Genomic DNA, 72,089 nt, shown 5'->3' with positions numbered 1-72,089 from the left:
GATGAAATATATTTAATGAATAATTAGGATTGAATGAACTATAAATTATTGTTTAATATTGGCTAAAATGCAATGAAAATAGACTAGCAGTAAATGTAGGTAGGGAAATGTAAATGGTTAAATTGAATATTGTTGTTGCTTTTGGTTTTAACGGCGCTATCATTTGAAATATGAATATTTACGCCATCTCAGTTGTGTTTTTGAAAAGAAAAAAAAAAAGAGTCTTTTAAGTACTTAATTACTTTGTTCTTCAATGAACAGTTAACGTTGTTGTTACACTTCTATTCATACAAGTACACATAATTGTAGCCCCTTTATATAAATTGGTATTACAGGAATCATTTAGACATCATTATGTGACTTGTGAACTGTATTTGAACAATCAATACATCATTAATTAAAAGCTCAGTGACTTTTATTGAGTACAAAATGTTATCATAAATACACTGGTATTACTTAAAAGTTGCATTGTTCTAACCCCAAAATAAAATTAAAAAATCAAAAATCAAAAAGGAACTAAAAATTGAATGTGTTTACTCATTAATGATTCAAAGAAAATGAATTTGTGAATACAGGAACTAAAAAATGTGTATTTAAATAAATTGTATAGATTCTGTGATTTATTATAACTGAAATGACAACCAAATGATGGGAAAATATGATTTCCTCTTGTTAAAATCAGTAATGTCTCACATTGAATCAGTTTACCCAAGAGTGTTCTCTTAAGAACCAAGATTAAATTTTTTTAAATCCAATAAGCCGTTTTCTGTGTACTCTGTTCTTCCAATGATGTTAATTGGCACAATTGTTTTCGTTCATGATTGTTCATAAGTAACTGTTATAGAATTGTATCTGTATTTGAATATTTATGAGATGTTTTAATGTATTGATTTAGGGACAGTGAAATAAAGAGAGAGGGAGAGAGATACAGCAGGGACAACCCCCCCCCCCAAAAAAAAAAACAAAGAGAACAAAAGCAAAAACGTGAAAAGAGAGTGGGGGGAGGGGGAGATCACGAGATAAAGATCAAAAGAGAAATTAAGTGACATATCAAACTTGTAGAAGGATGAGGAAAAGAGGGAATAAAAGAGAATCAACAGTGTACATACAAAGAAAAAATTGGTAGAGTGATTATAGGCCTATATCAAAGCCAAAATAATAGGCCTACTGGTTGCTTATGATGCAAATATTTTAAAGATGAAATGAGATAAAGATTCTACCTTCTTAGTATGTCATTCTACAAAATGAAATCATGAATATTCGGGTATAACGGATACGGTAATGTTTGAAATATTGAACTATTGATAATTCATTTCTTTTCAAAATTCGTATTTTTTCATGAATTAATTTTTTGTCTTTGCACGAACGAAATGTCATGAACGTGTGTAAAAATCTCATCTAAATTGTTTTGAAATCCTAATACCCATGTGGTACAGAATTTTAAGGATATTGGTATTGTCCTGAGGATCACCATTCGGGATGTCTTAAGAACAAGCTAAAACATAAAATCATATGATTAGCTCGAAGAAGATAGCACGAGATCAAAGTGTGCTACATGCACATAATGGTACTCCTGCATGAAAAGACAACATTAATAACGCATTGTTACGTAGAGCGCGCATGCGCACACTGTCTTGTGCCGGTTCGTGAAAACAAATTCAGCGCTTGACAGACGACACAGGCGACCGTGCCGGTTCGTGAAAATATGTTTGCTACGTAAACAGCAATTTTTTATTTTCACGAACCGGCACGAGAGTTCAGAGCTTTGTAACATTAAAAGTAATAATCATTAAACTATACAAATGATATGTTTAGAAAATACAGAATATTTTCTTTTAGTTGATATGTATTTTGTGATACACAGTTTTATATAAGACATGTTTCTGGCGGTTTTAAAACGGGTTAAACTTAAAACGCGTTTTTCTCAGAATGTACTTATTTCGTTGCGCGTAGGGCTGTGCCGGTTCGTGAAAACGGCGACGATATGGATGGATCATAATGGGAGAAGAATTTGATAAAATAATATATCGTGTAATGCATTATTCGTTATGTAAACCATTATCATACGTATCACCTAATTCGTCTAAGTGACGAATTAAAGTCTAGTTATTATTTATTATTATTCTTCCTCGAATTTGTTCGCAGGATATCTCAAGACTGAATAAAGCCATTATCATGAAACTTGCCATGATGATAGATCTTAGTCTAACTTAGAACTGCGTGACTTTTTAGAGAGTCAAAATTATCGTGACGTCATCCAGGCGCCATTTTGTGAAAATCAACTAATGATCATATCTTCATAACAGAAAAGTATTTCTCATTCATAATTATCACGATTAGAATAAATATCCGTCCGGTCAAGTTGAGGTCAATATAAATGCGCAAATGCGCGCGTGCGCGTTCGTCCGCGCGTTTACGCGCGCGCAAAAATTTAAAATGCTCCAAATCATCCCAATTTTTTTTTGCATACGTTTCAGGCCATATGGAGCATTTGATAAAAAAAATTGCGCACACGCGCATGCGCGCGCGTTTTCGCGCGTACTGGCATTTTGCAACATAGAATCGCCGATTTGTTTCTGTCATCATATTCGGTACATTTTTCCAAGCATTTTGATAATTTGTTCACCTTTTATTAACGTAATGAGCGTCCGTCAAAGTTGACAGCACGCGCGGATTTGCGTTATCTTTATCCACAATACATGGGCAAAAACATGCCTATATAAAATTCATTGTAACTCTTCAGAATAGATAGAAACCCCTAATATTTTTTCATATTTGGATAGATTTTGAGTCGGAGATATGATTTCATGTTTCATTTTATCCTCAATTAACTCATTACGTCATCATAATGGCCTCCAAACTCAAAATTTTAATTTGCATATTATGACGTTTGCATATTTTTGGAAAATTGATTGTATCTCTGTAAATATGGATCAATTTTCTTTTTTATTTTGATATGTTCTAGCTGAGACAATTTTCTACAAATGTAGTATTCACAATTTTTTTTTTGACAATAGTATCATGGTGTATTTTTGCGATTAAAGGAGGCATGTCAATTTTTCGCATTTTGCGTGTATTCTCTATGGGACATGACTTTTTCTCAAAACTGGATACTACACTCCTGTCTTTTGCGAGCAAAATCTCCGTTGTCTTAGCTTAGTTTTCGCTGAGCTTTGGATATGTTGTAGCTGAGACAATGAGCTAACAAAAGTGTGCCTTTTATTTTTTGATTAGATGCCGGGATCATGCTCATATTTCACTTGCAAAGTAGGATTTCTGAATTCCATTTCCCCTTTACGTGTAATCGCTATGGGAGATGTTTTGGTATATCGGTAACGCACTTGACTTCCAACCTCGAGATCCCTGGTTCGAGTCCGGGTGTCTCCAACACTTTTTTTCCCACTTTTTTTTTTCCTTTTGACCTTCACTGTACCATCTCCTTTGATTATTTAAACACGTAGATTCGCAAATAATGTCATAAATAACCCTTTTTACTTCATTATTACCCTATTTTCACTTAATCCATTACTTTTTGCGTGTAATCCCTATGGGAGATGACTTTTTCTAAAATCTGGAGTCTACATTCCTGTCTTTTGCGAGCAATATCGCCGTTATTTCGGCTTGGATTTTGTTGATTTTTGAGTATGTTGTAGCTGAGACTATATACTATCAAAATCAACCCTCATTTTTTCAATAAGATGTCATGATCGCGCTCATGATCATGATCATCATGATCATCATTATCATAATGATGATAATCATTTATCAATTACATTTTCATTTCTTTGAATAAGATAAAAATCGTCGAAAGGTGTTCTTCATGATGTAAATTAGAGTCAAATGTGTAACTGGTTACTGCACAGGGTCAAAGGTCATATATTGTTTCAATCTATCTTCCCTAGATCCATGATGATCAAGGAGACACAATTTAATTTTGACATATGAATAGATCATAATGGGAGAAGCATATGAATGGGAGAAGCATTTTACAAAATAATATATCGTGTAATGCATTATTCGTTATATAGACCATTATCATACGTATCACCTAATTCGTCTAAGTGACGAATTAAAGTCTAGTTAGGTGATACGTAACGAAGTCTACGTATCACCTTTTGATTTCGTCAAGATTTTTCTTTATTATTAGGTGATACGTAACGAAGTCAACGTATCACCTTTTGATTTCGTCAAGATTTTTCTTTATTATTATTATTATTATTATTATTTATTTTTATTATTCTTCCTCAAATTTGTTCGCAGGATATCTCAAGACTGAATAAAGCCATTATCATGAAACTTTCAATGATGATAGATCTTAGTCTAACTTAGAACTGTGTGACTTTTCAGACAGTCAAGGTCATCGTGACGTCATCCAGGCGCCATTTTGTGAAAATCAACTTATGATCATATCTTCATAAAGGAAAGCCATTTTTCATTCATATTTATCATGATTAAACTCAATATCCGTCCGGTCAATTTCAAGTCAATAAATGCGCGCAAAAATGCGCGTACGCTTATGTCCGCGCGTTTACGCGCGCGAAAAAAATTAAAATGCTCCAAATCATCCCAATTTTTTTTTACATCCGTTTCAGGCCATATGGAGCATTTGATAAAAAAATTACGCACACGCGCATGCGCGCGCATTTTCGCGCGTACTGGCATTTTGCAATATAGAATCGCCGAATTTTTTCTGTCATTATATTTGATACATTTTTCCAAGCATTTTGATAACTTGTTCACCTTTTAATAACGCAATGAGCGTCCGTCAAAGTTGACAGCACGCGCAGATCTGCGTTATCTTTATCCACCATACATTGACAAATACATGCCTATACAAAATTCATTGTAACTGTTCAGAATGGATGGGAACTCCCAATATGTTTTCATATTTAGATAGATTATGAGTTGGAGATATGATTTCATGTCTCATTTGACCCTCAATTAACTCATGATGTCATCATAATGGCCTCCAAACTCAAAATTTCAATTTGCATATTATGACGTCAGCATATTTTTGGAAAATTAATTGTATCTCTGTAAATATTGATCAATTTTCTTTTAAATTTTGATATGTTCTAGCTGAGACAATTTGCTACAAGTATAGTTGCCACAATTTTTCATTTTGACTAAGGCATCAAGGCGTACTTTTGCGATTAAAGGAGGCATGTCAATTTTTCACATTTTGCGTGTATTCTCTATGGGACATGACTTTTTCTCAAAACTGGATTCTACACTCCTGTCTTTTGCGAGCGAAATCTCCCATATTTTAGCTTTGTTTTCGCTGAGCTTCGAATATGTTGTAGCTGAGACAATAAGCTATCACACGTGTGCCTTTTATATTTCGATCAGATGCCGGGATTATGCTCATATTTCACTTGCAAAGTAGGATTTCTGAATTCCATTTCCCGTTTACGTGTAATTAATCGCTATGGCAGATGTTTTGGTATATCGGTAACGCACTTGACTTCCAACCTCGAGATTCCGGGTGTCTCCAACACTTTTTTTTTCACTTTTTTTTTTCCTTTTGACCTTCACTGTACCATCTCCTTTGATTATTTAAACACGTAGATTCGCAAATAATGTCATAAATAACCCTTTTTACTTTATTATTACCCTATTTTCACTTAATCCATTACTTTTTGCGTGTAATCCCTATGGGAGATGACTTTTTTTTTCAAATCTGGATTCTACATTCCTGTCTTTTGCGAGCAATATCGCCGTTATTTCGGCTTGGATTTTGTTGATTTTTGAGTATGTTGTAGCTGAGACTATATGCTATCTAAATCAACCCTCTTTTTTTTCAATAAGATGTCATGATCGCGCTTATGATCATGATCATGATCATCATGATCATCATTATCATAATGATGATAATCATTTATCAATTACATTTTCATTTCTTTGAATAAGATAAAAATCGTCAAAAGGTGTTCTTCATGATGTAAATTAGAGTTAAATGTGTAACTGGTTACTGCACAGGGTCAAAGGTCATATATTGTTTCAATCTATCTTCCCTAGATCCATGATGATCAAGGAGACACAATTTAATCTTGACATATGAATAGATCATAATGGGAGAAGCATATAAATGGGAGAAGCATTTTACAAAATAATATATCGTGTAACGCATTATTCGCTATGTAAACCACTATCATACGTATCACCTAATTCGTCTAAGTGACGAATTAAAGTCTAGTTATTATTTATTTTTATTATTCTTCCTCGAATTTGTTCGCAAGATATCTCAAGAATGAATAAAGCCATTGTCATGAAACTTTCAATGATGATAGATCTTAGTCTAACTTAGAACTGCGTGACTTTTCAAAGACTCAAAATTATCGTGACGTCATCCAGGCGCCATTTTGTGAAAATCAACTTATGATCATATCTTCATAACGAAAAGTGATTTTTCATTCATATTTATCATGAATAAGATCAATATCCGTCCGGTCAATTTCAGGTCAAAAAATGCGCGCAAAAAGGCGCGTACGCATTTGTCCGCGCGTTTACGCGCGCGAAATTTTTTTAAATGCTCCAAATCATCCCAAATTTTTTTTACATACGTTTCAGGCCATATGGAGCATTTGATAAAAAAATTACGCACACGCGCATGCGCGCGCGTTTTCGCGCGTACTGGCATTTTGCGAGATAGAATCGCCGATTTTTTACTGTCATCATGTTTGGTACATTTTTCCAAGCATTTTGATTATTTGTTCACCTTTTATTAACGCAATGAGCGTCCGTCAAAGTTGACAGCACGCGCGGATTTGCGTTTTCTTTATCCACAATATATGGGCAAAAACATGCCTATATAAAATTAATTGTAACTCTTTAGAATAGATAGAAACTCCTAATATTTTTTCATATTTAGATAATTTATGAGTCGGAGATATGATTTCATGTCTCATTTGATCCTCAATTAACTCATGACGTCATCATAATTGCCTCCAAACTCAAAATTTCAATTTGCATATTATGACGTCAGCCTATTTTTGGAAAATTGATTGTATCTCTGTAAATTTCAATCAATTTTCTTTCAAAGTTTGATATGTTCTAGCTGAGACAATTTTCTACAAATGCAGTATTCACAATTTTTATTTTTGACAAAAGTATCATGGTGTGTTTTTGCGATTAAAGGAGGCATGTCAATTTTTTCACATTTTGCGTGTATTCTCTATGGGACATGACTTTTTCTCAAAACTGGATTCTACACTCCTGTCTTTCACGAGCAAAATCTCCGTTGTTTTAGCTTCGTTTTCGCTGAGCTTCGGATATGTTGTAGCTGAGACAATGAGCTATCACCAGTGTGCCCTTTATTTTTCGATTAGATGCCGGGATCATGCTCATATTTCACTTGCAAAGTAGGATTTCAGAATTCCATTTCCCGTTTACGTGTAATTGCTATGGGAGATGTTTTGGTATATCGGTAACGCACTTGACTTCCAACCTCGAGATCCCTGGTTCGAGTCCGGGTGTCTCCAACAATTTTTTGCTTCACTTTTTTTTCTTTTCGACCTTCACTGTACCATCTCCTTTGATTATGTAAACACGTAGAATCGCAAATAATGTCATAAATAACCCTTTTTACTTTATTATTACCCTATTTTCACTTTATCCATTACTTTTTGCGTGTGATCCCTATGGGAGATGACTTTTTCTCAAATCTGGAGTCTACATTCCTGTCTTTTGCGAGCAATATCGCCGTTATTTCGGCTTGGATTTTGTTGATTTTTGAGTATGTTGTAGCTGAGACTATATGCTATCTAAATCAACCCTCATTTTTTCAATAAGATGTCATGATCGTGCTCATAATCATGATCATGATCATCATGATCATCATTATCATAATGATGATAATCATTTATCAATTACATTTTCATTTCTTTGAATAAGATAAAATCGTCAAAAGGTGTTCTTCATGATGTAAATTAGAGTCAAATGTGTAACTGGTTACTGCACAGGGTCAAAGGTCATATATTGTTTCAATCTATCTTCCCTAGATCCATGATGATCAAGGAGACACAATTTAATCTTGACATATGGATAGATCATAATGGGAGAAGCATATAAATGGGAGAAGCATTTCATAAAATAATATATCGTGTAATGCATTATTCTTTATTTAACCCATTATCATACGTATCACCTAATTCGTCTAAGTGACGAATTAAAGTCTAGTATTTATTTTGTGTCTGTATAGAAGAAATTATTATTATTCTTCCTCAATTTTGTTCGCAGGATATCTCAAGAATGGCAAAAGCCATTGTCATGAAACTTTCAATGATGATAGATCTTAGTCTAACTTAGAACTGCGTGACTTTTTAGAGAGTCAACATTATCGTGACGTCATCTAGGCGCCATTTTGTGAAAATCAACTTATGATCATATCTTCATAACGGATAGTTATTTTTCACTCATAATTATCATGATTAAGATCAATATCCGTCCGGTCAATTTTAGGTCAATAAACGTGCGTAAATGAGCGCGTGCGCGCTCATCCGCGCGTTTACGCGCGCGCAAAAAATTAAAATGCTCTAAATCATCCAAAAAAAAATTTGCATACGTTTCAGGCCATATGGAGCATTTGATAAAAAAATTATGCACACGCGCATGCGCGCGCGTTTTCGCGCGTACTGGCATTTTGCAACATAGAATCGCCAATTTTTTTCTGTCATCATATTTGGTACATTTTTCCAAGCATTTTGATAATTTTTTCACCTTTTATTAACGCAATGAGCGTCCGTCAAAGTTGACAGCACGCGCGGATTTGCGTTATCTTTATCCACAATACATGGGCAAAAACATGCCTATATAAAATTCATTGTAACTCTTTAGAATAGATAGAAACTCCAAATATTTTTTAAGATTTGGATAGATTATGAGTCGGAAATATGATTTCATGTCTCATTTTATCCTCAATTAACTCATGACGTCATCATAATGGCCTCCAAACTCAAATTTCAATTTGCATATTATGACGTCAGCATATTTTTGGAAAATTGATTGTATCTCTGAAAATATTGATCAATTTTCTTTTCAATTTTGATATGTTCTAGCTGAGACAATTTTCTACAAATGTAGTTCACAGTTTTTATTTTTGACAAAAGTATCATGGTGTATTTTTGCGATTAAAGGAGGCATGTCAATTTTTCGCATTTTGCGTGGATTCTCTATGAGACATGACTTTTTCTCAAAACTGGATTCTACGCTCCTGTCTTTCGCGAGCAAAATCTCCGTTGTTTTAGCTTTGTTTTCGCTGAGCTTTGGATATGTTGTAGCTGAGACTATGAGCTATCATATTTGTGCCCTTTTATTCGATTAGATGCCGGGATCATGGTCATATTTCACTTGCAAAGTAGGATTTCAGAATTCCATTTTCCGTTTACGTGTAATCGCTATGGGAGATGTTTGGTATATCGGTAACGCACTTGACTTCCAACCTCGAGATCCCTGGTTCGAGTCCGGGTGTCTCCAACAATTTTTTTCTTCACTTTTTTTTCCTTTTGACCTTCACTGTACCATCTCCTTTGATTATTTAAACACGTAGAATCACAAATAATGTCATAAACAACACTTTTTACTTTATTATTACCCTATTTTCACTTAATCCATTACTTTTTGCGTGTAATCCCTATGGTAGATGACTTTTTCTCAAATCTGGAATCTACATTCCTGTCTTGTGCGAGCAATATCGCCGTTATTTCGGCTTGGATTTGTTTGATTTTTAAGTATGTTGTAGCTGAGACTATATGCTATCTAAATCAACCCTCATTTTTTCAATCAGATGTCATGATCGCGCTCATGATCATTATCATCATGATCATCATTATCATAATGATGATAATCATTTATCAATTACATTTTCATTTCTTTGAATAAGATAAAATCGTCAAAAGGTGTTCTTCATGATGTAAATTAGAGTCAAATGTGTAACTGGTTACTGCACAAGGTCAAAGGTCATATATTGTTTCAATCTATCTTCCCTAGATCCATGATGATCAAGAAGACACAATTTAATCTTGACATATGAATAGATCATAATGGGAGAAGCATATAAATGGGAGAAGCATTTTACAAAATAATATATCGTGTAATGCATTATTCGTTATGTAAACCATTATCATACGTATCACCTAATTCGTCTAAGTGACGAATTAAAGTCTAGTATTTATTTTGTGTCTGTAAAGAAGAAATTATTATTATTCTTCCTCAATTTTGTTCGCAGGATATCTCAAGAATGGCAAAAGCCATTGTCATGAAACTTTCAATGATGATAGATCTTAGTCTAACTTAGAACTGCATGACATTTCAAAGACTCAACATTTTCGTGACGTCATCTAGGCGCCATTTTGTGAAAATCAACTTATGATCATATCTTCAAAACGGAAAGTAATTTTTCATTCATATTTATTATGAATAAGATCAATATCCTACCGGTCAATTTAAGATTAAAAAAACGTGCGCAAATCCGCGCGTACGCGTCTGTGCGCGCGTTTACGTGCGCGCAAAAATTAAAAATGCTCCAAATCATTCCTAATTTTTTTTGCATACGTTTCAAGCCATATGGAGCATTTGACAAAAAATCACTCAAACGCTCATGCGCGCGCGTTTTTTGCGCGTTCTGGCATTTTGCAACATATTATCGGCGCATTTTCCCTGTCATCATGTTTGACACATTTTTCCAAGCATTTTGACACCATGTTCATCTCTTTATCACTATTAATAACGGAATGATCGTCCGTTCAATATAAATATCCGTGCGCGCGAGCTCATATATTACATAGCATATATGGGCAAAAACATGCCTATAAAAAGTCCATTGGGATGAACAAGGACTGCCAAGTTTTTTTTTCATATTTAGATAGAGTATGAGTCGGAGATATGATTTCATATCTCATTTGGCCATTAAATGCATCCTGACGTCATCATAATGGCCTTGGAAGTCAAAAAAAAAATTGCATATTATGACGTCATTATATTTATGGACAATTTAGTGTATTTCTCATAATATTGATTGATTTTCTTCCGAATTGCGGTATCTTGTTAGTGCGGCAATTGCCTACAAAATAAATACACACTGCTTTTTATTTCATTGATGTCATCATAGTACAAAATTCAATTAAAGGCCACATGTCAGAATTTTCTCAATTTGCGTGTTATGCCTATGTAAGGTGAATTTCGTTCACATCATGAATCTACATGACGTTGATCTTTGAGCACTATCTAGCTTATTTGTGCTCTATGTTCTCCCAAATCTTGATACGGTGTAGCTAAGAAAATCATCTACAAGAATGTTGAACATCATTTATCATTTTGATAACATCATCATAGTGAAAAATTCAATTGAAGCGGAAATGTCAGAATTTTCTTAGTTTGCGTGTTAGGCGACTATTTTCTTAAATCCTGATTCTACAATCTCTATCAAATACCTGAAGGGGGTGCTATACCACTCTTTATCATGGTCACCAGGGAATTTCAGTATAAACTTTTACATAATATCATATTTTGTAATGATAAACTGTATCTTTTTGGATTAACTCAGTCAAATGTATGTTCTTTTTGTAGAAAAGAGGTAAAAACCTATCGTCTTATCTTCTTTGAATGTTCTGAAGGGTCCAGAATATGGAATGAGGTGGAAAACAATTTAAAGATTTTTCAGTTTCTTAATATGCAATGGATTAATGTGTTACTTGGTTTCATGTTCTGCCCCTCTCCCTTTTTTGGTCTGTCTCTGCATCTATCTATATCTCTCTCTACTCTTTCACCCTCTCCCCCTCTCTCTCTACTCTTTCACCCTCTGCCTCTCTCTCTCTCTTGCCTTGCCTCCCTCTTATTCTATTGCTCTGTCTCCCTCTGCCCTACACAGTTGAAACTTGACTCATGGATAGACCATAAATGGGAGAAGTATTTCATAACAAAAGATGAAATCGTGAAAATGCATTCTTCATTATGTTACATGAGCATAATTACGTATCACTTAATTCGTCAAAGTGACGAATTAAAGTCTAGTTATTATTGTTTTCATTATTATCATAATTATAATTCCCATTATTATAGTTATTACTATTACAATCATTTTTATTATTAGTATGATTATCATAATTACTATTATTATTACTAATATTATCACTTTTATTATTATTATCATGATTATCATCGTCATCATTTTTATTATTATTATTATTATTATTATTATTATTATTATTATTATAATCATTATTATTATTACTATTACTACTGCTACTCTTGTTTTAATTAATAATAATATTAATAATAATAATAATAATAATAATGATAATAATAATAATAATAATAATAATAATAATCTTTTAAAGTCCACTCCAAATTTTATTAAGTTAAACCGAAAATGGAAATTCATTTTGCCCGGCAGCCACTGAGCAGCGCAAGATCGACGTAGTAGTATTATTAATAGTAAAGGTAGTAGTAATAGTAGTAATAATAATACTAGTAGTACATTTGTAGTAAGTACAGTGACTGTCATTACCTCCTGTGTCACATTATACATGAATGTTTCACAAGCAGGAGAAGTCAAGCTATCGCTCGTACACCCTTCCGTTGTGGCCCCTTCTACAGCAAATTCAAAGTGATAAGTTTTATTGGCATCTCCATCTAAAATGCATAAGAAAACAAAAAGAGAAAACTTATAAATACAATCATCGTACAGGTGCAACAGAGACCGGGTTTGAATGAACAGAATCAGTTTCTGCAGGTTTTAGCCAGTCACAACTTCACATCAAAAGTCAGATTATTCTTGCAATGTTGAGTATGAAATTAACATACCTCTTAAATGTTATCTGTCTCTCAATAAAGAATTATACATTGATCGCAGATGAAGTATTATATTTCCGTCAAAAAGTGAATTTCTTGTCCATTTCAAAATTTGATCTTGTAAATACATTGACATTATAACATAAACTATCTCTTCGTCTCGGCGTATGATGATAATGCAAAGTTAACGTGTTTACTTCCACACAACCCATAATATTTCTTTTGAAAAATAAATGGAATACACTATTTCGACTGTGACAAAATTAACTTGAATTTTCGATTGCTTATTTGGTAAAATAATGCAATATATAACTTATATATACAGACAGGATTTACTTTAAACGAAAATTTTCTTTTACATAAATTTTTATACAGTAGGCTTGCGGGTGCACCATGTGTGAGAGAGAGGGAGGATTGAGGAGTCCTGAAAAGGGCTCTGACTCGGTAATCTTTCTTGAGGGTTTGTTAGTCCTGAAAAGGACTGTTGGTAAAGTCTTGAAAAAGACTGTAGGTTATCTTTCTTAGCTTATAGTTCTAAGGAGAACTAAAGCGCTTGGAGAGGATGAGTGACGGGAGAGGCTCGACGTTTCGAACAGGTTGACTATCCGTCGTCAGGATTTTTTACATTTATAGCATTACAATTTCAAACATTCACGCTCTTTCATTCGCTACGTTCCTTCGTCGGTTCTATCCATTTCACTGTTACCATTTTAGGGGAACGCGTTATACTGTTCTGGGTTTAGTTCCTATCATGCTGGACAACATTTATTTTGATTGATTACATTGGGCATGTAAGTGAGTTGACTTACCTATGTCTGGCAATGTTGGTTCTGGGACCGGCCCCACTCTGGGGGGTTGTTCCGTTGAAGGTTCCGTCGGAGGTTCCGTCGGAGGTTCCGTCGGAGGTGTGGTCTTAGGTGTGGTCTTAGATTCCATCGGAAGTGTGGTATTCGGTTCCATCGGAAGTGTGGTATTCGGTTCCATCGGAAGTGTGGTATTAGGTTCCATCGGAAGTGTGCTATTAGGTTCCATCGGAAGTGTGGTATTAGGTTCCATCGGAAGTGTGGTATTAGGTTCCATCGGAAGTGTGGTATTAGGTTCCATCGGAAGTGTGGTATTAGGTTCCATCGGAAGTGTGGTATTCGGTTCCATCGGAAGTGTGGTATTCGGTTCCATCGGAAGTGTGGTATTCGGTTCCATCGGAAGTGTGGTATTCGGTTCCATCGGAAGTGTGGTATTCGGTTCCATCGGAAGTGTGGTATTAGGTTCCATCGGAAGTGTGGTATTCGGTTCCATCGGAAGTGTGGTATTCGGTTCTATCGGAAGTGTGGTATTCGGTTCCATCGGAAGTGTGGTATTAGGTTCCATCGGAAGTGTGGTATTAGGTTCCATCGGAAGTGTGGTATTAGGTTCCATCGGAAGTGTGGTATTAGGTTCCATCGGAAGTGTGGTATTAGGTTCCATCGGAAGTGTGGTATTGGGTTCCATCGGAAGTGTGGTATTGGGTTCCATCGGAAGTGTGGTATTCGGTTCCATCGGAAGTGTGGTATTCGGTTCCATCGGAAGTGTGGTATTAGGTTCCATCGGAAGTGTGGTATTAGGTTCCATCGGAAGTGTGGTATTAGGTTCCATCGGAAGTGTGGTATTCGGTTCCATCGGAAGTGTGGTATTAGGTTCCATCGGAAGTGTGGTATTATTATAATTATCCGTTGTCGTTTCCGTCGTAGGCTCTGATGTAACCCCTGTCGAAAACCGTCAAACACGTCAAAAAGAAAAGTAATCTCAAAGTTTGATTATTGCTACACCTTTCTTTACAGCTTTGACGAGGAGCTCATTTGAAAGCTCCTACAAAGTAGTTTATTTTCCTTTCCAGTAAACCATTATTAATGATAATAAATAATTGATGATACTTCTACTACTGCTAGGTATAGCACACCAAAAATAAGTACAACACATGTTATTTGATGATTGTAAATGATCAAGCTTTATGAAAGCTTCAAAAAACAAAAAACAGAATTGAAATCGGTCAATGCGTTGTGATTTTATATCATGTTTTTGATATCGCAAAATTACAGAAAAGCCTGCCAGAAATGGTCAAATTGGCAAAAATGGCAAAATTCGACAAAGTTGACAACTTTAAATAATTCATCACTTTCTTAGACACAAATAATAAATTAAATTATCAGACACTAAAATATCATCTTTGTGGTAAAAAATACAAAAAAGAAAATTCATATATCTATCACCGTTTTGAAAACAGAAGCAAACAATATAAGTCATTTTTGCAATTTTTGCGAATCTGCAGATATGAAAAAGTTGTGAAAATAACTAAGTCCGTCTAATTAATATGCGCATATGTAATCAAATCAAAACCGAACATGATACATCAATGAAACCTATGTATATCAGACAAGTATGGAATATTTTTTAATTTTTTTTTTAAGAAAAAAAAAAATATGAATATTCATCAGATATGCAAATTAGGTCATTTTAGCTAATTATATATATTAAAAGTCAAACTGTTCATTTTGTTGGCATTTTTTTAAATAATTTATTTATTGATCATATTTACACCAAAAATTAACATTAAATTCCAAATATTTTTGCAATGCCGATAAAATATGGCGATGGAAATTACTTGGATCACCGTTACAGCTATTTCCTCATATGTTTCACAACTTTTTCAGAAAAACCGAACAAATGATAAAAATTTGCAGACTTTCAGCTACATCACAGTATAGTTTTTTTTTAAATGTCAGATTTGAAGATTTATGACGATTTTCCGAGAAACCATTCAATTCAACAGGCCATAACATTCCACAGGGACTGACTTTCAGAGAAAAATAAAGTTTGGTGACCTCAGTACAGCTGTGGTTACCTTGAGTGTAAATGACAAATGTATTCAATGAGTGAAACACATAAGGATATTGCATTTTTGTAGGGGAGTTTTATACATTGAAGGGCATTTTCAACACGCAGAATAACAGTCAATGGGCGATCAGCGGACCATGTCACACATGGCTGAAAAGACAATATTCTAATTAATAATTTAACATATTTCCCACATGCCTATAACAATGAAACTACACAGAATTGTAGTTAAAGGTATGCTTGAAAGATATGTGAAATACAAATTTAAAAATATTGTTCAGTTTTTTTAAAATAAATTTACGAAAACTGCTATTTCTACCAACTGACTGCTGTGTGTGTGTGTGTGTGTGTGTGTGTGTGTGTGTGTGTGTGTGCACTTGTAATGACCGTCAATCGGGGAGGTTCATATGAATACACAACTTCCAACTGTGGAGACACAGCAAACCGTGGAGCTCCACAGTTGCAGAATCATTAAAAAGAGATTTAAATCAGCTTTGGGACATCTCAGTAGTACCCCATCAACGTTCGGCTGCGATTTAACTCCATCCCCGGTTTCCCACTTTGGAGTCATAGCTTGCAGCCTGAATATGTGTATTATTTTCCGATCTCAAGAATAATATCAAGTGAAGAGCGCCAGCATGAGGATACACACTGCACAGTCTGTATCTTATTAGATGCAGCGCATGCGCAGTGCTGGTGCAGTGCACCTTGCGACGTGCCTGTTAACGTATATGGACATGTCATGGCGGGATTAGTACAGCCACAACTGGCAAAAGTAAGTAGAACTAGTCTAGATCTAGAAAGTTTACTTTCATTTTTAATCCAGTCTAGGCCCATTAATATTCTATCAACTTTTTAAAGAATTCCTTAGGCCTATAGATCTAGTTCTATTCATGATATTGGGTACAAAAAACTCATACATAGATCTAGATCTAATCTAGATCTAAGTAAGATGTAGATCTAACGTTAGGCCTAACGTTAGGCCTAGCCCTAGACTAGTACTACTAGTCTAGGCTACTAGTAGTAGTAGATCTAGGTCTAGTATAAGTTCTTCTTAGGCCTAACTTTAGAGTTAAACTAAAGGAATATCTAGTAACGTTAGATTCGAAGGTCTAGACTCTATTTCACATCAGCCAGATTTAGCCTAAATGTGTGCATGGGAAATGTGGAGCCATAGGTCTAGGCCTATCTGTATATAACTCACATGGGCCAGATGTGTATAAATGTGTGCATGGGAAATGTGGAGCCATAATAATCTGGGTCAGATGTGTATAAATGTGTGCACGGGAAATGTGGAGCCATAACTAGATATAGGCTAGATCTACATGGGCAATATGTGTTTAAATGTGTGCATGGGAAATGTGGAGCCAAATATATATATATTACACATGGGCCAGATGTGTATAAATGTGTGCATGGGAAATGTGGAGCCATAGACTATATATATATATATATATATATTACACATGGGCCAGATGTGTATAATTGTGTGCATGGGAAATGTGGTCCCATGTTTATCTCAACTATTTAAGGTGGATTGAAGATTTATAAATGTGTGCATGGGAACTGTGGAGCTATTATACATGGGCCAGATTTGTATAAATGTGTGCATTGGAAATGTGGAGCCATATCTATATATTTTATACATAGGCCAGATGTGTATAAATGTGTGCATGGGAAATGTGGAGCCATATATATATATATATATAATGGGCCAGACGTGTATAAATGTGTGCATGGGAAATGTGGAGCCATATCTCTATATATATATATATATATTACACATGACCCAGATATGTATAAATGTGTGCATGGAAAATGGGGAGCCATGTTTAACTGAACTATTTAAGGTGGATTGAAGATTTATAAATGTGTGCATGGGAACTGTGGAGCCATTATACATGGGCCAGATTTGTATAAATGTGTGCATTGGAAATGTGGAGCCATATCTATATATTTTATACATAGGCCAGATGTGTATAAATGTGTGCATGGGAAATGTGGAGCCATATATATATATATATAGATCTACATGGGCAATATGTGTTTAAATGTGTGCATGGGAAATGTGGAGCCATATATATATATATATATTACACATGGGCCAGATGTGTATAAATGTGTGCATGGGAAATGTGGAGCCATATATATATATATATATATTACACATGGGCCAGATGTGTATAAATGTGTGCATGGGAAATGTGGAGCCATATATATATATATATATAATGGGCCAGACGTGTATAAATGTGTGCATGGGAAATGTGGAGCCATATCTATATATATATATATATATAACACATGACCCAGATATGTATAAATGTGTGCATGGAAAATGTGGAGCCATGTTTAACTGAACTATTTAAGGTGGATTGAAGACTTATAAATGTGTGCATGGGAACTGTGGAGCCATTATACATGGGCCAGATTTGTATAACTGTGTGCATGGGAAATGTGGAGCCATATATATATATATATATAATGGGCCAGACGTGTATAAATGTGTGCATGGGAAATGTGGAGCCATATCTATATATATATTACACATGACCCAGATATGTATAAATGTGTGCATGGAAAATGTGGAACCATGTTTATCTGAACTATTTAAGGTGGATTGAAGATGTATAAATGTGTGCATGGGAAATGTGGAGCCATATATATATTACACATGGGCCAGATGTGTATAAATGTGTGCATGGGAAATGTGGAGCCATATATATATATATATTACACATAGGCCAGATGTGTATAAATGTGTGCATGGGAAATGTGGAGCCATATATATATATATATATTATACATGGGCCAGATTTGTATAAATGTGTGCATGGGAAATGTGGAGCCATATCTATATATATTATACATGGGCCAGATGTGTATAAATGTGTGCATGGAAAATGTGGAGCCATATATATATATTACAAATGGGCCAGATGTGTATAAATGTGTGCATGGGAAATGTGGAACCATATATATATATATTACACATGGGCCAGATGTGTATAAATGTGTGCATGGGAAATGTGGAGCCATATATATATATTACACATGGACCAGATGTATAAATGTGTGCATGGGAAATGTGGAGCCATATATATATATTACACATGGGCCAGATGTGTATAAATGTGTGCATGGGAAATGTGGAGCCATATATATATTACACATGGGCCAGATGTGTATAAATGTGTGCATGGGAAATGTGGAGCCATATATATATATATATTACACATAGGCCAGATGTGTATAAATGTGTGCATGGGAAATGTGGAGCCATATATATATTACACATGGGCCAGATGTGTATAAATGTGTGCATGGGAAATGTGGAGCCATATATATATATTATACATGGGCCAGATTTGTATAAATGTGTGCATGGGAAATGTGGAGCCATATCTATATATATTATACATGGGCCAGATGTGTATAAATGTGTGCATGGAAAATGTGGAGCCATATATATATATATATATTATACATGGGCCAGATTTGTATAAATGTGTGCATGGGAAATGTGGAGCCATATCTATATATATTATACATGGGCCAGATGTGTATAAATGTGTGCATGGAAAATGTGGAGCCATATATATATATTACAAATGGGCCAGATGTGTATAAATGTGTGCATGGGAAATGTGGAACCATATATATATATATTACACATGGGCCAGATGTGTATAAATGTGTGCATGGGAAATGTGGAGCCATATATATATATTACACATGGACCAGATGTATAAATGTGTGCATGGGAAATGTGGAGCCATATATATATATTACACATGGGCCAGATGTGTATAAATGTGTGCATGGGAAATGTGGAGCCATATATATATTACACATGGGCCAGATGTGTATAAATGTGTGCATGGGAAATGTGGAGCCATATATATATATATATTACACATAGGCCAGATGTGTATAAATGTGTGCATGGGAAATGTGGAGCCATATATATATTACACATGGGCCAGATGTGTATAAATGTGTGCATGGGAAATGTGGAGCCATATATATATATTATACATGGGCCAGATTTGTATAAATGTGTGCATGGGAAATGTGGAGCCATATCTATATATATTATACATGGGCCAGATGTGTATAAATGTGTGCATGGAAAATGTGGAGCCATATATATATATTACAAATGGGCCAGATGTGTATAAATGTGTGCATGGGAAATGTGGAACCATATATATATATATTACACATGGGCCAGATGTGTATAAATGTGTGCATGGGAAATGTGGAGCCATATATATATATTACACATGGACCAGATGTATAAATGTGTGCATGGGAAATGTGGAGCCATATATATATATTACACATGGGCCAGATGTGTATAAATGTGTGCATGGGAAATGTGGAGCCATATATATATTACACATGGGCCAGATGTGTATAAATGTGTGCATGGGAAATGTGGAGCCATATATATATATATATTACACATAGGCCAGATGTGTATAAATGTGTGCATGGGAAATGTGGAGCCATATATATATATATATATATATTATACATGGGCCAGATTTGTATAAATGTGTGCATGGGAAATGTGGAGCCATATCTATATATATTATACATGGGCCAGATGTGTATAAATGTGTGCATGGAAAATGTGGAGCCATATATATATATTACAAATGGGCCAGATGTGTATAAATGTGTGCATGGGAAATGTGGAGCCATATCTATATATATATTACACATGACCCAGATATGTATACATTTATGCATGGGAAATGTGGAGCCATATATATATATATATATTACACATGGGCCAGATGTCTATACATTTGTGCATGGGAAATGTGGAGCCATTTATATATTACATATGGGCCAGATGTGTATAAATGGGTGCATGGGAAATGTGGAGCCATGTTTATCTCAACTATTTAAGGTGGATTGAAGATGTATAAATGTGTGCATGGGAAATGTGGAGCCATATCTATATATATTACACATCAGCCAGATATGTATAAATGTGTGCATGGGAAATGTGGAGCCACATTTATTATTGCATATGGGCTAGATATGTATAAATGTGTGCATAGGAAATGTGGAGCAATCTATATCTATTGCAAATGAGTCAAATATGATAAGATGTGTGCATGGGAAATGTGGAGCCATGTATTTACATGACCCCCTTGATGTACATCATAATGGATGTGTTTCATAATACCTCATGATTTTAACAAATAATATAATAAAATTGAGCATGGATATGAGTAGCAATATTTTGGCAAATTCCAGTATGATAAGGGGGAGGATGTGGGGGGGGGGGGGGTGTAATATTTAGATATTTTCTTCCAGCTTGCTCACAGCTGTGTTTCTGCATAATATTACTAATATTTACTTGACCTGTTTCAGAATCGGATTCTCAGAAGTCAAACCAGACAGACAGTTCCAGATATTTTTAGTGAAGTTGATCCTGAAGGATTTACAGTGAAACAGCTGCCTGACAAAGGTGAGTGAGGTTACATACATGTACATGTAGATTGTATTAATAGTGAAAATTCACTGTAGCATAGATATCTAACATTAATATGCTCAATAAAATATTGATTCAGAGCTAGACTATGCAAGGAACGCCTGGTATGGTTCTTTGATCACACCTCATCGCCTATTGTCTGAAAATCACCAGCTCTTTTCAGAGTAAATTTGATACCCTTCGCAGTTAAACAGGTCAACTTCTTTAGTAAAATCTATACCCTTTCTGTATATTTCATTAATTTCATGCAGTAGAATATTTGATATGCTTTCCCTCATATTTTTCTGTTTTTATAATCTTAATTCAACACTTAATTGCGTGAAGCAGTCTTCAATGGCAAAGTGTTGAAAATAGAATCAATTACCACTACTGCATTTTCGTCTACAAAATACTCAATAATCTAGCCCCTTATTTAGAATCTTTTGGTCATAATCGTCCAGTTTACTTTGTTACTTGTCATTCTACCTTAAATCCCTTATTTATCCTGAAACCAAAGACTGAATTTAAAAAACGTTCTTTTTCTTTCACTGCTCCAAGCATCTATAACAATCTACCGACTCATATTCGCACGGAAACTTCACTCCAAATGTTAAAAAACCAAATTAAGTCACTCCCTCTATCACTTTAATGCATGCACTGGTACCTAATGTTATATCATGACTTTTACCATAAGTTAGTTTTGTTTGTTTGTCTGTTTGCAGTTGTGTAGTCTATTTTTACGGCATGTGTATTTTTTAAAATATTTTTTTGGTCATTTTTCTTTGTATCAATAATATCTTAAATGTTTAATATTTAAGGCCTTTTGTTCATTTTGATCTAGTTTTTATTTTTTTAAAGCTTTTTTTTTAATGTTTTCTACAATGTATTCTATTTTTTTGTAAATATTTGTATGTACAGGGCTCTTTTGTAAAGCAGGAGGTATTAAACTTGATTTGGTTAAGTGTTTAAAGGTTAGACCTTGAAATGAATTTTAATGCCTCCTCATGGGGTTGAATGTCAAAAAGTTTTTAGAAAATCTAGAGAAAACGTCATGTTCATCATGACATGCATGACACTGTAATTTAATATCTGCAGCATACTAATATTAAATACAATGTGTTGCTTACAAGTCTGCTTGATGGCAATGTGACCAAAAAGACACACAAATGTTATTTAAAACTCAACCAATTTTGAAAATAAGTGCCTTCTTACAAGTACGAGTCTGAGTTACTTATCACACCTGAGCATTATCTTAAATGACAGACAAATATACTTGTAACATCATATTCACAATGTTTAAACTCGCATGATTGATCTCATGAAGATTATGTATTTCTTCAATCACAGGTAGAGCAGTCTTTACCACCAAAACGTTTGAAGAGGGAGAATTCCTTTTGTGGTACAGAGGAGATCTGGTAACCAGAGATGTGGGGGAAAGAAGAGATGCAGACTGTGAAACTTGCTTCAGATACTTTTTCACATGGAAAGGGACGAAATGGTGGTAAGTCTACATACTATGACGACTTGATTTATTGAAAAGTATATTTTGTAATGATAGGTGTTGAAAACAAACCTAAGGCTATATGCTTATGACGTAGTCGTAAACATGTGGGTTGACAGGGCAACATATTTTCTACCAGTGGTTTTTGTTTTTTCCCTAGAGAAAGATCGAAAGCTAGTCATATCTGTCAAATTCTATTCCGTGCTTTTGAATAAACCCGTGGACTGACCACATACAGTACACATACATTTTTCTGCAGAAAGTATCAATACGGCAAGGACAGCATAGAACAAATATGCAACTTATATTCTTCTCTATCTATTCAAACCTGTTTTAGCTATCATACAAAAAACACACAATCTTACCAATGACAATTATTCAACCTTGTCAGTCCAACAGATCATATTCCATTTTGGAGAGCATAAAATGAGAATATAAAACAATATTTGGTACAAATATTGGATATAAAAGAAAGGTGCATTACACTGAAAAGTCCATGTTTTTTTTTTGTACACTCCACATTTCATCTTACAGATGAAACAGATTCGGAAATTTCTATGCAACTTGCACCACCTCCCTCTCCCTCCAGTGAAGTTTTAAATGATGAAACAGATTCGGAAATTTCTACGCAGCTTGCACCACCTCCCTCTCCCTCCAGTGAAGTTTTAAATGATGCTGGTTCATCAGTTCCCTGCAATATGTCATCGGAAGACTCTTTTTCTACTCCCCCTTTCTTCTACACCTCATCTTCACTTCAGTCTGATATTACTTCATCTGTTCATTCATTACTTCCCCTAACACCTCCCCGCACCCCCCAATCAACCCCTCACACAACCCCTCCCTCAACCCCTCTCCTAACCCCTCTCCCAACCCCTCTCCCAACCCCTCCCTCAACCCCTCTCCTAACCCCTCGCTCATCAACTCCTCATTCAACTTCTTCATCTGCTTTGTCTCCTCCTCTCCCTTCCCATCCTCCTAATTCATTTCTTTCAATGTCTGTTGTCCAGCGTCATCCTCGCATTGTAGCTGGATTTCTCATTTCGCTACTCCTGCTTGTTGTCTTTATACATCTTCTGCTTTTAATTTCTGTTATCCTTCTTTGTTAAATGTTCATCATTCATTTTGTAATTTCCCAAATTTCCTCTTCTTTATAATCTGGGAAGATGATCTGAGATGGGCCAACATTATGTCAAATGGTAAGATTTATTGAAAAATCATTTGAAAACTTGAGAACAAAAATCATACAGTTGGTAAACATAATCTTCATTGAGGATGTAGTTTTCAATGCACAATTCAAACCCTGCATTGGATTTCCTGCTTTCTTTGCTCATTCTAAAATAATATAACACTGCATACATGTTTGGTCCGTTTGATATGAATTCAGGTTTGTGCTAGTAGCCACTTTTTATATTGTATTCTTTATTTGCTTTTTGGAGCTACGTTCCACTTTTAAAGATTAGATAGATTATTTTCTTCTTTCCCCCCTCATTCTACACGTCTGTTCTTGTTTATCATAATGCTTTTTTTCCTTTTTCCCATGCTATTTTTTAATCTTTCCTCATCTCTCCCTCCCTTCTTCTCCTTGGACTCATCTTTCTTCTCCGCATGTTCCTTCTCCCCTGCCGAAGCCTTCTTCCATCTCTCCCACCCAGTGTAAACATCTTGTGGATAGATATGTCCGAAATTGTACATTTTCCCTTTAGTTTGTTGCCTCTCCTTGCCCTTTCCCCAATTTGGTCGCTTCTCTCTCTTTTTTGTTATTTTTGTTATACCATGTAATGTCTTTGGCTCTCGTATTTCAGAGGGTCTTGAGAGGATATATTTTGTTCGCAATGCTGTTGCCCGTGGCTTGTAGGGCGTGTCGTTATTCGACCTTTGTGTTTTTTTTTAAATTTTTTTTTTATTTGTATTTATATTGAAAAAATCTTCCACGGTTAGTTCGTCGTCTTTTTTCGCCTCGGTACTCTTGTCTGATGCACGGTGACATTTTGTAGCATTACAATTTTAAGGCAAATGAAAAGTAAACATATGCATGTTTAATGTTCATGATATTGGTTATGATTTCCAATGCCTACATGTAATGTTACCTATTTGTTTCCTATGTTACTTGTATTTCAAATTTCCTCCTAAAATTAACCATGCGTTAACAAAAATCATGACTGTAACGATTCTTCTTTGAGTGATACCCTACTTGAAAAGTAACAGTTAATCAAATAATATCTGACAACAGAGAAAACCTAAAGTGAAATCACAAATTGTAACCCACATATACTTAGTTTCAGTGATTCATTGTAATTTTAAACATTGATGAATCTAATGTTTTCATTTTTTTTCAATTTCATTTCCAGTAGGGATGCATCAGTCGAACCAACTAAACAACAACTGGGACGACTCGTCAACCATGGTTGGAGGGGTGAAGTCAACAGCAGAATGAAGATTAGAGAGAACCCTCACAATGAACCAGAACTGGTTCTCTTCTCATTGAAGAAAATCAAAGAAGGTGAAGAAGTGTTATATGATTATGGGGTGGGAGATAATTTTGTATTCCCAAGTCCTACTCAATTACACAGTGGAGTCCAAGATGAAAAACCTGAAATTCTGCAAAATTCTGCAAACCTCCCACCAGACCCAGAAAAAGTTTGTTCACCATTCTCCGAGCCTGCCACACAAGAACTACTGGAACCAGATGGAAACTTTTCACAGTCCAATGTTCGAGCTGATGATGATGAAACATCTGAAGATCGATGCAGAAACCCCCCTAATAACGAAACAAATTGGGAACCATCCCCTAAGCCTGCCACACAAGCTTTAATGGAATCAGATGGTAAGATTTCACAGTTCAGTGTTTCAGCTGATAATGATGACACATGTGATGATCCATGCCGGAACCCCTCTAATAACCAAGAACATTGGGAACCATCCCCTGAGCCTGCCACACAAGCGTTAATGGAATCAGATGGAAAGCTCTCCCAGTTTGATGTTCCAGTTGATAATGATGACACATGTGATGATCCATGCATAAACCCCCCTAATAACCAAGTGCATTGGGAATCATTTACTGAGCTTGCCACACAACCTTTAATAGAACCAGATGGAAACCTTCCACTCTCCAATGTTCTAACTGATGATGCTGAAACATCTGATGATCTATGCAGAAACCCCCCTAATAACGAAACAAATTGGGAACCATCCACTGAGCCTGCCACACAAGCTTTAATGGAATCAGATGGAAAGATTTCACAGTTTAATGTTTCAGCTGATAATGATGACACATGTGATGATCCATGCATAAACCCCCCTAATAACCAAGTGCATTGGGAACCATTTACTGAGCTTGCCACACAACCTTTAATGGAACCAGATGGAAACCTTTCACTGTCCAATTTTCTTGCTGATAATGATGACACATCTGATGATCTATGCAGAAACCCCCCTAATAACCGAGAGCACTGGGAACCATTCCCTGAGCCTGCCACACAAGCATTGATGGTACCAGATGGAACCCTTTCACAAAATATTTTTTCAAGTGATAATGAGGACACATTATCTGACCATAATGATGATAGTGATGATGATCCAGACTATGTCTGTGATTCTCAAGGAGATTCTGACTCTTCAGGGAAGACTTCATTAAATAATTCTCAAGCATCATTGCCTAAGGCTAAATGTACATCAATAAATGGCATCACTCGATCACTGAAATCTCTGTCATCAGATCAGTCATTGGAGGCATCATCAAGATATGGAGGCATTGATGCTGACCATGAGGGGATAACTGTGATGAAGACCAACAATCAAGGAGGGCGAAAATATGACAAGGTAGCTTATTGCATGATGTGTGAGAAGCCCCACAAAAAACTTCCTGATCACCTGCGGTCACAACATTCCAATGAAATAAAGGTGGCTCAATACATGGCAGCAACGAATCGAAAAGAAAAGGATAAGCTATTGACATTGATAAGAAATAAAGGAAATCACATGCACAACTACAGGGTCTTCGAAAAGGGTCATGGAGAGCTTGTGGTCGTATATAGACCTTCTTGTGAAGCAAAGCCCCGTGATTATCAGCCTTGCAAAGATTGTTTGGGATGGTTTGCGAAAGCCGAATTGTGGAAACACCGCTGCATTTTGAAGCAAGAAGAGCCGGCTAAGGAGCAAAAGAAAAAACGAAGAAGACTATTAGCACAAGGTCGACTCTTGCTTCCACCAGTGCCCTGCACATCAAGAGATTCTATAACACACAAAGTACTGAGTGGTCTCAGCGATGATGAAATCAAGGCCTGCATTCTAAATGATCAGTTGATTCTAGAATTGGCCAAGGTGTACTCTAAGAAATTGGGCCATGACGAAGAACAGCACAACCACATCAGATGCAAGTTACGAGAACTAGGAAGACTTGTACTTCAGTTCAGACGTTGCAGCTGCAATGGCAAGGCAAGTCTGACTTCCCTGATATCACCAAATGGTTTTATGACTGTCTTGAGTGCTGTCAAGAAAGTGGCAGGCTTTGATGAGGAGAACCACTTGTTCAATACACCAAGTCTAGCACTTAAGCTGGGACATACCTTAAGAAAGGCTGCCTTTGTGCTCCTGAGTAAGGCTTTGATGGACAGAGATGGGGATGACATGCAGAAACTTGTAGAAAAGTTCATCAAGCTGCTGGACACTTGTTGGGGATCTGAAATCTCTACTCATGCTCTACGAACTTTGTACCAGAGGAAACGAAACCAGCCCAAACTCCTACCCCTAACGAGTGATGTTGTGGCTTTGTCAAGACACCTAGAGGTACAGGCTGAACTTTGTGTAGACAAACTGTCATCTGGGACCGCAATCGAAAACCATAGCACATGGAGAGAACTCAACAAGACCATGCTGGCTCATCTCATTGTGTTTAATAGGAGGAGACAAGGGGAAATCAGCAAGATGACTCTTGATGACTACAATAAAATCAAGAAAGGTGAATCTCATATGGTGGAAGGACAACTAGAGATGCTGAAAGACTGGGAAAAAAATCTTGTAAAGTTTCTCTGGAGAGTTGAGGTAGTAGGAAAACGTGGCAGGACAGTGCCGATCCTTGTGACAGACTCCATGAAATCATGTGTAGACACCCTTGTATCCCACAGGGAGGAAGCAGGTGTAAACCCAAGCAACAAATACCTGTTCGCTGTAGCCAATAGTGACACTACATCTCATGTTCGAGGGTCAGATGCTCTCCGTGAGCTGTCAGAAGCATGTGGAGCACAAAATCCTTCAACACTTCGATCCACAAAATTACGGAAGCATGTAGCTACCATGTCACAACTAATGAGCTTGAGGGACCATGAGATGGACGCCTTAGCAAACTTCATGGGCCACGATATTAGGATACATAGGGAGTATTATAGACTGCCAGATGCTGCTATGCAGGTGGCCAAAATATCAAAGATCCTGTTCGCCATGGAGGGAAAAGCTGGGAACCCGGTCCAGCTGATTGGCACTGCAAAAAGTCTGGATGAGCTTCAAATCAAGTTAGATGAAGGTAAATTTGTGATGAGGGTAGAATTATACAGTGGGGATCTCAATCCAAACCCTAATGAGATGAGAAACATCATGGCGAGGGATGAGTGGGATGAATAACAAACCATGTAGCATGTACTAATTTTAAGAATCAAGTATTTCTGATTTCCACTCAACTTGACAATTATCAAATACAAAATATGTAAATTGATAAACATGCTGCAACATTATTGAATTAATGAAAAGTGTTGTTTTCAAATGAACCATGCAGTTAAATATTCCTCACTATATTGTTCACTTGTTTGTTTCAATTTATTTAGATTAGGGGTAATTAAGGCATTTGTTTGACTCGATCCACACATGTGGCATATACCTGGTGCCAATTCTACCATGTTGTATTTAGAAATAATTGATTATATTCTTTTGTTTTAAATTACAAGTATGTTTTCTTTGCAGTTGACCCAGATTTTCTTTTTGGTGAATATTATTGATTATTATTTTATGTACAGAGATCGACACTGGAGAACAGGGACCTGAATCATGTGATGACAATTGTGACAGCGATGTTGATTCTGGTGATCATGATGTCGAACGTCAGCTACCTGGATGCTCCCAAAAAGGTATGACTTTAAGTCCAATGAGAGCATCTAAAAAATTCCTTTTTGCAAACCTAAATGTTAATTTTGCCTATTGTACCGCACTCTCAATCATCCTCAAAATCCAAAGTGAAACCAAACTTTTTCCTGTTGAAATCACCACGTACCAATATTTGTGCATTTTGAATTGTTAAAAATTATAGCACAATTATAATTGTAATGTAGCCTCACAAAAAGGCTGTTGCCAATGACGGAGAAAATCTATTAGTGAATTTAATTGGTCTCTATATCTAAACTTCTCTAAACTAAAAAAAAATTGTGTACATACAATAATATAGACTCAGAAAGTATTATGTGATCGTGGCCCTTTTGTTCTAGACTGGGAGTCAGGGGTTGTCAAGGTAATACAAAATGTACTTTTTTTCATGCACACAGCAATCACTACAATATACTAGGAAATGGATGAAAATGGAGGCAGCCAGGAGCCCCTCCCAAATAAACCCAAAACTGAGCTAGATTAGCAAAATAAATGACCAATAGAAACCGGGTAGAATATGTGAAACATAACCCCATCTGTCATGACACTGTCAGATAATTTAAAGACTTGTTTGTGCCCGACTCCCCTAAACGGTAGATGCCCATAATTTCACGAAATATGAGCTTTACAAAATTATATGATGGCTTTCTTCCCGCAAAAAAAAATCGTTTAAGTGTATTCCTCCCAGGATCACACTCTATTCTGCATCACTGCAAAAGAGGATTTAAATATTCTTCCTCTCCTTCCATCCTCATAACAGTAATGCACTCTTCAAGTTCATGGGTCAGAGACTCAGAGAAACAGTATGTGATACTGCATTTATTATTCTGCATAGTATAATTGCAACATTTTTTTGTTATTGTCTTTCATTAGGTACCAAAAGGCAAAGGCAAACGCAACATGTACTGGAAGAGGTTGATGAACAGCCAATAAGGAAGAAACGAAAGACAGCATGGAGCGATGCGGAAAAGTCGGCTGTCCAGAGACGTTTAGGAGCCTTTATGACTGTTCATTCTAAGCTACCTGGCAAGAGAGCGATAGACGAATGCTTGAAAGCTGAAGCTGTGCTGAAACACAGAACGTGGGTCAACATCAAAGACTACGTAAGAAACTCGAAGGTTACCAAAAGCAGAAAAACACAGCCTTGGTAAAAACATTCCCTTTAATATCAAATCACCATTTTTATATTGAATACACACATGCTTTTGTTTTGAGTCACCAAACTGCTGAAAATGCTCATAAATTACAAGGCATGTTCTTGTTATTACAGTCTAAAATGTGTATTCTTTTATATTTGGTTTCTCCATGTATTCATAAAATGTTTACCCACTCTACTGGCAAAGGATTTGTTATTTTGAGGTTTTATTATCATTTTTGTAGGCATCCGGCAATTTGTAATTGTGTTAGGGTCTTAGTGGACCTATGCTTGGCCACTCCCAGATATCAATGACAGGGAGCATATCGTTTAGGCAACATGTACTGATTACAATGAGAATTTTGCAGCATGAGTTGGAAATATCCTATTTGAACAAGAAAAAAACCCATAGATTTTTTAACGAAATAAATCAGTGGAAGTTGTAATCAAACAGTCAAGTATTTGTATTTACATACCATAATGGCAGCATAAGAAGGCAGTAGGGGAATTGACTAGTGTAATGCTTGTACATTTGTGACACAATTAAAACTTAAACAACATTTATTATGAGAACACGTTCAGTATAGTGTATTAATATCATCATCAAGGGAGAGTGCCCTTATTATGTGTAAAGGGTGCCCCTTTTCATTTTGGACAGAACTTGTGTTGTTTCTGATATTATTATGGGGTTGTACTAAACACTCGGGTCGCGGCGCGCTGAAAAACACTCGGGTCACGGCTCGTTTGGCCATCTTTTTTTAAGTGTCTTCAAATCGGCTTTTTAATATAAGGGGGAAATCTTATTTCAAATTAGCGACTGTTTTTACACTCGGGTCGCGGCTCGCTGGGCCATTTTTTCAATGATGTCTTCAAAGGGGATGCGTGGGGAAATTTACTTTAAAAACGAAGTTGTAAGTTGTGATTGTTTTTTGTTCAATGATAGACAAATAAGAAGATTATAATTAAGGCTGACATCGGGAAAGACAAATATACTAGGTGGGTAAAGTGGATTTTAGATAAAGTGTAATAGTACATAGGTATATGATCTATTAATATGATAGAAACAAGGAAGAATGGATACAGTGAGAAGATGAATTGTGGGAAATTAAGAACTACCAAGAGAGGAATACAAAAACAAAGAATGAAAGAATGAAATGAATATTTCCATCATTCCTTGTAATATCCTATCAAGTTTTATTCCTCGCTTTATTTTCATATTTGTCAGTCTTTAAAAAATATTCTTTCTAAATTTTATTCTACCCCTTTATTTCTCATCTTTTTTCTATCATGTAAATCTTTATTTCCTCCACTCTTTTCTTTATATCTTTATCACTGTTAAATCTGACCAATGAATTCTTTCAATTCCCTTTTTATTAAATATTTGTTTTCTTTCATTCTTTCATGTAATCCTCTCTTGTTAGTTCTTAATTTCCCACAATTCATCTTCTCACTCTATCCATTATTCCTTGTTTCTATCAAATATACAGTTCATTTCCCTTGTAGTATTACACTTTCTCTAAAATCCACTTTAATCACCTAGTATTTTGTCTTTCCCAATGCCAGCCTTAATTCTAATCTTCTTATTTGTCTATCATTAAAAAAATAATAATCACAACTTCCAACTTCTTTTTTAAGAAAATTTCCCCACGCATCCCCTTTGAAGACATCATTGAATAAATGGCCCAGCGAGCCGCGACCTGAGTGTAAAAACAGTCACTAATTTGAAATAATATTTTCCCCCTTAAAAACCGATTTGAAGACACCATTTTGTTTAAATGGCCAAACGAGCCGCGACCTGAGTGTTTAGTACAAGCCATTAATATGGGATAGTGTAGAGATAGAATTTGTACACTTTTGTTTAATTAGCAATGCAGTAGTTTGTGCAGATTTAGTATAATTGTGGCAAAAAATAGAGGGGGAGTCAATGATCAGTGCCCCCTTTAAAAAGTAAACCGAATGTATGTTTGTTGTGAATTAATAAGAACAGATCTGAATATTATTCTCAGATTTCCCACATACATAAAATATGTCAATTTAGTGTTTAAGCACTAGACTATAGATGATGGTTGTAATGTGAATAATTAGTTGTGATGGGGGTCGGGGACCCAAAACCTTTTTTTTTTGTAATACCTTTGCAACAAAACAAATAAAAAGGGCTATAATAAAGGGTTGGTTCCAGTATAATCATATAAACCTACAATATTAATATGATTCACCTTACTTCTTGCTGATTCAATTTCATCCCTGGTCCCTTTTTTTTGGGGGGGGGGGGGATTTGTGATGTCAGTGAGTTCTCCTTCATTCTTCATCATTGTTCAAAAGTTGGCTTCTCCAACAAATTTGTATTGCGTCAGATTTGTGTTAAATGTATAGCACACAACTAATGATGATGCTATGATAGGAATGTAAAAAACAGATATGCTGTGTAGCTTTTTTAACCTTAGGTACTGTTAAACTCTACGTAATTATGTTCATCAAACTAATATCTGGAATCTTTTACATCCATTTTGCCCCCAAATCAAACTCCATCATGTTAAATGGTATCTTTGGAATGTACTATTGTTACCACTGACAAATATTCATATATAATATTTGAGAAACTTGGAAAAATGGATATTATTAATTTTGTCAGACTGAAAAGGGAATTATCCCTCAAATACTAACGCATTCATATTTATATGTATCACATGATTTTACAACAAAAGAAAATAAAATGGTATATAAATCAGGACTTTCTAGCAAACTGTGTGGTGTGCTAGTACTCTACCTAGGGGCTGCTATTTTCTTAGAGAGCAGTAGTGACTCTTGACCTTCAGTTTCAGTTTAGTTTCATTTATTTCACACTAAATAATTTCGAAATTACATGTGAAAAAAGGAACTTAATCAAAAGCATATAGCTTGTAGAATTTAAGTTCCTCAAAATAATGTTGACACAGTGTCATTCATTATAAGGTAGAAGTATGATGATACAAAATCAGAGTATACAGATAAAACAATGAAATGATATGGATGATGGATGTAAGAAAGAAGAGAACTAGGAAGGGAAGGTAAAGCATGGGGGTCAGGAGAAGAATGAGGAGAGAGAAAAGGAAGTTTTTAGAATAGAATATTCAAGGTCGGGAGTCACAGTCCAGAAAAAAATAGTATACTTGTGCATTACATGTACAAATTTAATACTAACAATTTGATATGTTTTTTAAAGCTGCAACAGTTCTTAAGCTATTTGAGATTCGGATCAATGGTGCTTCAGTAGTTTGGTCCTGTGTATGAAATAGTTTTTATGGCGAAAACTGCCCTGGTTAGGGAGGATGATAGTTTGTACGTGTTGCATGTCGTGTTTGGTATGTGTGTAAAGCATCATTTTTTGTAAAGCGTTCAATTATGGCTGATGGGAGTATTGCTAAATAACATTTAATTATTTTTTTGTTTAATATTCAAGGAGACTTTGTTTGCCTGGATCCAAGAGAGGGCTTTTGGCTTTCTTGCTGTGTGTTTACAGCAGTGGGCTCTTTTTTTCTTCATTTCTAGTTATGAGTTATGTTGTTCAAAGTTGTTACAGATGTTATCTTTTGTTTTCATTAATTGGTTGCTTAATTTCTTGTTATGGTTTGAGGTGGGTTTTGTTTTTAGGTTTTAGAATTCTAGATTTTTTTTAGAATCCCTGGGGATTTTGCGGTAGTAAACCCCATTTATTTAAGTGGCAGAATTCATTTTATGCCTCAACCTTTCATATCATTCCAAACACACAAATATACTATACATGTGTATAAATTAAGGATGGCCGGCCAAGAATGAACAGTAATATGATCTGTTATTTTAACAAGACCTCAAAGAAATCATGAAATATGCGTAGGCTGAGTTGATCAATTCTTCAAGTAAATGATATCAATATCATCTATTTTGCCTTCGTTTGTATTCTAACCTCATTTTCTGTGGCAATGTCAACTTCACAATATTGCACCATTCTTTTACCCAGGTGATGTTAGAAATAATTCTTTATTCGTAATCCCAATTATAAGACATTTTTCTACTACATGCATGTTTAATCTGTAGATTTTTGCAAATGTGGTGCAATGCCTGTGGTTCAATTGTATTGATTGGTACTAATGCCCTTTTTATGTACACGTTCGGACTTAACTCCTAATTGCATATCATCGCTGGACGTGTTTAACCTGTCTCTTGTAAATTTCATGATTTGCATGTGCCTTTGAAGACTGTCAAATAATTGTATCGAAATAAAGTATATTTTACAGAAATTCAAAGAAGATAAACTATTGTTTATTACAATTGGCATTTATTTGATTCTATCTCGTCTTTTTCCTCTGTAGTACAATACACCTGCTGGTGTATGAGATATTTATAGAAATAACATGATAATTCTGTGATTTTTGTTTTCCCTCTTTAACATAAGTCATATTTTAAAATTAAGAAAGAAAATGATTTGCTAGATAATACTGCATAGTTTTAAAACTGTAATTATATCCAATTTTATAGTGGCAAGTATGTATATGTTTGCAGGAGGTGTGTTAAAGAATTTAATAGAATTCGAGGATGAAAGGAAAGAAAATATTAAGGGAAAGTGGTTTGATACCACATTGATCGAGGAATTGTTAAAACATGTTGAAAAAGATGACAGTTTCGTCCTTAAATTGAATGAAGATATAGTTAGAGAGAGAGAAAGAGAGGAGCACAGGAGAAAGTTTTGCAAACTTTTTGTGTGGTGGTGTCATTAAGTTCCGTTGGTACGTACAGTGGAATTATTAAAGTTAATTTCCTTCATTATATCTTTCCCAGCTTATCTATTAATAATTTCAACGTGTGCAAGCACTGTAACATCATTTGCGATATAGTGATTCCTTACAGTTAAAATAATGAAGACATATCAGTACGCAATATAGTACAAACAAGCTCAATCTTTATTTTGTATATGTGTCTTCTTTCTTCAAAAGACATAAACGTTATTCACAAAACATAACATTTTCACAAGTCGATACGTCAAAATGCAAACATGTATAAGAGAAAAGAATAAATGTTACAAACATATTTTGATGATAGTAAGAGAACAAAAGGAATCTCATACAAAGAAGCAATGATATTAATCCAAACTCTATACCACTAGTGATAACGATTAATTTAAAAACATTTACAAATATGAATTGTATTCTTTCCTTGAAGTGCCGAAATCTTCCCCCTCCCCCCGAAAACAAAAATAAAGAAATATAAATATCCTTATGATAGAATAATGGTTTTTATATACATGGGGGGGGGGGGCTAGAAAGAACGGAACACCTGCGATCTACAATTACAACTTCATCATTGACCTAATTCTTACTTCATTAAGAAGATCATTCTTTTTCGAAATGATAAAAAATGATGTCAAGATCATCAACTTTGAGTCATTATGTCATTTTTATTGGAAATATCCGGTTTTCTTTCTTTCTGAGCCACACAATATAGTGTGACAGTTCATGGGCAATTCCTTTAAATTACCTTGATCTCTTGACACTGATAAAAGCTAAGCCAACATTTTTATTGAACCTGAGTAAGTGGAACTGATGTTGGGATTCCTAGGATTACATTTGTAATGGCTTCCATCAGGGGCGGATCCACGTAGCGATTTTTCCGGCCCGGCCCCCCCCCCCCAGCCCCCCAAAACGATAAAAAAAAATAGGATAATAACGTAAAGTTAACCTTTATAAAACAAAAAACAAAAGCGCCCCATCCCCCCCCCCCCGCTTATTCGCCGGCCGGCTGAGACGGCACTAAATTTTGTATTAAGATTTGGCTACCCCCCCCCCATTGGCGCCGGCTGGATCCTCTGCAGGCGTGGATCCACGGGGGGGGGGGGGTGACGGGTCAACAACAACAAAATCTCACGAATTAGGTCACACAAAAAAAATAGTGGTCTCATATTCACCGGCTGACTAAGTCGGCGCAAAATATTTCCTAAAAAATTGCACCCCAAAAAAATGCTTCCTACCCCCCCCCCCCGCTTATTCACCGACGGCTGAGTCGCAACTAATATTTTCTCACGGATTGGGCCCCCCCCCTCCCCCCCCCCCCTCTTCCCGCCGGCTGGATCCGCCACTGGCTTCCATACAGTAAATCAAGATCATATTTATCAAGACTTTTTACATGATACACAATGGTCAACTGTTGACCATAACTCTTGTTTCTAAGATTGATATTATATTGTGGAAATTAAGATTTGAAAGACAGTATTGCCTTCATTGTTTTAAATACAAGCAAACATAATAATATCCTTTTTTGCATGAGTTAGTTCGAAGTTTACAAGGAAAAGATAAAAATCGACAAACTCCACGTTTGCTAGGTCTTATGCCTACTTCCCCGATTGACAATGACTAGATGCAGACACCGCACTTTCATAGCTCAAATTCAGACGAATCATGTGTAAGAAGAAGTAAACGTTTTTTAGTATCTTTTGACATTTGAATGGGCTTATTGTGATTTTCTTTCCTCAAATTTGATAAAATATTGCTTATAAAGCCTATATTTATTACCTCCACAGTTTCATGGTGTTTTGCCTACCTCCCCGATTGAAGGCGTTTACATGTATGTGTGTGTATGTGCACAGAGCAGACTGTGTGCACAGGCAGTGTGGTCACCCTACTACTACTACTACTAATTATGATGATGACAAAAGTGATTATAATATAAAAAATAGAAAAATAATTCTAATAATAATTATAGTAATAATAACAACAATAATATTTGTTTTAATGTATAATAATGTGTATTATTTTCCGCATTATACTGTCCTCCGTTTTCAGCCATGCAGTAGCTTAGGCTTGAATGTTTCTTTTTACATGCTTTCTGTGGTCATATTCAATAAATGAGGTATGTGATACTAAATAAGGATATACAACAATGACAATACTGAAGCATTGGGAGTTGGATCATCACTTTTTGAATATATTAAGCTTATACCGTGTGAGTAAAACAAAAAAAAGAGTTTACACCTAGAAAACACTCTTTCATAAGATGTATAATAATTTCCTGTTCATAGATGATTTTTAAAATAATTAGCAATTTTCCAAGTGTAAACTTTTTTTTGACTCACACTGTATATGTATAAGTTCATACGTTCAGTTTGTTCAGCCCCCTAGCTCACCCCCACTTCATCTCTCTCCCTAACACACACACACACATGCGCACACACACGCACATACCCACACACACGCACTCACGCACATCCATATACACACACATGAACACACACATACGCGGACGCACGCACACGCGTAGACCATGACACATATATATTTTTTAATAACATTATATTTTACTCAAATATTTATTCTCCTGAAGTGCCGACAAAATGTTTGCTTAGCATGATTGTGTGTCCCTTCCCCCTGCGAAACAGTAAAACAGTTTTATAGCCTAATTAATCGGCATCGATGTCGAAATATGATGACGGGTGATATCATAGCATTTCATTTACACCTAAGGAACTTCCATTTCCAACTTGGTTCAAGACAACTAATCTCTTTCCTTATGTTATGACATGACTACACAAAGACTTATATATAAAACATACGTCGGACTACAAATTCATTATAATAATATCATTATATTACTATATCGTTGTGTTTACGTCTTCATCTTGTTTGTTTGTTTTTATTTCCGAAATCCATATAATATACAAACAAGCTTAAAAAACATACATATAAAACACATTTCAAACGATAAGAAAGTAAGTAAATGTGTAAAGTATAGACAAACGGTTGGATATCCCATTTCAGGACCATTTTCAAAATGGTCCTGTTCTTCCATGGGGTTCAAAAGCAAAAATCATATTAATTTACATACAATATCAATTTGTATAAAACTCATAGTAATTTACCAATACACTACCCCCCCCCCTTATCGATCCCCCTTACCTCACCACCCCCCCCCCCCCCCCGCCCTCTCGATACTGCCAACCCCTCCCGGTACCCCTTCCCAAGTCCTCCACTGTATATTATCTCTGTCATAACATTTCAAACTAAACCTTTTCTTTCTTTATTGAATATAGCCAAACTTCTTGATTGTCGAATGTGCATGGACAATCCATTATACAATTTACTTCCGCGATACAGAAACGTACGCTTACAATTCTGTGTTTTCGGTTTAGGCAAAACTAAATTAGTACTTCTAAGGGCATAGTTTGTAGTCTTAACAATAAACTTCTCTTCCAAATATACAGGTGCCAAATCGGGAATTTTTTTTATACATGTTGCTACCTTGTTTGGCGTTCAACAATAAGGGATAGAGCAACGTCGATCTGGCGCTGCTCAGTGGTTGCCGGGCTCACGATCAATTGGGCAAAAAGAATTTCCGTTTCGGTTTAATAAAATTGGAGTGGACTATTAGGCTATTATTATTATTATTATTATTATTATTATAACTGTGCCTAACTTGTCTGTGCCTAACTTGTCTATTTCATTTCTAAAATTTCCCAATTCAAAATATCATGAAATTCACTATTTGGTTTATGTTCAGATAATTTAAATTTAAGATTAATTCTACCAGCCCTGTTCTGTAATTTTTGTAACTTGTCTACTTGAGACTTAGTGCCCGAGTGCCATAACACGTCACCATAATCAAAATGTGGCAAAATTGCGGCATTATATACAAGTTTTAACCCAGTCTCATGAACATAGTTACGCAACCTTCCTAAGAAACTAATCATTTTTCCAACCGTTTTACATAATCCATCAGTGTGTACATTCCACTTTAATTCACAATCAATAAAAATACCTAGATATTTAAATTTGTGAACTTGAGCAATATCATTATCATTAATATTTAAGTTCAACCTACTGTGTCTGTTCAACATATATCTAGTGCCTATCAGCATACTAACAGTCTTAGTACAATTTATTTTCAACTTATTACAATTCATCCAAGAATATAAGTTATGCAATTCAATATTCAAAACATTTTCAATATTACAAGGGTCTTTATCTGAATAATATATAACGGTGTCATCTGCATAAAGGTGAACCGAACATTTTTCAAAACAAGAGGGCATATCATTAATAAATATAAGAAATAGTATGGGGCCGAGAATAGATCCATGGGGTACCCCGTGTGTAAGGGGTAGTTCTGACGACAGCGTATTATTAATCGAAGTTATAATGCGTCTACCATTTAAATAGCTTCTAAACCAATTCAAAGATGAACCCTGTAAACCAACACAGGGGGTTAATTTTGCCAGAAGAATTCCGTGGTCTACTAAGTCGAAAGCCTTTTGAAGATCAACAAAAACATCTCGTGAAGCAAAGTCTACTTTCATAATAGATGCTGCTCCTTCTGGGTGTATTGTATAGTGTCCTATGATTATAAATCAATCGAAGAATGAATAAATATTTGACTTTTGGGCGTTGAAATAAATGGATACCAGGAAGATAACGATTAACGATAGAACCTTATAAAGATGGATACTATCTTGCGTCAATAAAATCTTTGGTATGTACAATATTGAGCGGGCCGGAGGTCATTCAAAAGGAGAATATAGGGTAAAAACCTAAACCACTAAACAGCCAAAGCCGGAATAAATATGAATATATTCAACGTTTAGTGTAAAGGAACGTTAGAGATTCGCAAGGAATTTTTGCTGCACCGGGTATCAGCTTGCCTAAATAAAGAAAATGACAATACGAGAATGGTATTTCTTTACAGACTTGTGAGATGGAAATCTGGCCCCTATTTTGCAGTAACATAAGATTTTCTTTAAGTTTTAAAGTGAAGAAATAAAAGTCATAATACAGGCTTCAAGAAGTACCCCTCCTCTCCTTGAAAATGCATCTGTCAGTGTAGTGTAATTTTACTTTATTCGGGTTACATGTGCATAAACATTCCCCCCCCCCCCCCCCCCAAAAAAAAAAATAAATAAATAAATAAAAAAAAATGGATTTCTCCTTTTTACCCAACCACGAGGTAAAATCTTACCTAATGCTGGGTAAACATATACCCCAGTGTTTGTAGAGGGTAACTTTTTATGGTCGAAATCCCGGTTCTAATATTCTACGCCCTTTTTTATGCCATGTATACACAGTATGATATTTATGATCGTACATATTAAAAATTAACGCTTCTAATGTGTCAATATCACAGAATGAAAAATTCAAAACATGACTAACGGACTCGTTATCAGAACTCAAATATATGATGTCAAGTTTCAGTTCCACTAATCAACATGCCATTCCACTGCTCCCACAGCCCATAAACCTAGCTACATCATTTTATGGTCAGAATAATGATGAAAAAAGAAAACAATATATATAATCACAATAGATGATTTGGAAAAATGTATAGCGTACACTTTTATGGCAGGTATCCCTCCGATCACAGTACGGATTCAGGCGTATGCGAGTTACTCCCTTCCAAAGTTCTTTAATCGTTTGTAATGTCCCGTATTTTTAATTTACATTAGGGCCTGTTAAATACTGTAAGTAGTACATTAAATTTGATGAGGTTATGAATCATAATCAAACAAAATGTATTTTGTTGATATCGAACTGAGTTCATAAACTTAACATATTAAACTTATTGGCACATGTTTTACCAGACAAAGCTGAATTATGTTTATCAGGGGCGGATCCAGCGGATCCAGCATCAATTTCTTTCTTTTTCCCCCTGTTTTTTTGCACCATCATTCACAAAAGCCCACTTTTGGTTTGTTTCCCTTAAAAGTGTAAATCATCCACTGCAATCTGTACTATAGACATCACTCTATCGCGAAATTGTTTACGAGGTCGCTCGAAACCAATTTCCCCGGAAAAGAACCTTCTTTGATTTAAAACTATTGATCAATTCATTTCCTCTTACGAGTTTCCAGATTATTAATGTATCCCACATGGAGCCCCTGTCCACACCCGAGAGACAGGACGGCGTCTGGACGGTGTCTTAGAGCGGACAGGACTAATCGGTAAAACCCCCATCACACCAAACTAGTTCTCACCACGTTCTGGAACCGTCCTAGAAAATCTTAAAACGGGTTGTGGTCGGAGCAGAATGTCTAAATAAGGTATATAATATGATCCTAGTTTGTTCATAAACAGTCCTCAATACGTCCATATTGTCTGTTCCCCGTTCACAGTCAGTTCATATCAAGTTCAGATCGGCTAAATTTGCCATTTCCAGGCAGTCCAAGCCAGTCTGTAGTCAGTTTAAACTCATTATTAACTAGTTCTACCTCGTTCCCAATACGTCCTTTCCCATAACCCGACCACCCCGTTCAAAGAAAGTTCTTAGTGCGTTCGAACGCGCTCCATGAGCGTGTGCAATCCCGTCCTGGCTCGGGGGCTATACAAAACCAGCGCGTTCTCGCCCCTGGCTCAATCCTGTTCAACTTCACGCTTCAAGCTTTGCGGATCAAGACATTCAAGTGAAGTCTCCATCTCACCAAACTAGTTCTCACTACGTTCTGGAAAATATCGCCTTACGTATTAGCAACTGTTTACGATCTTTTTAAGAACTTCATTGACGGGCTCGGACTAGCTTAGACGAGAAGGGTGCTCTAGAACTTTGAGCCTGTTCAACAAATTTCCGTCCTACAATTACATGGAGTGACAACGTACTTAAAACGAGATGGACGTACTACGAACGGAATTGTCGTACTTCGATCCTACTAGGAACGTGTTTCAACGTGACGTGGTCGAGCATCAATAATTAGCACGAACGCGCTTGGTTTGTATAGCCCTCGAGCCAGGACGGGATTGCATACGCACGATCAGAGCACAATTTTCGAGCCCGTTTGGAAACATTTTTGAGAACGTAGCGAGAACTAGTTTGTTGTGATGGGGGCCTAAACTACAGGATACAAAAATATTAATTGTGTTGGTTCTTTCCTTTTTTTTCTTTTCAGTTTAAGGGGACAACAAAAAAAGAAGCCTAGGCCTATATTTTATTTTTTATTTTTATACTGTTATTCACATTAAGAAAGAGAGAAAAAAAAAAGAGAAAGAAGGAAATTAATATTAAAAAGTAAGGCGTTGGTGATTATAGCCAGTTCTTGACTGATTGCCATTAAATACAAAAAAACAAAACAACAACAGTCGATGGATTTGGAACATGATATGTGGCTTTACTGCTCCCGAATCATGATCAGTGCACATAATTTCTTTATCTTCGATATTTTAATAACCTAAGGAACATGCATTTCGCATGGAAGTATTATACAAGGACGTATCAACTTTGGGGGTTAATAATAAAGTTGAGGTTCATTCGGTGATAAAAATGGAAATTGACGACATGGTGTGAGAGCGCCTGGCGTATATTCGCTAATAAAAAAAAACTCGATATTAATTGGTTTTTGTCTGTTCTTAACATATGGTGCAGGATAATCATTAGCTAGAGATACGCGGTCGTTTGGTTTTATCGTAATGATGCGGTAATTGTATGATTTGCCACGTGTTATGTTGTATTCTGGATTGTATGAGTGTTTTAACAGTTGGAATAAGTGTTAATTTTTCACCACAAAAACATTTGAAGCCTAGTGAAGAATCTTAATCCATTAACGCCAAGTTATGTATGTGAGCTAAGAGCAAAACACACAATGTATATGTATATATAGGTCCAAATGTGGACCTATACAGTGCCTCCCAGAAAAAAACGAAACCGAGAAATATCGATGTTTTATCATAACATCACAATTATGATTAATAAATGGCACATATTTGTAAAGCTTAGATCCTACTCTTTCATTTGATGCAGCTCATATGATGCATATTTCACGCATGAGTGATTAAAATCAATTTGAAGCGAGGATACCAAAAAGTTATTTGGCGGGCGGTATCTGAATTTCAAAGAGAAAATCACATTTCTAGAAAGTTCATTTTCTGCCCTTTTATTAAAAATTATTGATATGACACCCCAATCAGATAAAATAAATGAGCCCGGAATAACAAAGTTCGGTTTGTTTAAAGTAATGCTTGCATTTCCATAATTTGATTAAACGGATTCGTTTTCACTGGCTGCCTGCCTGACAAAAGATTTAACTCGATTTCGTTGACAATCAGCCATGGACAAAGAAGACGAAAGACTTGATGCACTTTAGGCCTTTCATTTTCATATACCTAGAATTCCGTGTTTTACCAAACAAGGCAACGAAATATGAAATAATTTAGTTTCCATATCTTACATATGATTAATAAGCCCACACATTTGGAAGTTTTTCAACATGTTGGCCTTTCCGGGGTACAAAACAAACACGAACAAATGAAGAACCCCCCCCCCCCCACAAACTCCAACATACATACATCACATGGTACACCCATACATATATACACATACATACGGTAACATTAAAATGAGAAAATTGTACATCAGTTTGTCTGAGTCTTAGATTAGTAAATGTAAGTAAGAAGTCCTTGTTTGAGATTATCAATCCGTATTACAACACCATACGACATAAAGAGAAACTAAGAATCACTATATTAATTAAAATGTTTTAGACAGACATTTCGCAAAATTCAGATTGAGGGTGCAGTGTCCTAAAAAAGGGATTCTGAGAGAGAGATGTATTGCATTTTCTGTGTTTTTTTTTATTTATGGAAACTGCCCCCTACCTTAGCCCCCGCTGCGTACAGTCATGGTTCAGTGACAAAGCAATGGCCTCGTAACTGTGAGGCCCCAGGATCAAAACCGTGTCGATGTGCTATATAAGTGCCCTTTTGTGGGGCATTAATCCTCATTACTGTCAATTATGACTTGAGGGCGTAGGTCCCCTAGTTGATAAGCATAATAGCATACACATGCTTTAGCAATCCCGCAAAACACACATTGGCAAATTATTATTCAATAAAATCTGAGAATGTATACTATTATTTAAATCTATTATTTTTAAATTATTTTTGAAATAATTCCATGAATTGGGGTAAAACTAAAATATTCCACCTTTATGAGCGACAGTGTAAATAACTATTTAATCAAAATAAGAGGAGCACATTAGTTATACTTTTTTGTCTAATGTACATCTTTAACGTCTAATTAATTGTCACGTACATGTATAACGAATACTATCATGAATAATGTTATATCCATACTAACCTGTGCCTGTGATGGTGGTTCCTTCAGTTGTCATTGTCGCTGCCGTTGTCGCTGCCGTCGACTTCATGATAGCGGCAACGAGCAGGGCATACAATGGAAGAATCCTCGCCATATTCACCTCTGTCTTATGTTCAAGTATTATGCGACTGACTCTGTTCAGTCCACAGGCGCGAATGAATTAATACTTTCAAAAGTTTCTTTGTCAAGCTATATGTTTTGATGATAATGTTTTCAGGTGTTAAAATGTTAAGAATGATTTTAGATGATAAACTCCCCAGAATATGGCTCTAGAAACTTTCCAGTGTTATCAATTTGTTGTAACTGCTTTTCAAAATATAAACATTACCATATAAAAATTGATGACGTTTAAAACATTGTATCATGAAACATTAAGCAGTGTTACTGAAGCAACTTTATCTACCTGGAAAAGTCAAATTTCTCTGATCAAAAGGCACAAAAATCTGGGTTGTATCCAAGAAGGATGACTGGAGCGCAAAATATGACACAAATCTGACAAAATTATCCACGGCTGTATAACATCAAGTGGTATGAAATGTATGGCTGTTCGTCTAGCAGATATTTGGCAGTTTTTATCTTATACGGTAGCTATCGGGTAGCCTGGAAACCTGGCCCGTGCAAAAGAACGAACTGCTGCGAAATCTGCTGATAAAATATATAGCACTCGCCGATTAGGATTCTGTGTTCTGGTGCTGGAGCTTGCCGATACCAGGGAGGACTGACACCTCCCTGCCGATACAAAGGATATATGATCCTCTCGAGCATGCGCATTTATTTTACAACCACCCAACGATGACGAAACATTCTATTCTTGAAGTTGTTAAGGGGCGAACTCCAAAACTTTACAGGTATCATGGACGTCAATCAGGAGGGGGGCAGGGGGACGTGTCCCCAACAAACAAAAAAACCCAAAAAAGTTGTTAAGAGTGGGGGAACAACAGGGTAAGCCCCCCCCCCCCCCCCCCCCCCCCGCCCAAAAGTATTTTGAAGTCTTGTATTTCGTATAGTAGACTCTATGTGGCCCAACTTCTTAAAATTGTGCCTTAGATTCTAGAAATAAAGCACAAAATTTGCGCTATTAATTAGTATTTTGATCAAGGCTAACAAGGCGCGTCGATCTTTCCAGTTCTCCGATTACTGAAAACTGGTATTATAGATTATCAACCAATTATTCGTGCGGATCTCGCACCGGACCGATCCGTCATATTTAGGCTCGGTGCCCGATTTGTTTGGAGGTTACAAAACAACACAGCAAAGTTCCCTCGAAACGGTGCATTTCGAGGTCCTAAATGTTTGTGACGTCAAGTAGATTTAGGTATCTACTTGAATCCCTTGCTGTACATTGTAATCACCGGAATCTCTATAGGGTAGTTCAGCCTAGTTTTCCAGTATCATAAATCTTGTTCATTTGGCGATTCGGGTTTCAGTGCAAAAGAGGCAGATTCCTTGCCTCTCTAGGGTGGGATCCTTGAAGTGGTATGCCGCCCTCTGATGGTGAGGGCGGCTCTCCTGTGGTGTGGTGCAGTGCTAGTCTGCTACATTAATATCAACAGACGGCGCTTAAATGAACAAAAAAAGCTACGAGATCGCTGAGTAACCAAATCTAATACAAGTGTCTTTGTGAAGTGCCTCCGGTGTTTCAAAATATGAAAATCGCGCCGATTTCACAACAACTCAGCCAGCCGCTGAATAAGCGGGTGGGGGGGGGGGGGGGGAGGGTAAGAGCACATTTTAATTTTTTTTTGGGGGGGGTCCAGTTTTTGAGGAAAATTTTCGCAACGACACCTCAGGCAGCAGCTGAATAAGCGGGGGTGGGGGGAGCGCACTTTTGTTGTTTTTTTTACCCGAAGGGGCGGGGGGGGGGAGGGGGTAACCCCCACCCCCTGCGTACGCGCCCGATGCCTCGATACGGATTATTTCATTCATCTGTTACGAATAACTGTATTTCAATAGTCAGAAGCGAACGGCATAGTTGTTGCCAGGGAGGACAAACATTATGGCCCGAATTCACAAAGGAGGTTTGTCGACAAACCTTGGCTTTCGTACTTCATATGACGCGTTTTACGCGTTTTTTACAAACCTGGTTTGTAAAGAACAAAAGGAGGTTTGAGCTCAAACCTTGGTCTGAGCTCAAACCTTGCTTTGTGAATTCGGGCCGATGACTTGCCCTACCTATAACGCGTAATACATCCGTAATATATCCGTTTTGCATTCTGACTATTGAAATACAATTGTTCATTACAGGTAAACGAAATATTTGTTTTGAGGCACTTCACAAAGACGTATACATTAACTTTGGTTTTATTACGAAAATGGTCTATTACCTGACCTAGCAAATCAACTGGCCAAGAATTCACTCTTTATTTTATTTATTTTCTAATTCAATGTATGGGGGGGGGGGGGGAGGTGGTCGAGAAAAAAATCCCTTATTATGGTCTTCGTCATTCCAATCTGAATGGAGAATATTACCGACTAGTAAATATTAATCATGCAAGAATGTAAGCCCATAAAACTACTCTTATCTTAAATAATATTATTATAGTAACTTATCAAGGACGGGAAAAAGTGTTTTCTTACCATTACCCACCCCATCAATGTATAGCATGATGTACCCGTGAACCATTTTTTTTTATATTACCCTTTCTTAGCCATACCACCCATCTTCTCTATACAGTTCACGACTCCGGTGGATTGCCGTTTGACCTACAACCAGTTCGTCTACTACCCAATTAATCTATTCCCACATGGTCTACACCCAGCCTGTCTATACTATCCACATGGTCTCATAATCATTTCATCTACTTATCATTTGGTTTAATGACAATTTAGGCTAATGGTTATTCAGTCTAATTTCCCGGTCTAACCTCCAATTAGTCTAATTCTCATTTCGGTCTATTAATTTGTTCATTTAGTTTAATAACCCATTTGTCTAATGTCCATTCCGTCTATGATTAAATGATTATTAGATCATATGGATAGTAGACATAATGTAAAGTAAACGTAATGAGCAATGTACCAAATGGACAGTACACTTGCCGGAGATTAGACCAAATGATAATAGACGAAATGATTATTGGACCATGTGGATAGTAGACGGACCGGCTGTAGACCATATGGGAATAGACCGATAGGGGTAGTAGACGAACTGGTTCTAGACTAAACGGACTCTCTCCTGACCGTGCTTTACGTATCATCATGATTTGAGCATGTTTCTATAACCCTTTTCTCTCTAATCTCTGTCACTCTAACTAATTGTTTGTCATATTTCATTAGTATGCTGTCCTGTATTGTTACCCCTCTCACAACTCTCAGTATAGCTCCCTCATGATATATCTCTGCAGCTTTTCTAACTTCTAAGTCCCCCCCCCCCCCCTTAATTTTTGTCCTTCACTGCTCATATCTCTTTACCGTCCTTTGCTACTTTTCCGGCTGACCATCATTGTCTCTGTTGTCACTTTAATGAATGTTGTGATGTTAGTTCATATCAATTGGTAAGAAGGTGTTCAGTACCACAGATATATGCCACCATAGGGGGTGGAATGTTATGCTTATGATGCCCCCCCCCCCACGCCCATTTGTAAGTTGTTTTTTGTTACTCTGACAGAGTCTGACTACACTGCATTAGTATACATGATTTTAATACCCCAAGTTAAAACAAGGTTACCTCTCGCCACTGAGCTCTGCATACATTTATTGGTCTCATATTCTAAGCATTCATAATTATCTAATTATTGGACCCATTTTGATTTATTTCAAACTTTCGCCAGTCTGTTTCTCTTATTTTTCTGCTTTCATACTAATGAATTGTAAAGGTTGGGTTGTCATTAAACACACCGGCTAATAAATATACAACAACATATCAATTTCTTTAGGCCAATGAGTATAAGTATGTGCATTATGACATCACTATCAATATTCATAGAACGAACTTTTGTCTAACTATAAGTAAACGGTCAAATTTGGAATAAATTCTCTAGAAAGGGAGATTTTTCCTCAAACGTTCATCTCTTTGTTTCATTCTTTTCCCTGCTTATATGGGCACTTTCTCTTTAAATAATATTAATTTCCTCCATATTCATAAAAAACTACTCAAAAAACAATACCTGGTACAATTTTATGAAAACTATGCATGGATTTATTCAGAAGTAAACAGCAAATGATTATAAATTTGAAATGAATCCTATAAATTCACCCCTACAGCTAGACATGAAGTAGTACTGTAATGGAAAATAATTTATTCAGAAATCTCTGAATATATAACAGTTATCTATACAATTTATAGGAATTAAAGGCAATAATCAGCCAACCAATCTTGTCAATATTATACAAACAGATAAGTCTGTTGTGTTATCCTCTCTTTTACTCGTTACAAACATGACATATGCTTTAGAAAAACATGTGTATATACAAAATGAGTAACATTAAATAATTATATTAAACACATATAATAAGGTCGGTAACTTTGTATACATGCATATTTACATATAATTCCGTTTGGTCATTCTATACATCGTCGCATGTAAAAAGGCACAAAGTCACTTTTGCAGTATACATTATATTTTATGACTGTTTATCATTAATTATATTATAATGATACAGTGAGATTTAACATGGTTATATTGAGTATAATATATCGTAGCAGCTTGTCCATGCAAAGTCAGTAATGTAAGTATACATGTATATCATTTGATATGATATCATAGACATTGTTACAGAATGTTAATCCACATTGTATACATACTTGTAAATTGTAGATAGCTTTGATTTGTCACAAATGCGATTAGTATAGAACCTTACCTACTTAAATATGGCATTTCGAAGCCAGCGTTCATGTTACACAATGCAAGCAAAACAAATTGACATTCAATGGCGTACTAGCCGAAAGAAGAGGGGTACGTGCCCCCTATATACACCCACATAACCTATACTCGGATATTAGAAGGGAACATTGCATATATTATGTCCTTTTCCATCACAGTACAAACACATTCTCCTGGGAAATGTGAATACTTATTCAGGATTATTTTCGGCGCAACCACTTGGACTGCTCCCCCCCCCCCCCCCCTTGTCACACCATTTTTCACATCATGCATATTTGCTGTTGACATCAGGAACGACAGAAAAATGTACTTCGAGTCAGAATCGAGTATCATAATTTTATAAGTCATATGTGGCGTATACAGCATAGGATGGAGCTGACAAACAACCCCCCCCCCCCTCCCCCATTCCCGGCCTTCGAAGGCCCAGAAGAAAATCAAGGTAAGCGTCATATTACGTCACTCTTATAATCAAATTCAAGAATGTTTAAAATATAATACATGCTTATCGAATTGAAATTAAATCAATCCCTATTCATATCTGGCATGGTGTCTCTAACAGAAATTAGAATGCCATTGGATATGAAATAGATCGCCAAATGAATATTTTCTAAAAAGAATCATGCATTATAGGTAATAACTAATATCGTATTGTCAACATGTTATGGATCCGTATACATACAATGCAAAGAGAGAAAGAGAAAAAAGTCATTAATTTATTTACCAAAGGTAAATATAACAAATATGGCCTATTCTGTGTAGTATTTCATGGATGTATTTCAGGCACTTAAATCGTCCGCGGGGATATAGAATTTTTTTCTTGGCAAATAAACGAAAATGAAATAGTTACATAATATGGCTATCAAAAAGGAAATGTTGTGATCACTGTATAGCTGTGTGCGTCATGTGCGATCATTAAAGATCGAACTCCTCCGACCGACGACTGGATAATGAAAGCTGCGAATCTTGTTCTGAAAATGTCAGTTTGGGTGCACTACCCGGATACAGGCAACAGATAGAGTCCAGTATGGTATTGCGTTATTTTAATATGGCCTAGACTCGAGTTCATCTTTGTGCGTAGTCGGCTTCCTATAAAAAAAAATAATAATAATAAATACATTTAAAAAAAAACAAATATTAATTATTGTCATGATGGTTATTTCATAAGAAATTATCATACTACATGCCTATCTTAAAAATAACGACGTAGTTGAATTCTTTCCACAACGAATGGCATGTATATTTTACTAGCAGAAACAATAAAGTCCCATGACGAAAAAACGGCATCTGAAAAGAAACAGTTACCTTGTCATGAAAATGATTTCCGACCTTTCTGAAGTTCTCCGGACCCTCTTAATGGCAAAGACCTCAAAGAATAAAACTTAAGTGAAATTTCAATTACATATTGTATTGCATATATGCAATACTTTCGTGGATATCAAAGTATACATTCGGGGAAACATGTATACCTTTTCAATGCAATATTGTAAATCAGATTGTATCGGGAAATAAGACTATAATCATACCGGGATATACTCAGTGTGAGCAGGGTCCATGCTCTGGTAGATATTGGGTGCAGCAGGGTTGTTGGAATAGTCGTAGTGCGCACTAATACGAGGTCGCTGAATCTTGAACTGTGACCAAAAGAAAAAGTGTATTGTTCAGTTAGATCATTCTGTTTGGAGCCAGAAGGATGTTAAGTAATATAATTTGACATCAAGTTTAAAGCCCTTTTGGCGCCATAGAGACGAACGTTAACAAAGTCAACCAAATTATGAATTATATCCGGCAAAATGATATACTTTTTAAGAGTAATGATGATAATGCGAACGTGAGCATTTATAATCCGACCAGTTAAAAGGAAATCATGGAAATAATAATGTTGCTATCAAAATGATACAGAGAGGAGTCAATTCATAAACACAAGTTGAAATTTAATCGAGTTGATTCACTGAGAGTCAAGCATTTGGGGTTCTTGTTAATAGTTGTAAAGCTGAGTTATTGAGATTTGTTAGTTAATTGATATCACTTTCATCTTTGTAATTTCCTTTTCTTTAGCCATGTTTTAAAAAAAAATAGTTTGTGACGTATGTATAATGTTTTTATTGATCAAATAAAAACACTTTCTAAAAACAACCATTGGCTGATAAAACGACCCCCCCCCCCCCCCGAAAAGAAAAAAAGTTGAACTGAAAGATGAATGTCAGTTACAGAGAAAGTTTAACCCTAAACCCACAATATACAGCCCTATCTTTTAATGATTTAAAATACAAATCAGTTCTTACACTATCGTTATCATCATAATGATCAAGAAATGGCTCAAGCTTGATATGTTCAGCGGACGGCTCATTGAGATTGCCCCAGAAGTCTGGGTTTCTCTGCTGAGAGCTACCGTTGGGCGTCATTAACGAAGAATGCCTGTTATCCGCACTACCGTTCGATTGTCGCTTGGCGGCGTCCTCGTTCACTTCCGGTCGGCTCTCCTGTCATTACATCACAAATAAAAAGAAAATTGACTTGAGCCACAAACATGAGTGAAATCATTTGATTTGACGGAAAAAGAAAAGAAGAAAAAGAAGAAGAAGAAGAAGAAGAAGAAGAAGAAGAAGAAGAAGGAGGAGGAGGAGGAGGAGAAGAAGAAGAAGAAGAAGAAGAAGGAGGAGGAGAAGGTGAAGAAGAAGAAGAAGGAGAAAGAGAAGAAAAAGAAGAGGACAATGAGAACAAAAAGGAAGAGAAGGAGATTGAGGATACAAAGAAGGACTATTTTCCGAGTAAAAACGGCGACCCCAACGTTCCAGAGCCCCCTTAATGGGTGGACACCCAGAGGCGGTTCTCCCGGGGGGGCAGGGGGGGCACAGTGCCCCCCACTTTTTCAGATACCCCAAAAGTGCCCCTTTTTACATAGGAAAAGTGCCCCTTTTACTTTGACAAGTGCCCCTATTACTAAATAAAAGTGCCCCTTCCCCCCTTTTCACCTCTGACGAGTGCCCTTTTATTTTGACACGTGCCCCTTTTCCTTCGACACGTTCCCATTTTCCTTTGCAATAAGTGTCCATTTTCCATTCTCATCAATCTTGAAATTATCTTTAATAAGTGCCCTTTTTAATCTCTAGTAAGTGCCTCTTTTCAGGTACGAGAAGTGCCCCTTTTCACTTTTGATAAGTGCCCCCTTCACCTCTGATAATTGCCCTATTCAAAACTGAGAGGTGCTCCTGTACTTTGACAACTGCCCCTTTTTTCCTTTGTAAGAAGTGCCCCTTCTCCTTTTAATAACTACCCCTTTTTTAAACTCGGATGAGCACACCTTTAATTTTAACATGTGCCCCTTTTATTTTCTAATAAGTGCCCCTTTTCCTTATGATAAGTGCCACCATTAAAAAGAGAGAGCTCCTTCCCCTTCTCATAACTACCGCTTTCCCTTTCTAATAAGTGCCCCTTTTCCTTATGATAAGTGCCCCCATTAAAAAGAGAGAGCTCCTTCCCCTTCTCATAACTACCGCTTTCCCTTTCTTATAAGTGCCCCTTTTCCTTATGATAAGTGCACCCATTAAAAAGAAAAAGCTCCCTCCCCTTCTCATAACGGCCCTTTTTTTTAAATTTGAACGGTGCCCCCTTTTCATTCAACAAATGCACATTTTCCTTTATTATAAGTGCCCCTTTTACATTTTCATAAGTGCCCCTTTTCATATCTGGTCAGTGCCTCTTTTCACCTCTTATAAGTGCCCCTATCAAAATCTGATGGGTGCCCTTTTTCCGTCAACAAATGCCTATTTCCCATTTTCGTAAACGCCTCTTTTTCATCAGGTGAGTGCCTCTTTTCAGGTGAAAAAAATGCCTCATGTTCACCTCTTATAATTATCCTTTGTACTTTGACACGTGCTCCTTTTCTGTTTTTTTTATGAGTGTCTTATCCCTTTCGATAATTGTCCCCTTTTCATGAAATCATTAAACATGCCCCTTATTTAAAGCGACTAAGAGCAATTTCCCCCAAAGTTCGCTCGCTGCGCTGGCTCACATTTAAAGATGATATAATTATGTAAGTTATCAAAGGTCTTTTCAGTCTTCCGTTATGAGAATGTGCTTATAACCCCATCACGATTGGTTTTTTTCCTCTTTATAAGATGTAATTTTTCGCACTGCGACCTCGCAGATCTTTAAAAATTTTCTCGCTCGCTTCGCTAGCTCGTAAATGCATATTCAGACATCCCACCCAACTGTAAAGTATGATGCTTAAGCGATATCTTGTATGATGTATGAAGAGAAACAAATATTGAAATCATCCCTGATAATGTAATCACAATGCAGGGGTATGTACCAATGTCAAAAAAATTGTATATTTTCGCTTTGAGATTCCCACTGTAGGTGCCCTTTTTTCTTCAGAAAGTGCCCTTTTTTGTTGGTGCCCCCCCACTTTGGAAGTCGCTCGACCGCCCCTGTGGACACCCATTACGCCACTAATTTGACTTACCCTCTGAGCGCCGCCATTTTGATTTCCGATAAAGCTGGACGACCCTACGTTGGCATTGCCTTCTCCTTTGTTGTAGATATATGAATAGGGTCGGCTTCGCTGCAAGATATCACCATCATCGATGTTGTTGTCGTCGATAGGGGGGAAGACGACGGTCTCGGCGGCGTGATCGTAAGCAAAATTTTGAAAGGCATTGATGACGTCATCAGACTCTTGGGTGTCCCTATTTAAAGGTGATATCGTGTTTCAAAGACACATGAGCATGGGTTGTCAACGTGTATTTGACATCACTCGAGTATTCAGCTGATGAAAATAGCATTTTAAAGACACATACTCATGAGTTCCCGTGGGGAATATGACACCATTCGGGGATTCAGCTGATAAAAATGGCGTTTTAAAGACACGTAAGCATGTTTTTTTTTTTTTTTTTTTTTTTTTTTTTTTTTTTTTTTTTTTTTTTTTGGGGGGGGGGGGGGGGGGTATATGACAACATTCAAATAATTCAGGAGAATTTTATCCATCACAGGGAGTGGCTTTACTTCTACCACCAACAGTTCTTTAAGTAATGATCTGCCCTTTTCACCAATCGCCCCAGGAAAGTCATCATCATAACTTCCCCTCAAACATCCAATTCGCTGTGTACGAGACTTGTACATTTATTAATGGTATTCCCATCAAGTCCGGTGTCACGAATTAAAGGCTATTGCACAATGGAAGTGCCGAACATTCTCTTCTTTCTCTCTCTCTCTCTCCATCTCTCCCTCTCTATCCCTCTATTTATCCCATTCTCTCTCTCTCTCTCTCTCTCTTATACAGTGTACCTTAAATGAGAAATCAAGGCCCAAATATAAAATCAAATTCATAATTACTTGTCAGGTACTGCCTTTGATTTCACAACACAACAGGCAATAAGACACACAAGAAGCACGAGCAGTACAGCGGCCCCACACGAGCATCCAATGATCAGGTACGTTTGGTTCATGTAATACTGGCACCTGTACCCCCAATACCATACGCCATTCTCCCAATCACAGCTGAAAAACAAAGTGAAAATATTTTAGATATTATGTTGCTAGAGAAAAAAGAAGCATACGATTTTGACTATCATCATTATCATTATTGATATATTGTTATTATTATTCAAAAGTATTATTAAAAATTATTATCATTAATCTTCATTACCATTATCATCATCATTATGACGATGGTGTTGATGATTATTATCATTATTATTATTGTCACTATTTTTTTATTTTTTATTATCAAATATTTCTAGAATTCATTTACTATTGAGAAAGAACAAAAATCGTACATCAGACGATTGGCTTTCCCTATTTATAGGTGAGAATCGTGTTTCAAAGACACATGAGCATGGGTTGTTCTGGTGAATGCAGGGAAACAACATAAAAGCCTCTCACATTGCAAATGGACAAACAGTATTTCTTGCCTAACTATACATGTATACTAAACGAGATGCCCCATATAGGTACACCCTAATGTATGTAGTTTGCTTGTACATGTACTTAATTATCAGGGCTCACAAGGCATCAATCTATGCTTATCTTAAAGTCCTAGCCAGTTCTGTTTAAAATATGTTCATATTTCTTATATTTCTTATGTTTTAATTTATACTGACTTTATTTTGTATTCAGAACTGAAAAATAAACGAAATTAAATTATATTGTTCGTACTCTTTATCACTCACCTCTGCTATTGCAAAATGATCTTCTCGTATCTATGGGGGAGCTTGTAAGATCCCCTATTTTTTTTTATTTTTTTTTTGGGGGGGGGACTTGAGTACCCCTCTAACCACTATTGAGTACATGTAATAGATAACAACTCATAACAATCTAGCTTGGTATCTCAGTCTTTTTATCGTTGCAAACCTTGGATTCATCTACAAACCTGCAAATTGGCTGCGTGTCTATATCGTCCCTTTGCCAACAGATACCATGACTATTGCAGTAGTCGCTTTCGGAGACGCAAATCGATTCACAAACCCAGTAGTAAGGTTTATAAGTTGCTTTGGAGTATTCTGACTCACACTCAATTACAGCCTCACTAAGAATGTCGGTCGTTTCTGAAAAAAGAAAAAGACAACATTTATACCAATTTGAACTACAGAATTTCAAAGCGGATCTAATGGGGTAGAAGGGGCCGCCCCTCGCAAAAGAAAGAAAAACATCATATAGAGATAATAATGTTCCATGTACCTCCCACATGCCCCTCAACAGAAGTTACAATCTTTTTGAGAGTACATTACCTTAACCTAATTCACCCTAGCTGTCGGGATATTTAATAATTATTCCATTCAATATAATTCAATTCAAATCAGTTTATTGGTCAAGCTCAAAACTAAAAGTACAATAGGAATAACAATCATTCTCTGGCCATTTCCATAAAATACAATAGTGTCAAATAAACATCCATTAACATAATATCACACATGAGGATTACATATAACACACAAATACACGCTTTTTTAAAAGCATTTTTTAAAGCATACACACACCCACACACACGCACGCACCCACACACACCCATATAAGACGTAAATATAAGTATTTACCATAGCAACACATGTGCATGACAAAGGAAACGGGAAATACAAAACACACCGTATGTAGTTAGAGACAAAAAAAGCCCAGTGGAATACATTAAATCGACGAGGAAACCAGAAAATATAGCAAATAGCTTAAAATAGAGAGAAGCAAAAGTAATAGGAGCGGAGATTAAAGAAATATAGAACAAGGAAATGGTATAATGAGATAAAGTTGTTGAGAGTAAGAATTGAATAAGAGCAGAAGTAAAATTGGAAATGGGAGGGGGAGGAGAGTGAGAGAGGTGAAACAAGGATAGTGTACTAGAGGAGTACAGCAACGGAGAAGATTACGATGTGAATGATCAAAATGGAAAGAAAAAGAGATGGAGGAATGGAAAAGATAAGAGAGACGAGATGAGAGGGATGAGAGTGGTAAGATATGCATAATACAGCATTACGACCTTCATAACTAATGATTAAGATCTTGGACCATACTGCATTTTCATGACATTAGTGACATTACAGATGATCATTTAATTCCATTCACTCACTTATTATGTAATTAACAATCCCTTCTTCCTCTCGACTGTCACACCTCTGCCTCTATCTCGCTGTTTCGTTTTCCCTCTTTTCTGTCTTGTCTCTCTCTCTTCCTCTATATCTGTTTCTCTCCTTTACGTTACGGTTTGACCATGACGTACATGTATGTATAGATTTGTAAGATATTTTCTCTTTGTGATTTTACTAAGTAACTATGTAAACTCCGGTTACTCCGTGCAATTCACCCTTGAATTGCCGTGTGGATTTTGAAATTAGTAACTTCACTTTCGATTCAACTCTATTCATTTCAATTCAATTCAATTCAATTCAGTTCAATTCAATTCAATTCACTTTAGTTCAGTTCAGTTCAGCTCAGTTAACTTCAATTCAATTCAATTCAATTCAGATCAGTTCAGTTCATTTCAGTTCAGTTCAATGCAATTCAATTCCATTCAATCCCATTCAGTTTCATTCAATTCCATTCAATTCAAGTCATGTCAATTCAATTCAAGTCGATAACAAACAAACCTTCAGGAGAAGCACATTTCCCACAATCCTTTTGAACTGTATAATCTCCGAGATTCCCGTCGGCCACCGCCGAGCCCAGGGTTTCGTCGTAGATGTCTTGAGCAGAGGCCATTCTTTGTACGTCCGTCATTTTGTTATACGAATAAGTCACGGTGTGGCCTACGATTACGCTGCCTTCTCTAAAAGAGACAATGAGGTAAAGAAAATATGGACCCGATTTACACTACAGCCCAAAACTGGAAGATTTTATTATCACCGCGACTTTTTATGATGCAAGTTGCTAGCAACTATGCCCAATATCCTACAACCGTAAATCACGACGTTTGTAAAATCGCGGTATCTTTTATTTTCTTCTTTATTCATTAATCTCATTTAGCCAAAAATTAAAGTAGTTCTTGAATAGAGGTTGGCCTTTCCAGTTAGTGCTTTGCATACATATACAAACATACAACGACACAAAGTATCTTTAATCTTTAATTTATGCTTATCCGTTAATGATAATTATCAATCGGAAGAAATGGACAAACAAAATTGGAATAAAGTACATGATAACCATGATAATTATCAATGAGCAAATTGACAAACAAAATTGGAATGAATTATGAAGGACAGGAAAGGGGAAAAAGCATCGGTACCTCACAGTAAAGTATATGACGTGATAATGGAAGAAAAAAATCAACATAAACTTCGTATTGGGTACCAAAAAAAATACTTGCCTGAAGAGGCAAAAGAATAATAGTAAAGTTATGGTTCTAGTGTTGAGAAAGAAAAATGCAGGAATGTAAAACAAAAAGACCAAGAGGATTGTGATGGAAAACGACAAATGTGAAGAAAAAAAGTAAACAAGAGTTGAAAACTCATCAAAAAACATAGTGAAGAAGGTAACGTTGATTATGAGCGACAACAGTCATTATGATTTTCCACTTGTATTTCAGATTTAATTGAGTAAATGTTTTTAGTCGAGATGGGACCTCTTATTTTATATTTTTATTCAATGTCTCTCTGACCTTGTTTTTCCTGATATTTATAAGTCTATCTAAAAATCTACTCACTAACTATTTCCACAATTATTATAACGGAATTGAAATTAGAATTCGAATAGGAATCGTGATTGAAATTCAAATTGAAACTGAAATATAACAGCTGCCAAACCTCTTTTTTTTTTAACTGCTCACAGCCAATCAATTACAGCGATTTCAGAGCTTTTGAATGGTTTTAACTAATTCAAAACATTTATGATCAAACAGTCCGCGGAACTCTGAGGTATTTATTGTAATGGAGAAATGAAGTAAACCTTACCTTAAAACAACCTCAACAGACTCGAAGGCATCACTCTCTCCATACACAGTTTTCAGCTAAATAAACATACACAGACGTAAAAAATTGAGGTTGGAAAACGGAGGAAAGTTTTATCAATATTACTAAAGTATGTCAAAACTCTTGAGAGATTGTACGATATAAAGGGAGACTCTACCGATAGTACAATTTTGTAATGCCCAGGCCTAAAGTCTAGATTAAATAAATTATATATCATGTACAGCAACATCATCCCTAGGATTTCGTTACTATCTTGCAACAGATATTCGAACCTTTTTGGTAAGATCACGGCATGAGATATCAGGAGCATTAAGCATGTGAAAGTAATCTTTGTATGCAAACAGTGTCACTAGCAATATTGTAACATGTTTTGATCGTCCGTACAGTTTTATGCTAAGAAACTAATGACTTTCATTTGTACAAAGTGTAGATAAAAAAAACACTGCACAATTTGGCCCAACACGCATTTCGAATAACTTAATCTACAGATGCAGTAGAAATACACAATATGTCTCACTATAGTTATATACTTTACTTCATATTAGTTGCATTCATTTATAGTTCGAAATTTGGTTGGCGTTCAACATGTCATCATCTTTCGTTGCTTATCGTGGAGCGCCAAGAGTGTCAAGTCTGAGAGACATGAGCGCTATACAAGAACCCGTTATTATTGTTATAGTTATTATCTTTATTATTATTATTTTCATTATTATCATAGTTATTATTCCCATGGTTATAGTATAGTATTAATGACTGCTTTGAGAGAAATAGTTGTTTTATTACGCTCAAGGGAAGGTTAGAATTGTGCTATTCCCCGAGGCTTGCCGAGGGGAATAGCCCAATTGTAACCTTCCCGAGAGCGTATGAAAACAACTATTTTTCGAATATTAAAGCAGTCATTAATACTTTTATATGCCGAAAAAAAATAGACTAAAAAATGAAAAATTAAAAATATTTATCATTTTTGTCGAAGACGGGATTCGAACTCTTGCGTACAACAAGAGGTGTACCGAAAACCAACGCTTAGACCACTCGGCTATGGCCCGCCGTTAACATGCTTGGCAGTTTTCTCCAATATATACATTAAAATGGATTGAAACCGGCTTTGCGTGTGATGAATGCTTCGCAAAGCTCCATATACGGACTCTTCTTTTACTTTTGCAATGCATATTGGCACGAACTTAGATCAAGATCTATCGGCAGATGTTGTTTTTTTGTTTTTGGAAGTTTATTTTCGTCTTCATGTCAACAATGCAAGATAAAATTGTCGGTAAGATCGATCGAGATTCAATTGTATTGAAATTACCGACCAATCCTTCGCACACATACGGCATCCTCCATCGCTCAAACCATTTTTTAACATGTAAACCTATGGGGTAACCATGGAGGCTGACCAACTATTTTTAATAACCATGGTTATTAAAAATATTGAAATGTTTTAAGCATGGTTACCGAGAATTTTACAGGAACAGTTGAAGTTTATGAATGCAATTCGACCAATCAGATGGCTGGATTTCTTAAGTGAGGTATATAATTATTATTATATACCTCTCTTTAGAAATCTAGCCATCTGATTGGTTGAAATTGCAGTCGTGATTTTAGCCATTCTTCCGTAAAGAGACGAACAATGCCAGTAATGGTCAATAGTTCATGAGTGATATTCCCGCAAGATTCCGGGTACCAGGATAGTAGTTGCGATCTTAGTTTGTGCGCAGCGCCGCTACCATACAGTTTTTGTGCGATTAATTTGGTCGCTACATTTTATCTCGATTGTAGGCCTACATAGTACATGTAAACTCCGATTTTTTAGTTTCTACTTTATTTTAAGTCCAAAGAAGGTAAACAAAAAAATGGCTGAAGAGACTCTTCCTAGCTTTGAACTTCTTTTTTTTTTTTTTTTTTTTTTTTTTTATAGCTTTGAACTTCTTGATGATGATCAATTACAAGAATTGATTAATTCTGCAGACAGCAAGAACACCAAAAGACCCGTGAAATTCTCTCTAAAAATATTTGAAGACTTGGTATACCTGCAAGTTATCAACACAGACCTCGATAGTGTAGACAAACTTGATAACCATGATTGGTAAGTCGCACTTGTATTATTTGACTGCTTTAATATTCGAGGAATAGTTGTTTTATGGGCTCTCGGGGATGTTGAATCTTGCTATCACCCCTTGTGCGGGTGATAGCAAGATGCAACATCCCCTTGAGCCTATTAAACAACTATTCCTCTCATAGAAGTCATTATATCTATATTATTATAATCATTAATATTGTTATTATTGTTAATATTGTTATTATTGTTAATATTGTTATTATTATTATTATTATTACTATAATTATTATAATTATCATTATTATCATTATTGTCAATATCATTATTATCATTATTATTATTATCATCATTATTATTATTCTTATTATTATTATTATTATCATTATTATTATTGTTATAATAAATATAATAATAATAATAATAATAATAATAATAATAATGTAACTTATATCGCGCCAAATCCACTCTGTGGAGTGCTCAAGGCGCGTGTAAACAGGAAAAACGATCAAGACTTGAAAAGGAATGTTTTGAGATGAGTTTTGAAAGAATCAGAGGATAAACATTTTTTGATGTCTTCAGGAAGGCCATTCCATAATTTAGGACTAGAGTAAAAGTAACAGTACTAGTAGTAGTAATAATGATAGTAGTACATTTGTAATAAGTACAGTGACTGCCCTTACCTCCTGTGTCACATTATACGTGAATGCATCACAAGCTGGAGAAGACAAGTTATCGCTCCTACAACCTTTCGTTGTGTCCTCGTCTACAGCGAATTCGAATTGATAAGTTTTAGCGGAATCTTCATCTAAAATGCATATGAAAACAAAAAGAGGAAACTTATGAATACATTCATTATAGAGGTGCAACAGAGACTGGGTTTGAATGAACAGAATCAGCTTCTGCAGGTTTTTGCCAGTCCACTACTCATAATTTCACCTCAAAATTCAGATTATTCTTGCAATATTGAACATGAAATTAATATACCTCTTATGTATTATCTGTCTCTCAAAAAAGAAAGAGATTGATTGCAGTGGAAGTAAATATTTCCGGTAAAAAGAGAATTTCTTGTCCATGTCAAAATATGATCTGGAGTGGCAATTGTAAATACATTGACATTAAAACATAAGCTATCTCTCCAACTCGGCGTATAACCCTTTACCGTAAGTTCAAATTTTTCACTTCCACATAACTAATAATATTTCTTTTGGAAAATAAATGGAATACACTATTTCGACTGTGACAAAATTAACTTGAATTTTTAGTTGCTTATTTGGCAAAATGAATGCAATAAAATATAACTTCTAATGACAGGATTAACTTTTGAACGAATTTTTTCTTTTATATAACCTAGTTGCGTTAAAATATGCTTCATTCGCGATATGTTATTCTCTATACGTTAGTTCGTCGGTTCTATTGATGTCACTGTAATAATTTTAGGGGAATTAACGCGTAAAACTGTTCTGGATTCAATTCCTATCTTGCTGGATTGATTACGTTGGGCATGTGAGTTAACTTACCTAAGTCAGGCAATGTTGGTTCTGGGACCGGGCCAACTCTGGGTTGTTCCGTCTTAGGTTCCGTCTGAGATTCCGTCTTAGGTTCCGTCTTAGGTTCCGTCTGAGGTTCCGTCTTAGGTTCCGTCTTAGGTTCCGTCTGAGGTTCCGTCTTAGGTTCCGTCTTAGGTTCCGTCGTAGTATCCGTCGAAGAACCCTCCCTAGAATCTGTCGTCATTCCCGTCGTAGGCCCTGTCGAAAGCCCCGTCTGAGGCGGCTCCGTCGTAGGATCCGTCATAGGTGCCGTCGTAGGCCCTGTCATAAGCCCTGTCGTATGCCCTGTCTGAGGCGGCTCCGTCGTAGGATCCGTCATAGGTGCCGTCGTAGGCCCTGTCATAAGCCCTGTCGTATGCCCTGTCTGAGGCGGCTCCGTCGTAGGATCCGTCATAGGTGCCGTCGTAGGCCCTGTCATAAGCCCTGTCGTATGCCCTGTCTGAGGCGGCTCCGTCGTAGGATCCGTCATAGGTGCCGTCGTAGGCCCTGTCATAAGCCCTGTCGTATGCCCTGTCTGAGGCGGCTCCGTCGTAGGATTCGTCATAGGTGCCGTCGTTGGCCCTGTCATAAGCCCTGTCGTATGCCCTGTCTGAGGCAGCTCCGTCGTAGGATCCGTCATAGGTACCGTCGTAGGCCCTGTCGTAAACCCTGTCTGAAGCGGCTCTGTCGTAGAATCTCCCATAGTTACCGTCGTAGGCCCTGTCGTAAACCATGTCGTAAGCCCTGTCTGAAGCGGCTCTGTCGTAGAATCTCCCATAGTTGCCGTCGTAGGCCCTGTCATAAGCCCTGTCGAAAGCCCCGTCTGAGGCGGCTCAGTCGTAGAATCCGCCGTGGGTCCTGTCGTAGGCCCTGTCGCGTAAAAAGTAAAGCTTTAGTACACTTTATAATAATAATTATGATGACAAATAATTATATGGATTTAAACAGCGATTTTCAAATTTCCGGGGGGAAAAACACAAACAAATGGTGCTCACTACCCCCTCCCCTCGCCCCCCCCCCCCTCCCGCCCCCCCCCCCCCCGATTAACGAGGAGTTAATTTTTAAAGCTCCCACAAAATATTTTATTTTCCTTTCCAGTAAACCATTATTATTAATGATAATTGATGCAAAATAATTAATGAATTAATCAATACCACTAGTTCTACTACTAATACTACTATTACTTAAGAAAATGATAATGAAAATGATAATAGCAATAACATTTTTTTTTTAAATAATAATAATAATAACACTAATAATAATAATAACAATAATCATTTGTTTTAAATGTATAATAAAGTATATTATTTTCCGCATTGTACTATCCTTCGTATTCAGACAGTCGCCTAGGCTTGAATACTTGAATTCTACATGCTTTCTGTTGTCATATTCAATAAAAAAAGAATGTGACAATAAAGAATAACGACAAAAACAGCAATGACCATACTGAAGGAATGGGAGTTGGATCATACCTTTGTGAATATATTAAGCTGATAGATATTTAAGTTCATACGTTCAGCTATTATTTCATCCCCCTAGCTCTCCCCCACTCACCTTCTCTCCATAACACACACACACACACACACACGCAAATACGTTGACCATGACACATATATCTTTTTAGTAACATTATATTTTACTCAAATATTTGTTCTCCTGAAGTGCCGACAAAATATTTGCTTAGAATGTGTGTCCCTTCCCCCGGCGATACAGCAAGTGAAACAGTTTTAAAGCCTAATTGATAGCATATTATTGGTCGACATTGATGTCGAAATATGATAACGGGGAACATCATAGCATTTCATTTACACCTATGAAACTTCCCTTTCCAACTTGGTTCAAGACAACTTCTTTCACTATGTAATCACATGACCACACCTCGGCAAATATGTGGACTACAAATTAATTATATATCATTTGGATAACTATATCGTTGTTTTTACGTCTTCATCTCATGAGGCAAAGTCTACTTTCATAAGAGATGCTGCTCTTTCCGGGGCAATTGTTTGTTCTATGATTATAAATCAGTCGAAGAATAAATACATATTTGACTTTGGGCGTTGAAATAAATGAATATTACCATTTAAGATAACGATAGAACATTATAAAGATAGATACTATCTTGCGTCAACAAAATCTTTGGAATGTATAATATTGAGCGGGCCTGAGGTCATTCAAAAGGAGAATATAGGGTAAAACCCTAATAATAATCACTAAACAACCAAAGCCGAAATACCTAAGGTGAAAGAACTATACAGATTCACACGGAATTTTTGCTGCACCGGGCATCAGCTTGCCTAAAGAAAAAAAAGGATACGACCATGGTATTCCTTACAGACTATTTTGTGTAATGATAATAAAGCGTATCAAATCTTGCCCCTATTTTGCAGTAACATAACATTTTCTTTTAAGTTTTAAAGTGAGGAAATATAAGTCATAGTACAGGGCTCAAGAAAAAAATAAAACTTGATAATTAATGAATTTAAGCGAGGCACAAGTAATTTAGAAAATGAATGAAATCCCTGTTCCCCCCTCCCCCCCCCCCCACAAAAAAGTTCTCTTTTAGACCCGCTCCTGATCTCCTGAAGAACAAGAAACAGTGTGCGCATGGATATATCTCAGTCAAATCAACGAGACCGACAACAGACCGCATAAAACGGTTCTAGGACAATTACCCCCTAGGGCAACCGCCCTCTAGGACGACTACCCCCCGGACAACTACCCCCTACGACAATCATCCTCTTGGACAACTACCCCCTACAACTATCCTAGGGGGTAGTTGTCAGAGGGCGGGGGTAGTTGTCTTGGGGGTAGTTGTCCGGGGGGTAGATGTCCCGGGGGTAGTCGTCCTAGATGATGGTTGCCCTAGGGGGTAGTTGACTGGGGTGGTTAGCCGGGGGTGGATGTCCAGGGGGTAGGTGTCCGGATACGGCATAAAACAAGTACGTTAAAACTAATGACTATTAAACAGTCGATGGATTGGGAACATGATATGTGGCTTTACTGCTCCCGAATCATGTTCACTAAAATAGTGATATGATTAGTGCACAAAATTTCTTTATCTTCGATATTTTACTAATCTAATGATCATGCATATCTGATGGAAGTACTATACAAGAATGTTTCGATTTTGGGGGGTTAATGTCTAAGTTTAAGTTCATTCTGTGATACAAATGGAAATTTACGACATGGTGTGAGAGCGCCGGGCGTATATTCGCTAATAAAATACTCGATATTAATTGGTTTTTGTTTGTTCTTAACATATGGTACAGGTTAATCATTAGCTAGAGATACGCAGTCGTTTGGTTTTATCGTAATGATGCGGTAATTATATGATTTTCCACGCGTTATGTTGTATTCTGGACAGTATGAGTGTTTGTACAGTTGGAATAAGTGTTAATTTTTCACCACAAAAACAAGCCTAGTGAAGATCTTAAACCATTAACGCCAAGTAATGTATGTGAGCTAAGAGCAAAACACATAATTTATATGAAAAGGAAAAAAATGTGGACCTATATACCTAAAAAGACCTGACTTTCTCATACTAATAAAACATCCTACAAAAACGCCAGAAATGAACAAAAAGTAGATATAACAGAAATAAGGCAGAAAAGCTATATCATTATTATGATGCTGTATTTCCGGTGTTTTAAACGTCTAGGAATTAAATGTATATTATATACATGTATATTAAAACAATAAAAATAGTCCTGCGGTTGTTGACGAAACTAGACAAGTGAAGAAAACACAAGGAAACGCTTGCTTTGAACATATTTTTTTTAATAGACGAAGGCTTAAAGCCGAAAATTCGTATTTTTTTGTATCTCCTACGGTTGTTTCATCATTTATTCTTCACTTAATATATCTGTGAAATTACATAAACCCTTAAGCTTGACAGTGAATTATAACCTTTTATAAATTTGATCATCTGCTGTATTGATTTAAAAAGAAAGAAGTAATGACATCCAACCCGGAAAAAGTAACGGGCTGAGAAAGTATGAAACATTCAGCAAGTCCAGCTACCAACATTACTTAATAAACACTATCCTTTACCGGTCAACCATATTTTGATACTAGCTAGATAATAAAGGCAATCTGCTTTAGTGACCATCTGTCTACAAGGACCACCTGTCTCCAAAGACCACATGAAAATGGCTTCTCATTGAAACAAATACTAAAGGAGCCTGTCTACAAAGACCCCTTTTTGTGTTTTCCTTGGGCGGTCGCTATAGACAAATTTGACTTACTGATGTCATGACTTGTCTTTCCTTATAATATTTTGAGGAGTGGTCATATCAGAAATCTCTTCTTTAAGAGTTTAACCCACTCCAAATTCTGGTAAAAACCACTCCTAAGTGTGGTAGATTTTCACTTATAAGAACGAATGCTACCATTCATTTTTTGTTTTCGTTTTTATTCATTTTTTTTAAAACGTCCATTTCAACTAAAATGAGGTGAGATTATGACTCCCCTAAAGTGGATTTTCATGGATTCTTATCCAATACAGTTAGGGAGTAGGTCTAATCATACGCTGAAACTATTCTAGGTCATGGAGGTCACCATATGATTTCTTGCTGGCTTTCTTAAAAAAAACGACAGTACCAATCAATCTTTTATATCATTCATAAACAAAATTTGGTGAAACATCTTTGGTGGGAACACTTCGAAGTTTAATATGCGTGTTTCAGGCACTAAAGTGACATTTTAGGCTTTTCATTTTCATACATCTAAAATTACGTGTTAACCAAACAAGGCAACGGAATATGAAATAAATAGACCCATATGTATTTTTTTTTAATCACCGATGAACATTATTCTGCATAGTCCATATTCCGCCTTGATTTGTGGTTTATTTTAGTTTCCATGTCTCACATGTGATTAATAAGCCCACACATTTAGAAGTTTTTCAACATGTTGGCCTTTCCGGTGTACAAGAAAAAAGAAAAAATGAAGAAAAAACACACACACTCCAACATACACACATGCATACATCACATGGTACACCCATACATACATACATACAGTAATATTCAAATATTAATCAGTTTGTCCTATAGTTATATTTACGACGTAATTTAGTTCTAGTCTTAATCTTAGATTAGTAACTGTAAGCAGGAAGTCTTTGTTTAGGATTATCAAACAGTATTACAAAGTCATACGACAAAATGGGGATCGCATAAAGTTGGTATTCACGTGAAATACAAAATGTTTCCTGCCTGCATCCATGGGAACGGTAAAAAACATTTTTAAGAGCATAAAAAAGAAAATAATGAATATCTATATAATAAATAAAAAGTTTTAGACGGACATTTTTTCAGAATTCCGATTGAGGGTGCAGTGTCCTAAAAAGGGAAAATTTGATCCTAAGAGAGTGAGTGGGATAGAGAAAGAGTGAGTGAGTGAGTGAGTGAGAGAGAGAGAGAGAGAGAGAGAGAGTGAGAGAGAGAGAGAGAGAAGATAGAGAGTGGGAGAGACAAAGGGGGGAGGGGAGAGAGAAACGGAGGTGAGAGAGGGGTGTAAAGGGGGAGATTGGGAGCGGAGAGAAGGGGGGATGAAGAGTAATATATGGGACAGAAAGAGGGATGAAAAGGGCGGAAGAAAAAAGAAGGTGAAAGGTGAGAGAAAGATAGAAGGTTCAAAGATGCATCATGAATATAGCTTTTTCCTGGGCTTGACAAAGTTATATTCACCAATCAATTTGTCGTAGAACTAACATGTATACAGTTCTTTAAGAGAGAGAGAGAGAGAGAGAATAAAGTAAAATAACTCAGTTTATAATACAGTAATAGTACTATTAATAGTTAATAAAAATAGTGATATAGTAATCGATTGATATAGTAATACAGTAATATAGTAATATAGTATAGTAATCGTAGACCAAATATTGAAAGTAATATTAAAGACTAAAAGTAATTATATCAGTAGTAATGATAATAATGCTCATGGTAGTACTTATAGCAATCGTAGTAATCTTAACATAAACAGTAATGGTAATAGTATTACTAATATCAATATAAAAGTGATAGTAATAGTTACAGTAAAAGTATTAGTAATAGTTATAGTAATAGAAATGAATTATATTTAATAAACATAGGAGAACATTAATGATACTTATTTGTCTAATGTACACCTTTATGTCTAATCGAATATATTACTATCATGTATAATAATGTGTCCATACTAACCTGTGATCATGATGGTTTCTAATTCAGTGGTCCCTTCAGCTGTCGTTGTCGCTGCCGTCGATGCCGTCGACTTCATGATGACGACGACGATCAGAGCATACAATGAAAGAATCCTTGCCATATTCACCTCTGACTTCTGTTCCAGTATAATGAGACTAACTCTGATCAGTCCAAAGGCGCGAATGAATGAATACTTTAAAAAGTTTCTTTGTCAAGCTGTATGTTCCGATGATGTTTTCCAGGGGTTAAAATGTTAAGAATTATTTCATATAATGAAATTCCCAGAATATGGCTCTAGAAATTCCCCGGTGTTATCAAAAACTGATGACGTTTAAAATAATGGTAGGCCTATTGTATCTTGAAACATCAAGCAGTGTTATGGAAGCAACTTCAACTTCGTGGACAAGTTTAACTTGTTTGATCGCAGAGCAAAACAATCTGGGTTCCAAGAAGGATGACTGGATCGCAAAATATGACATGAATTTGACAAAATTATCCACCGCTGTATAACATCAAGAGTTAGTGCTATACGCCAGACATCGGGTATAGTAGCCGGAAAACCTCGTGTAACAGAACGAACTGTATGAAATCTGCTAGTCAAATATACAGCACTCGCCGATTAGGGTTCCGCGTTATGGTGCTGGAGCTTGTAAATACAAAAGATATATGATCCTCTCGGAGCGTGCGTGTTTATTTTACAACCACCCAACGATGACGAAATATTCTATTCTTGAAGTAAAAAAGGGGGGCAAACTCCAGACGTTTCCCGGTGAACACCTATTTTGAAGATAAAGATGTTGTTTCATCCACAATGTTGTCGATTATGACATCGGTCGTTATCGAGTTGTTTTGTCTGCCACTGTGTCAGACTCAGAATTGTAATACGGGGGGGGGGGGAGATATGACACACAAAAGGGGTAGGAGAAGGGTTAAGGTCCTGGCCCTTGGTCCCCTTGTGCCCATGGCTATGCGGGTGTCTGCTAACACCGCCAGAAGGGTTTTCATTACAGTTACCGTTCGAGATTCGCGTTTTGGGGGACAAACTCTTGATGGATAATGACTCTGCATGGAAGGAACTCGAGAGTCTGTTTCCATAATCTGACTTGTAAGGTCAGAGCGTAGGTCACAGGGATCTTGACAATCGTTCAGGAGAGTGTTTAGGTGGTGGGGCAGGTTCAGTGTTTTTGGGTCACGCCCCCTCCCTATTCCCATGATATACGTCACAATTATTGATGAGTCCGTTCAATTTTACTCGATCATGCCGTACATGTTCAGCATAATACACCATTTTCACGTTTTATGACCATGAAAGTCATAGACAATTCTTTAATGGTGTAAGAAATATTAGCACCTATGAAATTTGATTTGTCAGACTCACTTAAAGGGCAAGTCCACTCCAAAAATAACTTACTTTCAATAGAAGCAGACAAATCAGACAAACCAATCGAAAAAGGTGTGAGCAAAATCGGATAACTAATAAGAAAGTTGTGAATTTTTAATGACAATCACAAGACAAATTGGCAACTCAATCAGGAGTGTGTGACATCATTGCCTCACTATCCACTTTCTTCTATATTGATAATATAAACTCAGAAATTTCCCCTTAAAAATCTTATTTTCTCACACCAGCATCCAAGTTATATTGATAGTAATATGTTTTTTGTGGATGCACTAATATAGAGTATTTTTCCAGTTAAATCATGGAAAATGTGATTTTTTATAAACTATTTAAATACAAATCGTGAGGCGATAGTGAGGAAATGACGTCACAAACTGATAACCAAATTTACAATTTGTGTAATGATTTTCTAAGTTCCATAGTTTGTCATACTTAAAAAAAAAAAATCTATTAGTTACCCGATTTTACTCAAATTTGCTTTGCTCTGTTTCTCTTGTTTTTCTGCCTCTGTTAAAAGCAAATTATTTTTGGAGTGGACTTGCAGCCTTTAATAATACAATGTATCACGATAGAAATCATGTTCGGATTCTATAATAAGTCGTTATTATGTTCGCTCACTATTTGTTTTTTTGTGTGGGTTTTTTTTGTTTTGTTGGGGAGGGGGGGGGGGCTTTAAGCATGTTTTCATAACCTCTCTTTACACCGACTGAGGGAAGTTAAGACTACAGATATAGGAGGGGGAACATGTTGATTTTTCCAAGCCAAGATAAGCATAATTTGTATCTATATAAGACAGATAATCCTGAAATTTCATTAATTCGATTTGTTTTCTTCGTGTCGGAACGTGATTAGTGTAAACGATTCACATAATACTAAGCAGACAGTAGGTTACACATGGCTTGGAGACCAATAACCTTACTTTGACGGGATAATTTCTGCAGCAATTAAGGCTCTGGTGCTAACCAGTTCTGTTCACACATTTGGTGTTACCACGATGGCTAGCAAGATAGGTTGAAATGTGTTGATGAGATTGGACCTATTTCTGGCCAAAAAATAAGTACAGTTGTTACACCTGTCATCGAATTCAAAGGCGAACAGGTGTCCGTAACAAGGATAAAAGATAACGAAACTATTTTCAATTAATTGGAATTTATTTAGCATATTTGTCTCTTTTTGATTTTCAATTCATGGTCTAATTCCTCATGGAAATATGTATGATTTTCGAAAGAATCGCGTTACACAGTTCCGAGTTTCAGTCCTAAAATACGAATCAGTACAATTGTTTCGACTTTTTAATCTATAGTTCTATCGTTTACACAAAACCACTAAATACATGTATCGCTTTCGAATCCATTATATAGGCAAGATGATTTTATATCTAATAAACTGCTATTTTCATAGTCCATAACGTTGGTACTTTCGAGTAAATTCGTTGTTATGAAATACGCATTTATGTGTCGGCATGGATGATCTTAATAACATGATTATAGCAAGGACTTTTAAGAAATCAGCTCATGGACAATTTGAATACATTATTGCATTGTCTATATTATGTAGAATTCAAGTTCAGATTATGTAACATGTCATTGTACTGTTCGAACGTTTCAATAGGAGATGGACAAGGCCATTGACATTGCAGTTTTATTTCTCGAAAGTCTTCGCGATCGCGAAAAGTTGATAACTTGATATTATAGATAACAATATGGTATGGCCCTTTAAACGTATCATGCGCGTGAAACTGTTATGTCTGTATATAATGATTATGATGCTTGCCTCGAAAATCTAAATTAGAAATGATGATTTCTTGCATTATTACAACAATTCTATAGCAACCACATCTGCAAAAACCTTTCCATGATGATGGAATTTACACTAATTAACTGTCTCTAATATCTAGAAAATGAAACTTTATGTGTGAGGCATTTATATTTAATTCATGTCGGACAAAATGATTTGGAGCGTGGGAAAAACTATGAAAGTGTGGGAAAAACTTTTAAAAAGTGCAGCCTATCAGTATACCAAGGTAAGGACGGTAGCGGAAAGAGTCAGTTATGACTAGCCTATTTTTAAATACACATGACAGTAAATTTGCCATGCTGAAGAACACATCTGTTAACGATACCTATATGATATATTTTCCTTTTTTTGGAGGGGGGGGGGGGTCCTGATACAGAATCAATCAAGTGCTATTGACAGCAAGACAACAATTAAGTACAAAAGAGAGAAGAAGAAAACATCACCCAGCCAAATATTTGATGTATTTGTAAGTGCCTAATCTTAGTAAGGCGTAAATACAACTTGAAAGAAACAAGAGATGAACATATATATATATATATATATATATATATATATCTCCTATACCAACTTAAATGTTAATCATCTTTCCCAAATGTTTTGTAAGCGACTGAGATATATTTAAGTATACACAGATGCAGATGGTTACAGTATAAAATGCCTTTAACAAGAGTAGATGAAAACCTGTAACATTTCAACCATGTTATTATTGTATGAGATGTTGTATAGGTTTTCAGGCATGGCCAAAGCAAATTTCCAGTTGAACATTCTTCTGTCTTCATATTCATATTCTAGTCATTCTCATAAGTCTCATTTTCTTGATTCAAACTCAAACACAGAAATCAGTTTAACAGTTTTAAGTGATTATCACTGCATGAATAATCGCATTTTATGAAAAATGTATAATATTTTGTCTCACGACACTGAA

General features: G+C 36.2%; 3 protein-coding genes across 3 annotated transcripts; 2 read left to right on the top strand and 1 right to left on the bottom strand.

Annotated features, from left to right (window-relative positions):
* The first annotated feature begins 13,600 nt into the window (after positions 1–13,600).
* On the top strand, positions 13,601–14,491 carry LOC105440372 (glycine-rich cell wall structural protein-like). Its single transcript, XM_011670417.2, has one exon. It carries the CDS (start codon positions 13,601–13,603, stop codon positions 14,489–14,491), a length of 891 nt encoding a protein of 296 aa, XP_011668719.2.
* A 1,515-nt stretch (positions 14,492–16,006) lies between these two features.
* LOC115919804 lies at positions 16,007–34,209 on the top strand. Its single transcript, XM_030974054.1, has 6 exons — positions 16,007–16,435; positions 21,052–21,148; positions 22,499–22,652; positions 25,001–28,170; positions 28,658–28,768; positions 29,655–34,209. Exons 1-6 carry the CDS (start codon positions 16,403–16,405, stop codon positions 29,930–29,932), a joined length of 3,843 nt encoding a protein of 1,280 aa, XP_030829914.1. The 5' UTR covers positions 16,007–16,402; the 3' UTR covers positions 29,933–34,209.
* Positions 34,210–49,447: 15,238 nt separating this feature from the next.
* On the bottom strand, positions 49,448–68,795 carry LOC585323 (protein STU1). The gene is made up of 11 exons (XM_030974845.1): positions 67,969–68,795; positions 61,775–62,653; positions 60,938–61,062; positions 58,184–58,239; positions 56,885–57,063; positions 55,180–55,354; positions 54,144–54,308; positions 53,275–53,497; positions 51,092–51,289; positions 50,333–50,440; positions 49,448–49,895 (listed from the first exon to the last, which is right to left on the bottom strand). Exons 1-11 carry the CDS (start codon positions 68,087–68,089, stop codon positions 49,872–49,874), a joined length of 2,253 nt encoding a protein of 750 aa, XP_030830705.1. The 5' UTR covers positions 68,090–68,795; the 3' UTR covers positions 49,448–49,871.
* Positions 68,796–72,089: the final 3,294 nt, after the last annotated feature.

Source organism: Strongylocentrotus purpuratus, unplaced genomic scaffold (genome assembly GCF_000002235.5).
Source record: "Strongylocentrotus purpuratus isolate Spur 01 unplaced genomic scaffold, Spur_5.0 spur5_scaffold_7, whole genome shotgun sequence".
Lineage (NCBI taxonomy): Eukaryota > Metazoa > Echinodermata > Echinoidea > Camarodonta > Strongylocentrotidae > Strongylocentrotus > Strongylocentrotus purpuratus.
The sequence above is the reverse complement of the archived record's forward strand: the minus strand, read 5'-3'. Positions and strand labels throughout refer to the sequence as shown.

Bases quoted from the DNA above. Each gene is read 5' to 3' on its own strand.
- LOC105440372 (XM_011670417.2), top strand. From the start codon at position 13,601: ATGTCTGGCAATGTTGGTTCTGGGACCGGCCCCACTCTGGGGGGTTGT.
- LOC115919804 (XM_030974054.1), top strand. From the start codon at position 16,403: ATGGCGGGATTAGTACAGCCACAACTGGCAAAA. The intron at 21,149-22,498 runs GTGAGTGAGGTT...CTTCAATCACAG, and splicing joins GAAACAGCTGCCTGACAAAG to GTAGAGCAGTCTTTACCACC. The intron at 28,171-28,657 runs GTAAATTTGTGA...TTTTATGTACAG, and splicing joins TCAAATCAAGTTAGATGAAG to AGATCGACACTGGAGAACAG.
- LOC585323 (XM_030974845.1), bottom strand. From the start codon at position 68,089: ATGGCAAGGATTCTTTCATTGTATGCTCTGATCGTCGTCGTCATCATG. The intron at 55,355-56,884 runs GTTTGTTTGTTA...TTCTTTTTTCAG, and splicing joins GAAATGTGCTTCTCCTGAAG to AAACGACCGACATTCTTAGT. The intron at 54,309-55,179 runs GTTTGTAGATGA...TTTGTTTTTCAG, and splicing joins GACACGCAGCCAATTTGCAG to CTGTGATTGGGAGAATGGCG.